The sequence below is a fragment of the Dendropsophus ebraccatus genome, chromosome 5 (genome assembly GCF_027789765.1).
Source record: "Dendropsophus ebraccatus isolate aDenEbr1 chromosome 5, aDenEbr1.pat, whole genome shotgun sequence".
Taxonomy (NCBI): domain Eukaryota; kingdom Metazoa; phylum Chordata; class Amphibia; order Anura; family Hylidae; genus Dendropsophus; species Dendropsophus ebraccatus.
Window position 1 is genome coordinate 34376790 of NC_091458.1, and position 72089 is coordinate 34448878.

A 72089-nucleotide genomic window follows, 5' to 3' on the forward strand; every position below is an offset into this window, starting at 1 on the left:
CTGAAGTACCCTTTCAACTTTGCCTTCCTAGCTCTCTTTACGTGACTGGTCTCCTTTCTGGCAGAGGATCGGGTCACAAATTGTTGTGACTGTAGAGTATGTAGAGTGGAGTATACTGTAGAGTATTCTTAGTAACCATTACCAGCCCGAGTGCTTTATAGACATCCAACTCTACAATATATAGACTGCATGAGCATTGGCCAATTACCCAGAGAGGTTTTGTGTAAGGCCTAATTCGCACATCCGTTGTTCTGTCCGCAATTGCGGACAGAACATGAAACCAATGTTATCCTATGGCCCCATTCACACATCCATATGTGTATACGGGGCCGTGATCCGTGCCACAAAGAAACTGACATTTTGTAATGCGGACCGTTTTCTTGCGGCACGGATCGCTGGGGTAATGATGTGTGAACGTAGTGCTCCGTGAAGCACGGAGCACTACGGATGCACATTCGGTAGTGCGGTCCGCGGCCACGAACTGCACTACAGGTGTGTGAATGTGGCCTGACTCGTGATAACACATTCTGGTGTAGACTGATCAACTGATCTTCTACTTTTTAAGACGTCTATTAAATACCCTCTCGGTATTAGTCCCATACATACAATCATATCCTCCCATACTTTCACTTAGAGGAGATGAATAGTGGTAGACCACCAATGGAGGTTGAGTAAATAAAATAACAATGTAAAACTTGCAGCTGTTTCCCAACCTGTCAGTCAACCCTTGCTGTCAATCACAGTGTTGTATCTAGAAGGGACTGAGGCTGCACTACATGACTGACCGATCTCTTATAATCCAACAGGTTGTATAGCAGCTGGGGGCGAGTTGGTAAACCATGCATTTATAATGTCTGTCTGTTTTACCTAAAAGTTGGAGGCCCTCAACAAAACCCAACAGTTTATCCACAGATGACAGCAGCCAGACCATCCAAGTCCTCATTCTCTATCATGGGCACCTGCAAAACACCACAGCAAGCAATTGTGAGGCCATTGTGTGGGTCCATGCAAATACAGACAGTTTTGGACACACATGTAGTCATGTCTTTAACTGCGGGTCCACGGCTACGGAGAGTACAATGATGTGTGAATTTTACACCCCTTTATTACATCATAAGTATTAAGCAGTAAACTAATGTAGTACATCATGGTGTAGGCATAGGAGCTATGTATTATACAGCTGTCACCCTATTCTAATGGCTGGGATTGGAGTTAACGCTGATCCTGGCCATTTAACATGTCAATCCTGACCCCCTCCCCCAACACAATCAGTTGTGCCTATGGGTTGTCCTGGCAACTGGGGACCCAATGAAGGCCTTCATGTACGCCATCATAGTACAACTATCAGGCCCTACCTACCTGTGGCAGGGCCCAATAGGATACTTGTCATTGCAGTACTGTCAGGGTACTGTGTCATTTCATTGAAAATACTGCAGTACTGCAATGAAACTGCAATGTGTGTGAACACAGCATCTTCAACACAAAATATGAAAGTTTTTTTTTTTAAAGCAAATGTACCTAATGGTACATTCACTTTAAGTGTTGCACATAAGTAGAAAAGCGCTGGTGGAGGAAGCCAGTGCCTCGGTCCTTTACTTGAACCGTGGTTGGTTTTCACGCACGGCGCTGGTCTTTTCCCGAGCACCGACCCGGGCTGAAGCACTGGAGGCAGGTGGCCCCCCCCCCCCCGGTGTGACGAAACCCCCGCCCCTCTATGATGCAGCTCCATTAGAATCAATGGCGCTGGGTCATAGATTAGCAGGGGTTTCCCCCCACTGGGGGTGGGTCGGCCCGTCTCCGGTGCTTAAGCCAGGGTCGGTGCTCGGTAAAAGACCAGCGCTGTGCGTGGAAATCGGGCCACGGTTCAGGTAAAGGATCCCGGCACTGGCTTCCCCACGTCAGCGCCATTCTATTCATGTGCAACACTTAGAGGAAATGTACCAAAAGGTACATTCGCTTTAAGAGGACTTAAGAGTATATCGTCTTTCTGTCTCCACATTTTACCATCAAGAAAATTAGAGACTGAGTCCCAGGCAGCTTGTCAGGCTCCCGCATACAGCCACTTATCTGAATTCAGGCTCTTTATTTTTAGCACCCGCTATGTCACAGACTATGTCTCGCTCACACTTCCCAAGTTTTTTTTTTTTTCCAACTACTGCAAACTACCAATCCAGACAACATGCTCCTATGCTGGAGAATGCCACCATTCAGGTCATTTATTACATTGTTTAGAGTATAAACACATATAAGCAAACAATGGTCCTTTATATCACTGATAAAATGCATGACACGCCAGGGTGTGCAATAAAACCGTCCCATAGCGTTCTGAATGGACATTTCACAGCTAATCATTGATTTGAATATGACGTCCATTAAAGCTGAAATTAAAGAGGTTTATAATGTGACTGTGTATGGTAAATGAGAAGAAGCTTTCTATCTCATCCGACTCCTTTAAGGGATTTCAGAATGATTGGCAGAAAAGCTTCAGTGCTCTGGAAAGTGATTTGGTTGCTGTATTGAGTCGTAATAACACCATAATCTACTGATCTGTGTGGCAAATCACTTTATTTCAGATTTATTGAGAATGGACAAAGGTAGATTTAATATGATTAATGATAAGACAATGAGCAATTGTTCTGCAGGACACAAATGGTATTAGAGCTGTAGACTGGGAGGACGGTGTTTAGATGCAGATAATCAACCAGGCCCACATGATTACCTTTACATATACATTGTAAGCTTAAAGGGGAAGTCCGGCCCTGTCTAAATTCTGACAGGTGGCAGGGGAGAAAATAACAAGCAACCTTTGCTTACCTCTCCGCTGTTTGACTTACCCCAGGACCCCCGCCGGAGATATGTGATGAAATAAGTGACTGTAGCGGCGTCCCACCCCAGTCTGTGACTGGCCGGGTCCTTATGTTGTCTCTGGTGGAGATCCCGGGGTCCTGCACTGGAGAGGCACGAGGAGACGTCAGTTTGTGTCATTTTTATGTTCCCCCTGCTCTTAGAAACATTTGGCCCCTGGCCAGACCTCTCATATAAGGGGGTTTTTCCAGGGTTAGGGTCCTTTTAGACACACAGATATCTGGTTATTGAAGCCAAAGCCAGGAATGTTTATAGTCTATTTCTGGTATCTGTGTGTGTAAAGGGACCCTTAAAAAACATGGCAGCTTTCTTGCAGAAACAGCGTCACTCTTGTCCTCAGGTTGTTTGTGGTATTACAATTCAGCGCCATTCACTTTAATGCAACTAAGCTGTAAACTCACACCCAAACTGAGGACAAGAGTGGAGCCTGCATAACCCCTTTAACCATTCCTAAACCGTATTCTCCATTCATGACCAGATCCATTTTTTCAGTACATGTGGATTTACAGGCTATACAGTTTTTTCTGTTCTTAGGAACACTCCAGCAGCCCATAAAACCATCACCAGCTCCGCCACAAGATTGATTCTGCCTTGTAAAGTCTTTGCAAACAAGTGACAATCTCACTGATCGCCCCTCACTTTCCGCATACCGTCGTCCCATTCAATAGAGCCTTTAATCAAATCATGTTGACATCTGTTTTCTAATACATAGGGCTTTATTTTGCCATTTTTATTTTTGTGATATTGTGGTAAAAAAGTAAAAAAACAAAAACAAGTGTCTGCTTTCATTAAATAAAACTTTTTAATAGCACAAAGTGAATAAAAAAATGAAATGGTGACCTTTGGTGATTTTTTATCCGCATTATACTGTAAGCTAAAATTTATAATTTCGCAGTTATGTGGGATAGATCCAGGCAGGCCACCCCTTGTTCTCTATATAAATAAGACTTTGACAGTCCCAAATCTATCCCCACCAGGGGCGTAACTACCTCTATAGCAGCCATAGCGGCTGCTATGGGGCCCGCCGCATCAGGGGGCCCCATGGCCTGCTCCTGCAATACACTGAGCCCCCTAAGCCGTTATCATTTGCAGCACCGGGTGGCCCTGCTGGTCTCCTGGGTTTTGTAAATGTCCCTTTAACTGCAAGCAGGGGCGTAGCTAATGTCTCCTGGGCCCTGGTGCGAGAGGCCAACTTGGGCCCCCCCCCCCCTCCTTTCACGACCAAGTGATGCTATTGTTGTGTGTGTGTGTGTATATATATATATATATATATATATATATATATATATATATATATACATACACAGTGGTGCCTTGGATTATGAGCATAATTCGTTCCAGGACCGTGCTTGTAATCCAAATCCACTCTTAAACCAAAGCAAATTTTCCTATAAGAAATCATGTAAATGCAGACAGTTGGTTCCACACCCCAAATATATTTATTATTCTGTACTGTACAGTAATGGAGAGGATGGGAAACACAAGGGCTGACAGAGACTGCAGGGAGCATGAAGGAATGAGCAGGGCAGATGTGGGCACATACATGCAGCACTCTCTGTCCGGGGAGAGAGGGGTTACAGCTATGGAGAGATTACCCCCACAGTCCTGTCCCCTGATGTAAGCCCCAGCCTGAAGGGGATCTGCTATGATTTGGAAGGTGTTTAGAGTACAGTGCTGTAGACCCCACTATGCAGGCCATGCCCCTTCTCCACTCGCGCTCCCACCCAATACAGGAAGTTCTTAAACCAAAGCAATGCTCTTAAACCAAGTCACAATTTTGAAAAACTGTGAGCTCTTAAACCAAAACGCTCTTAAACGAAGTTACTCTTAAACCAAGGTACCACTGTATATATATGTATATATATATATACACACACACACACACCAAGACAGATATTACCTATTACCGCCATACTGTTACCGACCAAATCCTGTATACTGAGACCAATATTACCAGTAATACCAGTATATAGGGAGGAAACATTACTGCCACACCACAACCACCACCACCATATTGTTACTGACCAAATCCAGTACACTAAATCACCTCATCCAGTCATATAGAGGTGGCCCCAGCTCTACACAGGCTCTATACACCATATACATTACTGTGCAGTTATATCAGGTGACTCACAGGAGACGTCTTTTCTGATCGGAGTTCTTTCCTTTTCATCTTCTTCTCCATCCGTCCTAGGCCGTTATGAGAACTTCTCCAAGCCACGAATCCACAGAATCTGCCAGACAGACATATTAGGCTCCACACTCTGACACCATCTCCATCTCTCTACACACTGCACATCTGTACTGTCCCCTTTACACCCTCATTTAGTGGGTAGCCCTGACTCTGTGACCTCCTAATAATATATGCCCCCCTCTGTGTATTCCCTCTCCCCCTATGTTGCCCCCCCAAATAGATGCCCCCCTCTACCCCCTCCCTTATAGATGGCCCCCTCTACCCCCTCCCTTATAGATGGCCCCCTCTACCCCCTCCCTTATAGATGGCCCCCTCTCTCCTCACCCTCCCTTATGGATGGTCCCCTCTCCCCCCACCCTCCCTTATGAATGGCCCCCTCTCCCCCCACCCTCCCTTATAGATGGTCCCCTCTCCCCCCCCCCTCCCTTATAGATGGTCCCCTTCCCCCCCTCCTCCCTTATAGATGGTCCCCTTTCCCCCCCTCCCTTATAGATGGTCCCCTTTCCCCCCCTCCCTTATAGATGGTCCCCTTTCCCCCCCTTTATAGATGGTCCCCTTCCTCCCTCCCTTATAGATGGTCCCCTTTCCCCCCCTTTATAGATGGTCCCCTTCCTCCCTCTCTTATAGATGGTCCCCTTTCCCCCCCCCACCCTCATAGATGCCCCCCTCCTTTCCCCCCACCCTCATAGATGGCCCCTCTTTCCCCCCCACCCTCATAGATGGCCCCCCTCTTTCCCCCCACCCTCATAGATGGCCCCCCTCTTTCCCCCCACCCTCATAAATGCCCCCCTCCTTCCCCCCCACCCTCATAGATGGTCCCTCTTTCCCCCCACCCTCATAGATGGCCCCCTCCTTCCCCCCACCCTCATAGATGCCCCCCTTCTTTCCCCCCACCCTCATAGATGCCCCCCTCCTTTCCCCCCACCCTCATAGATGGCCCCCCTCTTTCCCCCCACCCTCATAAATGCCCCCCTCCTTCCCCCCCACCCTCATAGATGCCCCCTCCTTTCCCCCCACCCTCATAGATGCCCCCTCCTTTCCCCCCACCCTCATAGATGCCCCCTCCTTTCCCCCCACCCTCATAGATGCCCCCTCCTTTCCCCCCACCCTCATAGATGTCCCCCTCTTTCCCCCCACCCGTACAGGCTGATAAAAAAAACAAAACTTAACTCACCTGACATCGCGCTCCCACGTTGATCCTCACTCCTCCTGGTCTGTCCCCGACTGCTGCGCGGCTGCCGGGGGTGTCGCGTCTTATCCCCGGCAGCGCGCGCATCCCAGAACTCCCTGCGCGCCGGAAACAGGAAGTCGGGGCCCAAGGCGCGCAGGGAGTTCTGGGATGCGCGCGCTGCCGGGGGTAAGACGCGACACCCCCGGCAGCCGCGCAGAAGCCGGGGGAAAGACGGAGCCAGTCTCTTGTGACCGCAAGCAAAACAATGCTTGCGGTCACAAGAGTGATTGATCGGGGGGCCCCGCGGGCCCCCCTTGTGGCGGGCCGGGTCGCGGCGGCGACCCCCGCGACCACGGTGGCTACGCCACTGACTGCAAGCACTCCTGACCAGAGCTAGCAGTTATGTAGTTATGACTTCACTTGACCGTTTAGTGGTCAGTCGGGGGGGGGGGGGCCCAATCAAAAGTTTGCTATGGGGCCCAGCCATTTCTAGTTACGCCCCTGATCCCCACCCAGTGCAGTTGTCATTCCTTGGATCACTTGTGGTAGCAGCAATACCCAAAAAGATTTGCCATATTGGAGATTCTCTGAAACAGTCATCTAGTCATCACAATTTAATCTATTTCAGTAGCTCAGATCCTTAAGTTTTTCCATCTTTCCTCCTTCTACCTTCAAAAACTATCTGTACAGTACAATCGTGTAGCATGGATTGCCAGCATGCAGGGTATGGTAAAAATTGCATCCTCTAACCTGGCCTAGTAAGGGTGGGTTCACACTAAGGAATCCGCGCAGAGAAGCTCCTGTGGATTCCCTCACTCACTCCCACACGCATCTCTGCCCGGCCCATAGACTCCATTCTGAATTTACATGTCGGATGGACGTCGTAAGGGGTGAGCAGGTGTGAGCGACGGAATCCGCGGGGACTTTTCCGTGAGAATTCCTCAGTGTGAACACACCCTCAAGGTGAAGTGAGTGGTAATGCATATGCAGGGGCGGATTAACTTTATCATAGGCCCCGGACTGTTCGCCAAGCCTGGGCCCCCCCACCCCACTGTAACTATAGGAACACTAGCGTGGTGTTCATAGTACAGGATAAAAAATGTCATGATGCCCTGATTTGTGCAAAATTGCGGAAAAAAACAGTGATTGTTTGCAAATCATGGCAGAACTGTAGCCAGGAACAATACACCACTAAAAGTATAAGTGTGTTTGGGCAGCCATGGGCCCCCCAGGAGCTCAGGGCCCCGGGCTACCTCCCGAAACGGACTATTATAATCCGCTACTGCACATATGGTGTATGCATCACTGCTCAATGTTTTGCAGGAACAGGCAACTGAACTCCTAGGCTTTGTTCCCAGTGTTTTTGGGTCCTTTACACTCCCAAAAAAAGCACAAGGCTAGGTTCACACTATGTAAAAATGATGGCCGTCTTTCATAACAACGGCCGTCATTTTTACTTTTCAATAGTATGCACATGTTTCAATTGTCTGGCGTCAGGTGTCAGGCCATAAATGGGCACAAATATATTTTGAGTGAAAATAGCTGAAGCCAAAAAAATGCCTAAACATATGGCTAAAAAAAAAAAAGTGTGAACATAATCTTCATGTAGAGAGCGATGATGCACACCCTGACACACTGTATGCATCACCGCTCACATTACATTTGCCAAGCCAGATTGGCTGGGGGAGATACCGCTACCCATTTAGCAGGCGATATGCCAGTGTACCTACATCATTTATTCACACTGGCAGATTGCCTTATTGTCAGATTGTGTGCCCATATATACTCTGTGGCCAGAGCAACCTCCCCATGCAATGCCACTAGTGCAGGGACATAGCTATCAGGGGGTGCGACAAAGAAGTTATGCCTCTCTCTGCATACATATATATATATATATATATAGCAGTACTCCATGTATTGGATTGCATAGACAGGAACAGGCAGAAAAGGTGATACATTATACATGTTGCATCTTGATGAACACATATAATGCTAGGAATCATGTCTCTATTTGTTAAAGTTTTGAGCATCTCCTACATAACCATAACCCTTCCTATCCAGTAACAGGAAGAAGACGAGCCATCCAAGTGGCTGTGGGGTATTTAACTGTCTCCTGTGTAATCTTCCATAATAAGCTATTAAAGTGCATTGTGTATGACACAACAGCTATATTACTAATAATCCTAGTAGTATGAAAGACATGCCTGGCGGCTCTGGAACAGCAGCTTGAGCCAAGTAAACAGCACATCCCATCACTGTCATTTCTAACACATGGGAGTTCTAGAGGCTGGACTCTAATCCTATCATTCCTCCTTCCTCCCATTCAATGCAACCCATCAGCCCTTGTCTGATAGCTGTAATAGTGCTGCTTCCCCACAGCATGACACCTCAGCCCTAGTCTGCACCAGGGACAAGGCTTGTGTGTGGGAAGAGTTGGAAACCAGACTGCCCCTTGTAGTAGCTTCTCCTCCCCCTGTCTCCCAGCCTCCTCCTCCTCCTCCCCAGTGCACTCTCTGCTGCTAGCTGCACAATCCTGGGCTGCTCCTCAGCTCCAGCCTGCTGCACATCACACTCTGCTCCTTTGGACTTTTCTAGCCATGGACTCCTTGACTTCTCCAAATCCATAAGGAATATATATTAACCTTTCCTACAAATGGCATGTGCTGCAGAAGAATGCAAGACAGAGGAGCTACCCCTGGAGGAGACCACCAGACAGACTGTCTCTAGGCACCTTGCATCAATGTAACAGGTAGGCTTCCTAAGACACAGCCAGCTGTCTATTCCCCAGATTTGGATACATGATTCACTTTGCAACCTATATGATATGAGTGTATATATATATATATATATATATATATATATATATATATATATAGGACATTGGTTGAAGCCTCAGTCTAAAGGATTACATTAGCATTTTATTTTACATATGCCCAATCTGGATTAATACAGGATAATGTGTGGAATAAAGAGATCCTGAGGAAGTGATCTGTGGGCTGTGACCTCCCATAGGGAGGTGTAGATGTGAGCTGGCAGTGCACCTGTTACCTGGAGGTGGAAGGTAGTAGACCCTGCCTGCATGGCTGATTTACACTGACTAATTGCAGCTATAAAAGGATTGTGGAACTGCAAATCCCAGAATTTCCTAGGACGTATTAAGATGCATGGACACCGATCCACCACTGAAATGTGATTTGCATTGTTACATTGTATCTCAGTAAACATAATATTTAATATTATGGGTAATTCTTAAAATATTTATAAATTGTTACAATGTCTACAAGGAGGAGGAGGATATAACACTCTGTAAAAAATAGAGTCTAGCCTGGGAAAGCTTGTTCTGTAGACTAGTCAAGTGTGTGGCCAGTGGCCCTCCTGCTGCTTCTGGGGACTTCTCTGCTTTATCTTGTTGCTAAGGGGGCTTCATTTCCTGTTTGACTTGTCTCAGTCCTGAAAGTTCACATGGATGAGTCTCCTTAACACTTGATCATTGGTGAATTGTAAACTCTGCATACTTTCACTTACTTTACCCCAGTAACCATAGGGATATAAGGGGGCAGGGGGCTTTCGTCCTTGTTTTCCGCCACCTTGCACCTATCTAGTTTAGCTAACACTTGTATATTTTATATGGATTATAATGTCTCACTGTATGCAGAAGTAACTCACTGCCGGTGCTGGCAGCTAATTCTGGATTAGGTGTATCCCCACAGCCAGTAATGAATAACTGGATTGTAAATACATGAAGCAGTGTGCCCTCCCGCCCCGGCCCCCCTCCCGTGTCATCCTACTTCAGGTTAGTTTGCTCTGGCATGATTTCGGTATTTTTGACTAACCAAGTAAATATCCGTATGAGGTTTACTTTCCTCTTTTTATTAAGGGTTCTATATAAAGTCACTGTAAAATATTGGCCGATGTAGCCGGTTTAGGTATGTTTGTGAACAGAGGGTTTGTTCAAGTCTTGTATTTTAGTGCTTACACCGTTTTTCCAGTTCGCATAGTCCACCCCATCTAAAATTATCCTGACAGTCTTAATATTTCCTGATGGTATTTCCTCCAGTAATGTCAATTGCTGCAAATAACCTTCTATAGCCCCAGCTTGACAGATCTGCAATGTCTATGGTATGATTGACACGTAAGGTTTTCCTGCTTTGTTTCCTCCTCAGAATTGTCCCACAAAGTAAAAACTTTTTCACATGGTCCCACTTGCCCCTTAACAATGAGATGAAAGCCCCATTTTCTGAGTTGACATTCATTAGGAGGGTCTTGCTCAGCTGGCTTTCTGCTCTGCTGCAACTTTTACTCTCATGAGACCAGGCTTTCTCCAATTCATAGTACTCCTTAATAAAGTAGGACGCACTCCCCTGCCCCCCTTCCCCCCATCATCTCCACTTTGGTAGAATTGTGTAATGTGAAGGTTTCCCTAAATGCTGGCTTTGTTTTTGTTTTTAAGGGCGAGCGGAGGGCTGCAGTTGGGAACCTCCATGCAGACAATAGACGACACAAAAGACTTTCAGCAGATGACACTTTGCATCTCCAGACCGGCTTATGGTATAACGCTGTGGACAAGCACCATAGATTGAATTTATCCTGATGCTCACATGGTTGAGAGTATGACGTCACCCTCCAAGGGCTGTGGGAACAGTCCAATAGTAACCTCTCAAGGTATAGACAAGAACTCAAGAACTCTCTCCGATGGCAGCTGTCACAATGGGACATGCCGCAATAAAGAGGACTCCCAGGATGATCAGGGCTCCTTCAAGTCATCCAACTTCTTCACTAGCCCCAAACAACGGCTAAGTCCTAATATTGAAAGGCCCCGTTCCATGATCGGTGTGGGAAACTCCTCGACCTGGAATGCATTGTCCTCGCTGAGGAAGATGGGCTCTTTCAAAAAACTGAAGTCCTCAGTTTTGCAAGGAATTCAAGCAAAAGAGAATTCTAATATCTTAAGTGAACGTAGAGGCGATGTGCACAAGTGCTTGTCTTCCGAGTGTTTGACTTCTTCTCAGACTACTTGTAGGTTGCCAAGCTCGAAATCTTCCCCTGATCATTGTAATTCAGTGGACGGCCTCCAGTCGGATGGTTCTGATATAGAGGAGTCTGATAACTCCTTCTTAAGAAGCACTCATAGGTCCCGCAGCATTAGACGCGCCTATGGAGCTGGCCGAATCAACTTATTGGACAATGACAAAATGCGGGTGGCCCACAGTCCCCTAAGCTTGTCGCCTGTTGGGAAGGAACACAACGTGTGCGAAATCATAGTGAAGGACTTGGAAAGCAACAAAGTCATCTACAGACGAAGCAAAAGCACAGACAACCTCAACTTTCTCAAGAAGAGCTCCTTCAAAAGGAAATCTACCTCCAATCTGACAGATGTCAAATCCAACAGCGAGAAGGAGATCCTACAGAAAAGTACTCTCCATGCCTCTGCAGAGGCTGATACTCTTGGGGGGACTCCTGAAAGAAGGTCAAAGCGATGGAGAAGTCCCATCAGGGCCAAGGACTTCGACAGAGTATTAAAGATCATGAGCAATGTTACAGATGGACATTGGAAAAGAGATGGGAGCAAGTGCGGCTCTCCGACTTCTGAAGACTCCCATCGGAGTAGACCAAATAGTCGCCTCCATGATGACTATTCCAGGAGGGTTTCTAGCAATGCTGACACCGAAAAAAAGAAGTGTCCACAAAATCCATATTCCCCAACTTTTGATCCTAAGCTGCCTCAGAATGCCACCAGAATCCAGATGAACAATCTCGAAACTCACGTGTCGCCTACCAGTTTGACCATGTCCTCTTCTGAATGCCTTTCTCAGATGTGTAGTCCGTCTCCTACTAGCAGTAGCTTGAGCCAATTGGCCAGTGATGTCTTTTATTCAGACTCCGAGGAACCTAAATCCATCCCTCATTCTGCATCAGATTTAGGAATTCCCGGGACCCCCATGAGACCAACCGCTCCCAAGCCTCAGAGTCCCAGTACTTCTATCATTTGTACTAACCGCAACAGCACTTTATCATTGAGCTCTATGGAAAGTGATGAAAGGGCGGAATTATGTGCCATAAAAGTGGACAGAAGTCCCCAGTCCTTTAAGGATACCATTAAGCTTACTTATTACGATGATGGCAATGAGGATAGTGGGGTCAGCAGCCATTCCCAGCTGAGTCTCAATGTGGTTAATGAAGAAAAACACGAGGAGGTAAGAACAGTTCCTTATCATAGTGATGGTTTCTATACAAGTCTCCATAGACATGGCGTTCCTGCTGATGGTGACCAGATCACCAGGGTCATATTTCATCTTAATGATAGTTGTAATCTAGTTGCTATCGGCAAAGATTCCACTATATTTTATATATGAGGCCTACTGGATCCTTTACTTCTTATTCTGTTGGGTTATTGGTACTAGTGTAGAATGAGGCCCTATCATAGGGCCTGACCCCATGTGTAATACATGAGCTGTGATCTTGTACATCGGCTCTCGTATAAAGACCCGATTAAGAAGGCTTCAAGAACGATCACTGGATCATTAATGTAACCCTTTGCTTCCATCATTGGAGACATATCCTCTATTACACAGGAAAATTGGTGACCGATGAATGATGGTTGTCCTGAGAGACACAGGTTGAGTAATACAACTCAGAACAACGTTTTTATACCATGCCCTTTTCTATAAGGCTGTGTTCACACATTGCAGTTTCATTGCAGTATTGTCACAGTATTTCAATGAAACTACAATGTGCGTCAACATAGCCAACTTAAAGCTTTGGCTGTCCAGGCATGATGGGAATTGTAGTTTTTCTATGGCCATGGGTTAGACACCTGTGCCATAGTGCCTTATTGGATGGCCCAATGCTCTGTGTAAAGGCCAGACATTGGTGCAGTACTTTGTGCTGTTGATAACATAACTTCTCAGATAGATAGATAGATAGATAGATAGATAGATAGAAATCAAAAATATTCCACGGCACTAGAGGTGAGGGTGGGTGCCCGCTCTTCACCGCCCGATTCAAGGCGGAACAATATAGAATCCAAAAATATAGCGGCACGTCCAATAGTGAATAAAGTGACATTTATTTGCTCATAAAAATACAGCAACGTTTCAGTCCATACTATACGGACCTTTCTCAAGCCATAGTGGCTTGAGAAAGGTCCATATAGTATGGACTGAAACGTTGCTGTATTTTTATGAGCAAATAAATTTCACTTTATTCACTATTGGACGTGCCGCTATATTTTTGGATTCTAGATAGATAGATAGATAGATATACACACACACATACATACATACAGGGTGGTCCAAAAGTAGGTGGACAGTATGTGTAATAGGGTTATGAAGGGGGAGATTTATCAAACATGGTGTAAAGTGAAACTGGCTTGGTTGCTAGGGGCAACTGAGCCAGTTTCACTTTACACCATGTTTGATAAGTCTCCCTCTTCATAACCCTATTACACATACTGTCCACCTACTTTTAGACCACCCTGTGTATATAAATGTATTTTATTTTTATTGTTTTACAGTAGTTTTTGTTATGTATTAGGCAGTGCCGTCCAGAACGCCCTCCGGAGACCTGTAAGCACAGTGTTAGCACTACATAGATTTATACCATTAGGGTTCATGCACACGGTTGCATTACAGCTCCAAGTTGTACAAAGCCATACTAGCCTGTGTTCACACACGTTGGCGTACTGCAGCGTTATCACTTGGCTCAATGTGTGAATGCAGCCATATAGATTATTTTGGAATGTTTCGGTGTGCTCAGATGGAAGCGCTCATCCTATTGGGGTAAATATTTACCCGCCAACACTTCTCAGCCCCACTTCCCTTGATGATAATGGCTGAGACCCTTCAATGGAACTTTATAGAGCGATCATGAACGTTCGTTTCATTGTGCTGTTATCCTGAGGCTTGACGTGAATGGTTCCTTTGGTCTCTTGTCTATAAAGAAGCGTGCAGCTAGTTTAGATCCCTATCTAATCTGGTGTAATAGGCTTGTCTCTAAACATATAGGGTTGTCTAGGCAAAGTTCAGATTTGCGTTTCCTGTTCATTCTGTTTGAGTTACAGCTTTATTTATAAACAGGGCACAACAAGTCTCCTTAATGCCCAGTCCTGGCAGCTTTTAGGCAGCTGGTGTATTTGTTTGCTTTACTGACGTCATTTCAAATGAATTACATGAGACAAAGCCGATGCAGGGCATTGTTTTGTGTTACATGTAATCATCCTGTAGCTGTGGCTCCCTCTAGTGGACAAAGTGTATAACTACACTAGAAAAAATGTTTACATTTTTGCAGTGTTCCGCAACCTGTCACTCCCAGTACTTACAAAACCACAACTACAGTCATGACCTGACAGCATGATGGGGATTGTAGTTTTGCAACAGCTAGAGATCCATAGTATGTTGGACACTGATTTAGCATTTTACTTAAAAACGAATGCAACTATTGTAAGGGGGGTATTACACGGAACGATTATCGTTCTGAAAAATCGTTAAATCGTTCGGATTTGAACAATAATCATTTGGTGTAATAGCAGACAACAATTAAATGACCAACGAGAAATTGTTGGCCGTTTAGTAGAATTTGGACCTATTTTTATCGTCGATCGTTCGCATGTAATAAGATGTCGTTCGCAATAGCGACGACAGGACGAACGCAATAACGATCATCAGTAACGATCATCTTTCCGTGTAATTGGGTGAACGATTTCAGGTCGTTCGACATAATGGTCGTTTGAGTTCCTTTATCGTCGATCGTTGAAAAATCGCTTTGTGTAATAGTACCCTAAGATTGATATAGAGCAGGGCTACTTTCTTACTGAAATGGCGCCACTCTTGTCCTCAGTTTAGGTGTGGTATTTCAGCTTGGTTCCATTGAAGTGAATAATGCCAAGCTGTGCTATTACCCACAAGGATGTGTAATACAGGGGTGGGCGGGTGGCACTGTTTTTGGAAGAACGCGACTGTGTTTTTTCAATCCTGGATAACTCTTTTAGAGGGCATATTACACAAGGTGATTATCGGGTCAACACTCCCTATGGAAAATATCCAGTGATTAGCTAATGAACAAGCAGTGCCTCTTTTCTAAGCAAATTACTGGGACTTTGTGACCCCCCAAAAATTCTCATTTATGGCTGCACATCTGCGTAAACATTTTAAAGGACTTGTATGTAAGGCTAGGTTCACACTGCGTTTTTGCAATCCGTTTTTTTTTCATCCGTTTATTACAAGAAAAGGATGAAAAAAAACTGATGCATTTGTGTGCATCCGTTTTTCCATCGACTTCCATTGTAAAAAAAAAACGGATCAAAAGGATCCGTTTTTTTTTTTTTACTTTTGTGTCCGTCAAAAAAAACGGACCCGTTTTGATCAGTTTTCTTTACAATGGAAGTTAATGGAAAAACGGATCAAAACGGATGCACACAAATGCATCCGTTTTTCATCTGTTTTTTGAAAAAAAAACGGATTGCAAAAACGCAGTGTGAACCTAGCCTAAAACCAATGAGTACTATAGTCCAAGAGAAATGTACCTGCAGCGCCCCCTAATGGAAAGTACTAATCATTGGGATTTTTTGATGCTGTGAGCTCTGAAACCTTTTAAAGGTGATATCCAGCATTAGACAAACATGGCCACATTCTTCCAGAGACAGCACCGCTCTTGTCTCCAGTTTGGGTCCAGGTTTTGCAACTTTGTTCCATTGAAGTGAATGGAGCCTAATTGCAAACCACACCTGAACTGGAGAAACGAGAGTTGTCGTCTCTGGAAAAAAGTGGCCATGTTTATCTAATGCTAAAAAAAAAAAACCTGCGCTACTGTACTGACTGTAATTCCAGATCATGCCCAGAACATGTAAACAATCTCTTAATGAGTTCTCCTTTTAGATGGACTGTTAAAGGGGTTGTTCACCAAAAAATGTTTTTATTTTAAATCAACTGGTGCCAGAAAGTGCCAAAGATTTGTAATTTACTTCTATTATAAAATCTTGAGTCTTCCAGTACTTATCAGCTGCAGTATGTCCTGCAGGAAGTGGTGTATTCTCTCAAGTCTGACACAGTGTTTTCTGCTGCCACCTCTGTTCATGCCAGGAACTGTTCAGAGCAGTAGAAAATCCCCATAAAAAAACTTCTCCTGCTCTCCAGACTGGAAAGAACACACCACTTCCTGATAAGTACTGGAAGACTTGAGAGTTTTTAAGAGAAATAAATTACAAATCTGGTACTTTCTGGCACCAGTTGATTTTAAAAGTCAAAATTGAGGGGAACAACCCCTTTAAGGATTGTTGTCAGGTTCTTAATAATAACCAATGTATTCTTGCCATATACACAATATTATCAGGCATTTACTTGTTACCTCTCCTGACCTGTCTGTCTTACTAAATGCTTGCATTCCCTTTAAAATAACAATTTTAAGCACTGTGCATCATGCTCTTATTACTCCTTAATATTTATGAATAAATTGACAACTGGGAGTTGCAGTTCTCCTTGTAAAAAGGGGTGTGTCCTTTCACAGTCTGGCGCTGTCCAATCAGTGCTTATGTGGCCACACTGTGTTGGTGCACACCTATTTGTTGAATGGGGGGATGGTAACACCCACTTGTCAAACTATTCATAATAGCAGGGGAACACTAGAGGAATGAGAAACAATGCTCCAGAACTGGGGAATACATAGACAAGAGTGGACAGAGGGAGATTTATCTGAGATAAAGAGCAGTTGCCTATGAGGAATCTGGATGTTCTATCTATTGAGGTCAGTAGTCGCTGTGTGCATGTGAAAGGGGGCGTCCTACTACTGTAACTGTAGGCGTAATGGAGGATATAAGCTCTGTACTAAAGAAATAGAGCATGAAAAGCCATTACGTGTATTGAGAAAATTCTTAGAACTCGGTATACTGCTGCTTTCTGTACAATGGGAAGTACATGCTAATTTCTGCTATTTTTGGCGGCTGCGGCTCTTAGATGGGTATTTGCATCACTTAAAGTGAAGACATATTGCTGGGATACACTGTCACTTCTAGATTGCTGGAGTGCAACTTGTTGCGACACCCACTGTTCCTGAGAATGAAGGTCACATGCTGTGCAGGGTTCAGCAACACAATGTCATTGCAGTGAATAGGTCTGTGGTGTAGATCCCTGCACAGCTTCTGGCCTGGAGCAGCACTTTGCATTGGCAGCCATGTTTCTCGAGATCCTATGGATGCTTCCAGGGGCGTATCTAGAAATGGCTGGACCCCATAGCAAACTTTTGAATGGTGAAAAGAGATGATAGAGGGAAACACCTTTCACAGTCACAATCCATGTGGTAGATGATCATAGCATTGCAAATCAGACGTGAGCAACACACACTGACCCACACTCCACTGACACAGACCCTACTGACACACACACACACACATACACCACTGACAGGCACACACAGACCCTACACACACACACACACACACACACACACACACACACACACACACACATACACCACTGACAGACACACACACACACACACCACTGACAGACACACACAGAACTGACAGACACACACACACACATACACCACTGACAGACACACACACACACACACACACAGACCCTACACACACACACACACAGACCCTACACACACATACACCACTGACAGACACACACACACACACACACCCTACTGACACACATACACAACACTGACCCACACTCCACTGACACAGACCCTACTGACACACACACACAGACACCACTGACAGACACACACACACACACTCCACTGACACAGACCCTACTGACACACACACAGACACCACTGACCCACACGCCACTGATATAGACCCTACTGACACACACACACACACACACTCTCAAACGGCTGACACACATACTGACCAACAATCAGCAATTACAGGCAGCTCAGTCTTTCCTGCAGTCAGGCAGATCTCCACACAGTAAATTAGAGGACCGGCTGCGGGTCATGTGATCAGGTCTTTCTCCTCTCTCTCTCTCTCTTTCTCTGTACTGCCCCTGCCATGCCTGAACACCAGTGTCATAGGAGCTGGGAGAAGAAGAGTCTGAAGTGTAGGGCCCTCTAGTGTAGTGGGGGGCCCGGGTACAGGACACCCTATCTCATGTTAACTAGAGTCAGGATAAAGGTCCTGAAAAGTTAACCAGGGACATTACAGAGCTGAGCAGACTACCAGGCCCTGTAGCCGCAATAGCTTTGTAAGTATGTCACATGTGCGCGACCGGTCACTTGCTAGATTATGCTGCGTGACGTCACTACTGTGGTAGTTGGTCGGTGGAGTAGAGCGCAGCCTGTGGTTGTACTGTCGTGACGCCAGTGCCGATTTAGGACACAGGGATAAGGCACACCTGCTTTTAGTTTAGGATGGCTGGCTATACCCTTTCCCCTGTGGTTGGTGCCGGGTTGTGATGGGTCCCTTGGGCGCTTATTCCGGTGTTCCGGAGTGGAGTTATGACCCACCCAGACTGTCGGTACTGCCACCCAGAAAAAGGGGAGATGACCCAAGGACGGTTTAACTACCGTAGTGCTGACTTAGTTGCGTGCTGAGAAGTAGAGTGAGTTCAGAGTAGAGGAGAGGAGTAGGTTGTGAAAGTCCCAACCCAATTTAGTAATATGCTCTGCCGTAACTTTAGAAGAAGAAGAAGAAACATACTTGAGAGTAGAAGAATACTTGTGCCCGTGTTTCGACCTCTGTCGTGATACCACCTATTGCCCTGCAGCGTCGGGTGACCCATCCTAACAAGGGGACACAAGCCCCAGTCCCTGTTACCTGAGTTGAGTTAGGTGGCCAAGATTACCTGGTTACACCTGTGCTGCGAGATAGTACGTAGGCTTGAAGCAACTTTGCTCTATCCGTATCAGTTCCTCTAGCTTTTAGCACACTGTGCTGCACATTTAGAGACGTTTAACGGTGTGGGTTGGGGTGATCCCTGACTTGTCCTCTCTTGAGCAGTTTAACACTGCATAGTTGGAATAAGTGTTGCTTGAAAGAAAAGAGTCTCTGTGTTTCCCATGTAGAAACAATACAGCTGGTCTGTCCCGGAGGGGGAACCTGGCAGAGCCAGGCTCCTGGCTAAACTCTGCAGGAGACTCTGGTCTGTGTGTCTTGTCTCTACAAGAACCAGAGAAGAACTCCACTAGTGTGGGTGTACACTTCCTCTCCCCATGTGACAACTTCCTACAGAGTATGTAATAACTCCTGTGAGTGGTGAAGAGAGTGCAAAGAGAAAGGAGAATAGAGATAGGTGAAGAAGAATAGCTCTCATTGGTGCACAGATCACAAATAAACAATAACCCCTTGCTCACTACAGCTGAGCAATATACAAGTACAGAGATACATACTAGCGAGGGTGTACAGACTAGCAACACCCGTGGAGGGACACCACAAGTATGCTTACATGATGCAGAGTTGTCACAGATTAAAAGGGTACTTTGGAGGATTCAAAAAAAAGTTTTTAAATCCACTGATGTCAGAAAGTAAATTACTTTTTACTGTTTACTGTTTAAAAACAAAACAAAACTTCAAATATTGCAGTACTTATCAGCTGCTGTGTGTCCTGCAGAAGGTGATGTATTCTTTCCAGTCTGCCACAGTGCTCTCTGCTGTGTCAGGACCTGTCCAGACCAGGAGAGGTTTTTTATAAGGGTTTGCTACTGCTCTGGACAGTTCATGCAGGACATACAGCAGCTAGTAAGACTGGAATTAAATAGGAGAAATTAACAAATTTTTATAACTTTTTGACACCAGTTGATTTTTTTTGTTAAATCCCCTGTAGAGTACCCCTATAACTGCAGTAACTGCTTCGTCTCTGCACTAAAGCAAAAAAACAAAAGCAATGTGTTTAATATCCAGTTGCAGAAAATCTGCAGTGTATCCACATCATGTGAACATACCCTAAGGCTAGGAAAATGCATTGCAGAAATTGTGCTTTGCTGGTTCCACTTCTGAAAAGAATTCTGCTGCAGCATTTCTCAATGTGTGTTCCTCGCCTGTAAAACCTATGACATGGGCTAAGTATCTCTCAGATCAGGCTGATCGCTCAGCTCTAACATATCAAAAAAGCAGTCAGCTGCACATCTCTCTGTGTAATAGCAGATGTGAGGCTGACAGCTGATAAAAGCCAGGGCCACACAACGAGATTGGAGCTAATGCCATGTTATACTCCTTAAAGGGGTTACCCAAGATTAAAAACAATACAGATACTTTTCTGCAAGAAAAAAAAATATCACCACCCCACCCTCAGGTTGTGAGTGGTATTACAACTCTTCTCCAGTCTTCCATTCATTTCAATGAAATAAGCTGCAATACCACACCCAAACTGAGGACAAGAGTGGTGCTGTTTCTGTAAAAATACGGCCATGTTTTTTTCTAAGCCTAGATTAAGGGTTCTTTCACACAAGACAGGATTTTTAGCAGCCTTTCCTGTGTGCTAGCACTCTATAATGTACGACCAGAGTGTCTGCCGCCAGCTTGTGGCCTGGTAGCAGCCGATATAATTGCGTAAGTAGCGCTGGGCATCGGTAGTAATCTATGTAATTCACAAAGTTTCTCAATTGCTCTCCAGTTTAATGCGGAACCCCCCTTTCAGGTATGTGATTTGCATTTGCATACATAGTTCCTGTTGTGCATGTGGAAGTTGCCCATACGTTGCTGTAGCTTTCAGCTCGCTGGTATGACAGACCCAGTGATACACGTCTGTCTGAGCCGGATAGGAAGGAAGTCTTCTTACACATTAAAGACTAATTGCAAAATTTAAGATGTGAGCGTTGTCACTTGTTCTGTGGGAGGAATCTGTTCGCTTTTGTGTCACCTCTTAGTGCCAGCTGCATGCAGGCCGTACTGTGTGGCGTACTACTGGGTGGGGGCCATAGACCAGACCCCTGTAATCTGGGGGATGACGGACCTACATACAACGTCTGGGAGAAGGAAAGTCCCTACGCATTTGGTGAGTTGAGATTACAATATTCTGAGCAGAGATGGGGAGATCTCACCACCAAGTCTGATGCTCCCCATCTTGTTGGGTAGGTTTTAGTCTTTGTGAATGGTGGCACAATTATTGAGGGTGTTATGGTGGTGTAAGGGTGCGTTCACACTGCGGAAAACAGGTGGAAATTTTGAGCAGAATCCCTGCCACGGACTCCGCTCAGAATTCTGCTTGCCTCACTGTCTCAATGTTATGTATAGGGCGCCTCCACTCTCCGCTCAAAGAAATGACACGTGAGAGCAAGGCAGGCGGGGTTCTGAGCAAAGTCCGTGTAGGGATTTCCGCCTATTTTCCGCTATGTGAACGCACCCTAAATAACATCATATTAGATTTCTCATTCCCTTTCATTTTTCCAGGCTTATATAGGACTAACAGTGCCACCCACTGTTATCAGGTTGTGTGTGGTATTACACCTTGGCTCCATTCACTTTAATGAAGCTGAGCTGCAATACTACACACAGTAAAATAGTGGTGTGTTTGAAAGAAGTTGGCAATACTTTTTTATTTATTTTTTTTAAATCCTGGATAATCCCTGGACAATGAAGTTGTGTTTATTACATTCAAGATGACTGTTTGCTGTTCGGGCAGACACAGGGACGTGGTTAGAGGGGTCCAGGGGTTGCAGCCCATAAATATGTTTTATATGGTATATGTTTTATTTGCATGTCTACCATGTTATTGTATCCAGCAAATACATGCATAAAGTAAAACACATTGTATAAAAGAAACCTGCTTAAAAACACCATTGTGATTGGCTGTTTTAAAGGGGTATTTTACCCCCAAAAAAATTCTTTTAAAACAACTGGTGCCAGAGATTTGTAATTCAACTCAACTCTTCCAGTACTTATCAGCTGCTGTATGTCCTGCAGGACATGGTATTCTTTCAAGTCTTGAATGCAGGAGAGGTTTTTTTTTATGGGGATTGGCAACTGCTCTGGACTGAGGTGGCAGCAGAGGGCACTGTGTCATACTGGAAAGAATACACCACTTCCTGTAGGACATACAGCAGCTGATAAGTACTGAAAGACTTGACATTTTTGTAATAGAAGGAAGTTACAAATCTGGCACTTTTTGGCACCAGTTGATTTGTTAGAAAAAAAATGTGTTGCAATTCCTTTAAAGGATCAAAGAAGCACTTCAATCTGTCTGATTTGTTGGTGATGGTTCTGATAAATGAGGTTTGTGGTATAGGCTTTGCATAGAATGAATAGTTTGGCTTAGTTAATTCTGATGCAGACAAGTATACTTGGGGGGAGATTTATCAAAGGGTGTAAAATTTAGACTGGTGCAAACTGCCCACAGCAACCAATCACAGCTCAGCTTTAGGCAGTGCTGAAAGGAAAGAGGAGCTGTGATTGGTTCCTGTGGGCAGTTTGCACCAGTCTAAATTTTACACCCTTTGATAAATCTCCCCCTTGGTGTCTATATCCTACAAGCACAGTATTACTGTATGGTGGGAAAATGCATACCACAATACCAACATATGTAAAACAAACTTCCTCTTGGTTGCTTGTAATATATTTTACTGCATTTAAAGGAAATAGCTAATAGCGAACAGAGCGCTCTTAGGGTGCGTTTACACAGAGAGATTTATCTGGCAGATCATATAGGCAACTTTCTCCAATGCAGATGTGAACAGACCTTAAAGGAAAGTTATATAGATCTGTAATTTACTTCGATTAAAAAATATCAAGCCTTCCCATACTTATTAGGTACTATATGTCCTGCATGAAGTGTTGTTTTATTTTCAGTCTGACACGGTGCTCTCTGCTGCCACCTCTGGCCGAGACAGGAACTCTGTCTCGGTTTTACATGAATATCCATAGAAAACCTCTCCTGCTCTGGACAGTTCCTGTCTCGGCCAGAGATGTCAGCAGAGAGCACTGTGTCAGCTGAGATGTGAGACAGGAGACCACAATAGACACTACGGCAGCTTGTAGTGTTTTATAGAAATAATAATATTACTACTACTGTTCTTTTATTTATATTGTGTGCAGCTCTGTACTGTTACTTACATGCGTCTCTGCTGGGGTTCACAATCTAAATTCCAAATTAACATATTAATATTTTGGAATGCGGTAGGAATCCAACGCAAACATGGGGAGAACATACAAACTCCACGCAGATGTTAAGAAATTTGAACCCAGTACCCCAGAGCTGCAAAGCAACATTGCTAACCCCTGAGCCACCAGCCACATAACTGTGCTTGATTCACAGCTTACACTGCTCAGTACTGCTATATAATGTGACTAGCAACTAAGAAAAAAAAAATTAGCGTGCACCACCATTGCGATCAATCATAAATTGTTCCATGGCAGATGTACAGCAGGGAGGGGGATTCCATGGAGGTCAGCCAGCCCGAAACAGCAGTCCTAGGATTGTGCTACCTGTGTATCCCCCTCTCTGCTACATATCCATTATGGAATAAATTATGATTGGTCGCAATGATGTTGTCGAATGTTTTTCTTAGTTGCTATTCATATTGAACACTTATTTTATTCTTGAGCACCCCACAGTGATCATGTTAAGCTGACCTCACCTATCTATGATTTTCACCTGGCACCGGCAGGACTACTTGTTCACTGGCTGGTGCCAGTCATCTGTATCTTGTGCTTACTGCTATATAATGTCCTCCATGCTGCTGCATCTGATGGTATGCTATATAAAAGAGCAAGGTCCCCTTGTATGGGAGACATTCTAGAGGTTATACATCACCCACAAACTTGGGGACAGCTAAAAAATACAGTAAAACTGGTCAAAAATGCCTTAAACAAGTTATATAATGCTCAGAAATAGCGCTATTCCTTATGTCCTTTTTTTTTTCTCTAACCACCCTACCCTATGGAGGTAGAACATGACTGCTAAAAACATAAAAAAACAATACTAATTGTTCATCTGTAGCCAACCTTTACAATGTTAGAAGAATAACACTATATCTGGGTGAGACCTGTTGCTAATGTGCGAAACTGTATTTCCTCACCATTTCCAGACACTATAATGCATTGGTGACAGTATAGTGACAGGTTATATAGTATGTATTACCACTGTTTAAATTGTCTCGTGCCCGCTAGATAAATCTACAGCAAAAATCTCATTTATGTCCAATTACATTAGTACTGAGTGAGTAGTCTGGCCCGGCTATGACCTTGAAAAAACTAGGATACTCTATGACTTTATTACCGAGCTGTGTGCAGGCATTGTATCTCAGAAATGAGGCCTCAGTCAATCAAATGTTATAGGAGAAGTCGCATGACATAAAAAAAAAAATCGCAAAAATCCAAGTGCGGGAGTGTAAGAAACAAAGTTTACTTAACTATCTTTACTAGGGCCTTCACCTTAACATGGGGCAGCTGCAAGTGTCATGATTTGAATCACCATTTGAAAGGCCATTTGATGAGATTTTGTTCTGTTCAATGTATTGTGTAATACTTCATTTCTCCTGTGGGGGCACTGCAGGGAAATTGAGCACTTGCTACTTGGTTTCTTCATACATCTAATGTGCTGATGTGGGGGTTGTTGTTATTATTATTATTATTATTATTATTATTATTTCAGCCATCGGTAATCAAATACTGAGCGTTCAGGTTTGTTCGAACTCCATCTTCTAGTCTTTTGAATGTCAAAAATGGATACATTACACCAAGCACCACCACTTGGTGACACTCCCAGCTTGGGGGGGTGCAGGTGGCCACAGGATTTACCCTAAGAGAGTTTACCAGCTACAGTCTTCATCTCTGAGGTCCCCTTCGTATCTTTACAGTGCTTTAATGTTGACTGTGCCAGCATAGATGCATTGCCCAGAGGATGCCATACTATCTCTACACACAAATGGTCCCCTTGGAGTGCCAAGTATGTTTTGCAGATGAATACAGCTATGTAAACGCTGAAGACGCCATGATGCTTAGCTTGTTGGTGGCTGTGCCGGGAATCCCCATCAATCTGATATTTAAGGCCTGTCCAAAGGATAGGTAATCAGTATTGTATCTCACATGTTGTTCTTCTAACAGAGCCCCCAACTATGATTTGGCATATTAGGTGGCAGAATGACCTTGAGGTCATTAACTGTCAATCAGCAGCTGGTGGGCGGAGTTTGCTGACGCTCATGAGTATAGAGGATTACTAAGCACGTGCACATAATGGAGAGGGCTACTTATTGTCTCTGTTGCTCAGGAGGAAATCTCTGAATCAGCTGCACAGAACAATGTATGGGTTACATCATTCTGTTCATCTTCTCGGTCACTAGTTTATGCTGCCCTTAGTGCAGCATAAACCTACTGACAGAGTCTTTAATGTGTAGAAATCTACGTGGCAATGTTAGTTTGCCAGTCCAAAGTCCAGTTGGTGCTGCAATTCTGACTCCAGCGCCAAGTGAGGCTATTGGCTATGATATGGTTCTTGGCCCAGCTCCGTCTTGCTTAGAAAGATATAAATAATTTGCACTAATAACTAATGTGTATGGCAAGAAACGTGAGAAGTCACCCCTGAGGAAGCCCTAGTGGTGGTGATACATGTCGGGTTTATTAGTGGACTTGCATATTTTACATGTTGTTTTATGGGCGAATCATATTATATTTGTTCGTGCCATCACTGTTTTGTTTTTTTGTCGTTTTTTTAGAACTTCTACACTCATGTATACATTATTTTTCAAGAACTCAACATAGCTGTATAGATAGGTATAATGATGTTTTGCACTTACCAGTATAAAGCAATTACCCTGACTGTATAGGCTTTGTTCTACAGGCTAGGTGACTTTGCAGAAGCCCCTATACATTATAACCTGCTGAACGCTGCTCTAATGTGTGTTTGGAGTTTACTCGGTAAAAGGTTCTCTAGATTTACCCCAAATCCAGATGACATCACATGTCTAAGAAGCATTTCTCCTTTAGACTGGCATTTTATGAGTTAAAAAATGCTTTGGGTATAGGAGCAGCCCTGTGAAAAGTACAAGGTCCACCTGCAAACCTAGTGAGCAAATAACAAGGAGACTTGGAGAAAATCTGTTTCGTATATGGCGGCGTCTGGAGTGACTACCTGGCACTAAGTGACCGGGGGTCGGGATGCCGACCGTCAGTTGTCTCTTGTTTCAGTGTGTCTGCGGGGCCACATTGCCTGTTACAGACCAGAAGGTATTGTTATTCAGTCTGTATATCTTTACGTGTGTGTGTGTATGTATGTACATGTGTGTGTGTGTGTGTGTATATGTATATGTATATATAATATAAATTATTTTTTTTTTTTATTATTATTAATTAATTCTTTTTATCTGAAGTATTTATGTAGCTTTCAGTGATGTGGCTTAAGACTGCTTATATGGAAGGTGAGGCCGGATAGAACTTGTGCTGACCTAGTCAGATTGCATGATACAACTTATGAGTGTTTTTTTCCTCTAAGAAAAAAAAAACACAAAACATGATTTATTAGGCAATTTATGATCTTACGCAATGTGATTTCGCCATACAGTAGCATCGTGCCTTACCTGTACTTCATCTACAGCTGCCATTAATCATCGGCAAGTCGTGGTACACTGTCCCACTAATCACCATGGGGGACTGCAAGTTGCTAAGGATTCATGCCATCTACTGATGAAGTATAGATGAAAGAGACTCTGTCAGTAGGTTTCGGCTGCCCTATCTAAGAGTAGCATAAACTAGTGACAGAGAAGCTGAACAGAATGAGGTATCAATGATATGACGTACAGCTGATTTGGAGATATCTTCCGAAATAGCAAGAACTCCGCACACTAGTCCTCTCCATTATATGCGTGTGCTCAGAAGTCCTCAATATTTATGAGCACCAGCTCCCTCTACCCACCAGCTGCTGATTGATTAATTTTTTTCCAAGGCTTTTTGGACATTTTATGGGTGTTTTATACCAATAAGGTCTTAATCAGCAGTTTTCAAGTATGTTGACAAAAAGTACACAAAAACGTTTTCAAAAATATATATTTTTACGTAGAATTTCTATAATTACAGCAGTGCCATTAAATGACATGTGACCTGTTTCCACTAAATTTATTGAGAAAAAACTGTGTGGGGGGGGGGGAATTAACTGAACAGTGAATGTTTTATTATGCTTTAAAATACAATCATAGCCTTAGGGCCCTATTACATGGAGCGATAATCTGCTGAATCAGGCCTATTTGGCAGATCATCGCTCCCTGTAATAAAGACAAGATCAACCAATGACAATGATAATCGGCTGATCATGTCTTTAGGTCTTGACCTAAAATCATCGTCCACCAGGCACACATCACTACGTGTAATAGCAATGCACGGCCGACTGCTGATGGCTGTGTAAAAAAAAAACAACTTACCTCTGCACTTCCTGATGTCCTGCTAGCTTCGGCATGCTCCCCACAGTGTCTAAAGTGACAGGCCGCTCAGCCTGGCCACGGCACTGTCCTGGTGATTGGCTGTGCGGCCTGTCACTTCAGACACTGCAGGGAGCAGGCCGAAGTTAGCAGGACATCAGGAAGTGCAGAGAGGTATGTATAAATGTATTATTTTATACTCATTAGGCAAGGGCTGCACAGACTTTACTAACATTGTCTGCGCAGCCCTAGCTTTACATTATCTGGATCAGAATGGGGTTGCACATCACAGTCTCTGCATTTTCGTAACTATAGGTACCCAAACCTCCAGGTGAATAGTGGAATTAACTGATTCTGTAGAAGCCATGATGACAGGTACCCCTGTCATCACCCCTCCCCCCCTCCATACACCATGTTATCTCATGAAAGTGGTGACCACATATAATCGTGGCCTTTATGGATATAAAAGTGCCCCTATGCCTGTTGATAGTCTTTTTATGAGAGGGAGCTCAGTCTTGGTTGGTTCCATCTCCAGTGATGTTAAGAAGAGAGAACTTTGCAAGACTCCCATCTACATAAGGACTGCAAACTAGAGGAAACAAAGAAATGGCCTATGGCTAAATCCATGTCTTCCTGGACTTCCTAGGGCTGCATCCAACTTCTTCAGCCATGGGTAATCCAATGCCTATTGATCAGGCTCACATGGTGCTCATGTCTATTTTCTAGATAGATGTATTTATTTAGGTCTATTAGTAGTATATAGTTATTATATAGTTATTTTTACTTGCTTAACATTTTTTGTCCATGATGCTAAAAATGATGACTTCTGAGGGTTCTCCACTGGTCAGACCCTCGTTCCTTTTGTCCTCTAGAAATATTTTTGGTTTGTTAGTGGTGAACACTTTTATTTTACAGCAGTCATAAGTGAGTATGGTCTATCAGCACAGGTCATTGTCATTTTAAACCTTTTTTTTTGTAACTTTTGTTAATGGAACTAACATTCACCAGGTTACCTCACTTGCATTGTTCACATTTTAAAAAAGGTTACGACTGAAGACTCCTGGACCAAATCTCCATCTCAAGATGAGGAAAAGGCAGAATCTCAGAAGGTATCATCTCAGAAATGGGTCACTGGAAAAAGCAGATGTCGGCCAAGACCCCTTTCGGACTATGGTCAGATGGCCATTCGCAGTTTCTCCATCCCAGAAGACTCTGTTCCTATGGACTGCCAAAACGCAGATGGTGGGAACTGTACATTTCCCTCACATTCTGTTAGGGAGGAAGGAAAAGTTTGCAAACCTAGCATGGAATTCCAAGGGAACTATAAAAGAAGACCCATTTCTGTAATAGGTGGCGTCAACCTTTATGGGACAAGCGAGGATGAAGAGAATGTAGATATGCTTCAAAAAGTAAGCCGTGAAGCATGACCTCTGCAGAATGACAGGTCTTCTGAATCCTCTCTTGAATGGTGTCCTAACATTCATCGTATTAAAATTTCTTTCCTTCACAATAAAACATGCATGCTCTTGGACTAACTCCAGTCTCTTGATTTTCCTCACTAATTGTATTCGCTTTCTCCACCAATCTTCAGACATCAATAAAACATACGGTATGACGTGTTGATTTGGGGCTATCAAAAATCTGCATGTGGTTGAATATTAATCATTTATTACACGTCTGAGTACTAATCCTTTAATAATATTGTTACTGTGTCCTCATAATACCTGTTCAAAGTTCATAACGTATTCTTGAAAGAAAGATGGCTTGCCAATATGTCAATAGTTTAATAGGTGGATTTATAGGAGTTGTCTTCCCTTATTTATAAGTACATCTGAGAGCGCAAAGGAAATGTGTGTTCTCGGGTAAGCTCTACAACTACCCCCTCCCTACTGTTTGGTGACCACTGCTTTCTGTCTTTAGGAGCTATAGAGGGCTCCATCCTATGTAGAGAAACGTCTACAAGTACGCCATCCTTACAGTAACAGTGGTAACTCTTCTAGATGCCATGGCCCAACAAAGCCATCCCCATTTGGGGAAACCTTACAGCTAGATCATTCCAGCTGAAATAGTGTCTACTTTTGGTCTTGCTGTTTTTGGGGTGAAAGATGGTCCAATGGGACTATCCCCACTTGGGGAAACTCCTAAAACTACACCAACCTTACTGTAACAGTGGTATTTCTTCTAGTTACCATAACCCAACAAAACCATCTCCATTTTGGAAAATGCTAAAGCTACACCATCCCAACCAAAATATTGACTGCTCTTGCTTTTACTGTCTACCGGGGTCAAAGATGGTCCGGTGGGACCATCCCCACTTGGGAAACGTCTACAACTATACACTATCCTTATTGAAATAGTGGTAGCTCCTCTCCCCAACAAAACCATTCCCATTTGGTAAAACACTACAACTACATCACCACTAAAATACTGACTGCACTTGCCGATAAGTACTTCCATAGATAGTCCAGTGGGACCATCTGCTCCTGGGAAACCCCTACTATTATATGTTGGCTCTATTTTTCTTTGCTATATAATGTTTAATAGGTTGGAGTTAGAAAAGAGGATCATGGTGCCATCTTATGCCTTTGTCCAGCTTTGCTATTTTCCCCTATTAGTTATACGAAATAGCTTACAGCATAGCCACCTATAGGTGTTACTGATGAGACTTCTAGAGGAGAGCTACTTTGTACACCTTTTACTAAAGAACGGTGTCCTAAAGACCCCCTGTCCTATGAAAGTAAGGATTATTGGATTCTACCATGCACAAATGTTTGTTCCCTCTGGACATAGGAAGCTGCTAGATGTGTCTGGTATCCCATCATTTCCCACTTCCCGTGGTGGTAAATATGCAAACTTGGCTGATCTAGTTGAAGAGATATCCAGATAGACACCTTGTATGTACAGCCATGTTTAGGTACCTGTCTGTGCTATACAGTAAGGATCTCTTACAGCAGTTCTTATATTCTTCCTGTATAAGCATTGCTTGTCATCTCTCACGATAGAACGGATTGAACATAAAATGTTGAATGTCATTCTCCTTCTCCCATTCTCGCTTTGCCAGTTTTGAAAGGTCAGAAATATTCATGTATAGCCAGTTATGCTTAATGAAGATGAGAAAAATTAATGCTCCATGCTGGATTGTATAAATGACATTTCTTATATATAATCCTGTTATCCTATCCTTCCAGTAATAAAAAGTGGCACAATATATTCCCAGCCAAAGCAATGAGAATCCTCCTGGACCGTCTGTATATGGCAGTCTGTATTCTGAGTTCTTAAAGGGGTTATCCAGCGCTACAAAAACATGGCCACTTTCCCCCTACTGTTGTCTCCAGTTTGGGTGGGGTTTTGAAACTCTGTTCCATTGAAGTAAATGGAGCTTAATTGCAAACCACACCTGAACTGGAGACAAGAGAGGGGGAAAAGTGGCCATGTTTTTGTAGCGCTGGATAACCCCATAAATGTAGTCTTTTAACATAGGAATGTTCTCGGCACACCAATGGTACACCGAAGGCTGCTTAGAAGCAGAAGATGGTGTATGTTTGTTTGGGGTTGTTTTTATACTAAAATTTCTCTTCTATTTCTTTTAACTGCATGGAAATCTATATTTAAGAAAATTATAATAACCAGTACTGTGTGAGCTTTCTAAAAATGTGATTTTTTTTCTTTTTTTTTTTTTCTTTCTGTGTATACACATTTTTATTTCTTCTTTTTGTATGAGGTTTGTTTAGTACAGAGGTAAGTCTGATCTAATGGAAGTGCCATGTCCCTTTTCACTTAGTACATTGGGATTCTTCTTCTTTTACATCTTATACCATGGCACTTCACTGTGTCATAAGCGTCCCAAACTTTGGTAGACTAGCAAAAGTGCAAAGGTCATTTTCTCCTACAAAATCGGTATACTTGGGCAGGCTCAAGGTTTGCTCATCTCTATTGGCCAGTCTTTGATAACGTCTTAACACATGACCACGGCGGTCATCCAATGGCCACAGTTTTGACATGAACCTTACTAACACCACCACAGCAGTCATTTGTTGGGACAGCAGATAACATTAAGTATAGATTCTAATGGTGGATATTGTTTAATGTGTCTACTAACCAGACTAACATTTTGCTCTTTGTGTCCCATTTGTAGCCAATCCCTCGTCCTCCTGTTCCATCACACAAAGTGCCTCCATACAAGGCTGTCTCTGCTCGCCTACGGCCCTGTGCCTTCTCACAAAGCACACCGATCGGCCTTGACCGCGTTGGACGCAAGCGGAATATACGGATCTCTAACAGTAAGCTATCTATTCCTTTATTCCTATACTTTTCGTTGCTCTGAAGCCGAGTAGCATAAAAACTGAAGTTCTATAGTAACTTTGTGTTACCACGATTTGGTGGTTTCTCAGAAAGTTGCAGCCTCTGTTGTCCCTCCACTTTCTAACCTCTACATCCTGAAATAGAGCTGGCCTGTGCTTGTACACCTAGACTCCTTTATGTCATGTATGTTCGCAAAAGGGGGTGTAAATAGAAGACGGTTCATGTCAGTGAATGGCAAGGAACCTCTCTCGGGCTGATGGACGCTACCACATTCCTAATTGGAGATGGACATTGATGTCATAGAACAATATGTGGTCTCCTTGTTAAGTATCCCCAGTAATGTTGAGAGTGGGGAAAGCATCATGGTGCTCTTTTCTAGAGTTATGCTAATGGATTCTAATCTATCGATTATCATAGGCCATGGCAATTGTTATGACTTCATGTGCGATATAATAGTAGAAAGTTCAGAGCCGAAGTGCAGCTACTCAGACTGAAACTAATGGCCAGTTCCCTTTAAGCCACTCACACCCATAGTAAGAGAATGGTAAACCTGAACTTCCTGCACAGTTTTATGTAAGAGTTGGAAGGCTATCAGTCAATGCTTCGTTCCAGGTACACATCGAGTTCACTGTAGACCCGGTGATATTTGCAGATTAGATATTACAGTAAATGGCGTGACTGCTTCCTGATCTATAATAAATGCTGAGTAATTTTGTCCTTTGTGGTTATACACTTCATTGTAGATTTTCTTTCACTTTCAAGACTTTTTTTTTTAACTTCTAATTTAAAGGACAGCTCTTAAAAGCGCCTTCAGAACTCCCCAGCAATCTGCACCCAAAACCGGGGAAAGCTGCGATCCACCAGTCCACCATTCATTTCCCACACAGTGGTTGTCCTTGGCCATGTAATATATCATGGGGCTGAGTCTGCAGGATACAGTATGTTCTGCATCAGGGACTCCATCTTATAAATCAGGGGGCTTTACCTGGGCATACACCTGCGAGACCCCTCTATGGTCTAATCCGGTTGACTATGCTTCTCTTGCAGTGCGTTGTGATCTAGGGGGTAGTGATTTTGGAAATGCCTTCTTTCGAAGAATAGTAGGCGAGTAAGGCTTGAATTTACATACAGTCAATTTTAATGTACACAGTGATTAGATTTTAACACCGCGGTCAACCGTGCAGTGTTCATGTATATGACTAAATGTAATGTGGGTTTGGCCAGGTACACGCTGAAATTAGCCTTATGGCCTGGGCTACATTGAAACTAACAAAGCAGTATATTACCAGCCCATTCCCCTCATTGCAGGTTCCAGTGTCCCCGTCTCCATGTCCTCCTTCTTTCCTAGTTCCCTATGCCTGCTTAGCAGCAAAGTGGGCATTTCCTATTTGCACAGAACATCACCGGTAAGGGACAACGATGGAAAACAGACACTTGGAAAACCGGTGGTGTCAGAAGAGTGGGCCAAATGACTACAATACATTGCAGCCTGGACCACATGTTAAGCCTTGCCGCCTTGTTTGCAGACTAGTTGGACCCTTTTTAGCAAAGATCAAACTGACAGGTTTAGCCATTCTTGATACATGTAAATACTGTTTGTTTCCCCCTCCGTGACCTTTTTGCCTATTCCTTCCTGCTTGTTTGCTAACAATAGAGATCAGGAGAGAAAAGGGTTGGGTTCCCTCCCTCCATGGGCTCTATAACCGCTCCATGGACTGACTTGCTGTACCTATACCATTATTGAATATAAAGCTTTACTTGTTTGTCATTCTTTGACCTACCTTTGGACAGTACCTATTGAGTAATCAATCAATGAATTATGCAAATTTAAAAAGAGGTTAGGTTCACACTGTGTATTCTCTCTTTCCCCATTAAGTGACACGTATACAAGTTAAGCCCCTATTATGCGGGGCAATTACCGGGAGCAAGCGAGCGCCGACCTGTGATGTTAGAGCTCGCTTGCTCCTTGCTTCCCACTCGCCCCTATAATGAGCTGGTAAAAGGGGGGGGGGGCTCTCAGGACAATCTTTACACGGCTGCCGCCACTGCTATTGCACAGAGTGACGGCAGCAGATCATCACTATCCAAGCCGTTTGTTTTTCAACATATTGAAAGACAACGATCAGCTACACAAAGTGATTATCGGCCGTAATGGCCAATAGTCGGCAAAGAACAGCTGATAATTGTTTTGTGTAATAGGGCCTTTAGAGACACGGTATAGTTGACAGCCATACTTTATGGACCCTACTTATCTAAAGGCTTTGGATAAACTTTTTAGACCTGGGGGATATGTTACAGGACTCCGATCTGCATTGTGTAATACGTTGCTAGTAAGTGAGGTTCTACAAGTTCCCGTATACCAAGAGAATTTTTAGTTTAAACAGGTAGTGGTCAGCTCACCCAGCTAGCAGTCCCGACACAGGTGCACGGCAAACCCGGAACCAGGATCGCAAATATTATTATAAAAAATGTCCAGCACCCATTCCTCGGGTTAGATGCAGTTTCCTTATTAGAAAAATCTTCACAAAACAGGATTGCAAAAAACAGTTTATGCGTTTAACGCCTTGAGAATTTTTAGGGTTCACTGCAGAATTTCACGTATATTGTTAATTTGCATCAGATTTTATAATTCACATACTGAAAAAAAAAAAATCGACTACATCTGAACAGACCCTTAGGGGGAAATTTATTAAGTCTGGCGTTTTCTGCTCTGGACTTAAAAATGTCCGCGCAGCTCTGGCACTACGGAGATTTATGTAGAGGCGGACTGTCCCCCCCCCCCCCCCCCCCATGTACCTGGCAGAAAGTGCCCATTTGCTAATGTTTCATTTGCAAATCGGCCATGTGCTAATAAAATCATTCACAAATCGGCACTTTCCGCCGAAAAAACACATTCCGCCACTTGATACATGTCCCCCTTAGTGTCTAGATGGAGTTATATCTGAAATCTTATAACTTGAAGTTGAGCGTGTGCAACCCAATTGTTTCCCTTAGAGGGTAGAAACTCTGCAAGTAGGAAGTTGTGATATCTATATGTGCATCTTGTTCCTATACAGACCACAGCCACACGAGAACCCACTCCCTGTAGGTGTGACTCCATAGACAACATTGATCACTACCTTGTGTGTTGTTATGATGTCATCTGGAGAGTAAATGCATGAAATCAACCAAACCCCTTAAACCCAAATTTCTCTATTCTACAAGAATGAACTTTCTCCTATGTCTGGCAGCAGCTGCAGATGATGCTGGGAGTTGATATGTGTCTCCTGATGTTCGGAGGTTCAGTTGGCAGCAGATCCGGCTGTAGACTGCATTCGTATTGATGTTTTAGTCTTTTCGCTTCCTCCCTAAGGGTACCCCACCGTGTCGTCATTTAAGCAGCCAAATTTGCAGCAACACATAATGTTGATCTGTCAGTTCCCTCCTAGTGTCTGGCCTGAACCGCAGGCGTGGAGGATGGAGGCAATGAATAAGCTCTTTCCACAGCCGGCTTATAGTCGCTGACGACTACCGTTCCCTTCTTTTTTTGTAGCTGCTGTGTATTTTTTACTGTACAAGCCAAGCCCCGTTTTTTTCGTGCATTTTTTTTTTTTCTCCGTTTCCAATGAAAGCATGGTGGCCAGAGGGGAAATGGCACGATTCTGGAGTCTGGAAAGTCTTCACATGGGTAGGTGTGCAGATGTCGGGGTCTTTTGGGAAGTAGTTGATGAGCTGGGAATGATTTGGGATGGGATGTGCTGCAGACAGCCGGCGGCAGCAGCCAGAAATCTGGATTAGGATTTGTCCTCTGCATTACTGCATGGATCAGCTCTCCTTATACACAGGGAAGAATCTATTGCTGCTCTAATTCCAGATTTTATTTCTACGTTATTACTAGAAGTTGAGCGGTTCGTGTAGAGGCTGACATCTGTATATGTTTAACCCTTTCACTGATATAATATTAGCTAAGTAGTTGCCAGTATATGAAAAGGTGTGAGGTGAGCTGCAGCTTTATGCCTTGTAAATTCCTGAACCAGTCCGTAACCCAGAGAGTATCAATATCTATCAATCACCAATATGTATTTAATACTATTGGTTACAAAGATTAATCACTTAGTCCAAAAAGCAGCCAGTGCTTACATGTAACTAGTGGCTCCTATACTTAAAATCTACTTCGAAGGATATATGTGCTTTGGGTGGGAGAATATGAAAATATATATATATATATATATATATATATATATATATATATACATTTTATTTTTTTTTTACATCTAATTTTAACTTTAAAGGTAATCTGTCAGGTTGAGAAGGTTGAGAAGGCAGTGCAATCTGCAGACACCATGTTATAGAGCAGGAGGAGCTGAGCAGATTGATATATAGTTTTGTATAAGTTGTTCCAGGATTACCTGTCATTTATTCATGTAAATCTGTGACCATTTTTGGCTGAGAAGTCAAGTGGGCGGTCCTGCTAAGTGATTGACAGCTATCTGTATATCCATGCACATAAAAGAGCTGTCACTAAGTAAGTAGGGCCACCCACTTGATGACTTATCCCAGAATGAGCAGAAATTTACATGAATAAATGACAAGTTATCCTGGGACTTTTCCTACAAACCTATATATTAATCTGCTCGGCTCCTCCTGCTCTATAACATGATGTCTGCAGACCTGGACTGCATTAACCCTACCCCACCCCCCCCCCCCTCCTATGAAGAATTACCATTAAGATGATGGAACCAATGTTTCATTACAGAAATGTCTACAATAAAGCTGCAGTGTGTGAACTCTCCTGTAGAGCAGTTTTCCAGTATAAAAAAAAAAAAGTCAGCCCCCCTCCTAGAAATAGCACCGCCATTGGCCTTGTCTGGTATTACCAATTATTTAAAGGGGGTATTCTCAACTCTAGAAGCTATCCCATATCAACAGAATAGGGTATAACAACCAGCTCACCGTTCATTCTCTAAGGGACTTTCAAATATTGCTGAGCTGAGCCCTTCAGGTAATTACTGCAGTACCAGGTACAACCTGTGAGAAAGGGTGGCAATGTTTGTGTTTTTTTTTTTTTTTTTTTAGAGGGGGTGGGCTGATTTGTTTGTTTAGTTATTTATTTATATGTTTATTTTTATTTTCCTTTTTATTTTTATTCTACCCAGCAGATGGGGTATAATAGGTGAGTTATTGGAATGTTTTATAATTTTATTTAGAAATGGATAAAAAAAATAACCTTTTCAGTAACGGATCAGGGCCCTGTACTGAGAAGACAAGGATGCACGGGCTTCCTGACAGATGTGCTCTACAGAGTATTAGGAAGCAATCCATAATCCGGGGTCCGGTGTGCCGCGCACTTCTTAGTGAGGATCTGCCAGGCTGTATATCTCGTATCTCGGCAGCAGATAATTCCCGGGGTGATCTTATTCTGCAGGTAGAACTGAAGTGGAACAAATGGTTTTCACAGCATCTGCTATGTGAGGGCCTATGTGAGAGCTCTGTCAGCCGCTGTAAGCTTTTCACACCTTTCATAGCTGGCACTGCAGCTGCGGGCGGCTCAGGCTGCTTGGCATGCAGAGAAGGGGTTGCAGACCTAAGGTTATTGGGGGTCACTGGACACCTTTGGGGTATATAAGAACCTGTGATTAGCCCCAATGTTCTGTTCTATAGAGCTAAGGAACCTAATGCAGCCTGGGAGCTAATCCTGTAATACTGGGTGCGAGGCATTTGTCACCTCACGCCTTGATGATGTCATTAACACCTCAGGACTGAATAGGCGGTAATATCATGAATATGTGTTCCCCTTTCTCAGTCCACTGTCAGAGGGTGATGAATATATGTGACAGTTTCATGAAGAAAAACTATTTGAGATAAACGCTCCATCTTCAGCTGGATACAAGAGGTTGGGCATCATGGTTTTATTTGTATCCACCACTTTTTGGCCAAGTTAAGGTGAGTTAGGAAAAACAACCATCTCTATGCCAATATAGTCCCTAAGTTACTGTGTGCACTCATTTCTAATTGGACACCTTCTTCGGAGTCCTAAGGCTACGATTGATCTTTGATGGCTTATGTTCATTGCTGGATACTGGTCTTGGGGTTCGTTGGGCCATTTTAGTAAATTGGCGGGCCTAGTGCTAGTGTTTCCTCCCCTTTCAGGAACATATTCTCACTCTGAAGAAGTAGATAAGGGGCATATATATCCCCATGGCGGTTCCCGAGAGTACTTGCTGCAGGTGATCCCTGTTGCCTCTTCACAATGCCACAATGTCACAGTTGGGCCCAGTGCATTTCATGAGCTGCTTATCTCCACTTTCCGGAACATTTTCTCACCCTTCAATATGTGCAAATAGGTGGCATATATATGCCCTCCCAGGGTGCCAACCACATATGTGCCCCACTCCCCATATATGACCCCACCCCTACCATCAGGGTGCCCACCGCCGTTGACCCCCTCCTGTTGTCTTATGGTAAAGCTCCCCAGTGACCATGCTGGGTGGCAATTTCCATAATCGATGGAGTCAGAACTGCGGACAAACACTGGTGTAGTTATCTTTGTCCAGATTTCTTCCTATAACCATACCACACCTGTCCACAGATTGAACTAAGCTGTGATACCTAACATTACCCGTGTACAAGTGTGGCGCTGTTTCCTGAAGATAGTTGCCGCATTTTCTAACCTTAGACAAAGACTTTAAAGGGGTAGTGCGGCGCTAAACATTTATTCACAAAATAACACACATTACAAAGTTATACAAATTTGTAATGTGTGTTATGTAAGAGAATGGCCCCCTTCCCCATGCCCCCCCCCCCCACGCTAGACCCGGAAGTGTTGGTGCATTATACTGACTGACCCCCGGCCGCCATCCTGTGACAATGTTATGCTCAGCCTATTGCGGCTGAGCAGCTGGTGACGCGGCAGAGGGGGGCCGGCATGAGGGACGGCTAGAGCGGTCGACACGAATGCGGTAAGTATAATGCACCACACTTTCGGGTCTATGGGGGGGGGGACATGGGGAAGGGGGGCATTCACATACATAACATACATTACAAAGTTGTATAACTTTGTAATGTGTGTTATTTTGTGAATAAAAGTTTAGCGCCGCACTACCTCTTTAAATGTTCACAGTAAAGATCTATAGCCTCACCCCACAATAGATGTGTATGCTTACCCAGCTCAATGTGTATTCATGCCATGGTTACAAAGCTTCTAACAGGGCATGCTGGGACTTGTAATACCCACAGCATATGTATAGACTCCAGCAGTGTTGCCGTATTGGAGGCTACATTTCTCACTTTATGTGATGATGAGATGTGGTGCTGCAGTATACTGCGGTATCCTCAGCCTCTGGCTGTCTGTAATAGACTGTAGCTGCTCTATGGGTCAGGCAAGCAGGTGATAATAATGCCATTTACCATGTTATTTCCCCACGTGCTACACAAAGTCTGGACTCTGCATCCTGCAGTTTTATGGCTCATTCATTATACTGATAGGACTGAACTGGAGCCTTTTCACCTAGTATCTTGTACCATGGGGACCATGACTATTTCTGCATACATTAGGCATCCACTATCAAAACTGACCCCAAGAAAGCTCAGCAGCCTAAATATTACTGAATGCTGTGGGCTTCTGGGGGTCTTCCTTGCTGCACCCCTCAAAATTCATTCAGGTGCATGCCAACCAGTCTATACACTGGGAACAGTTAGGGCCCTATTCCACTGCACAATTATGGTTCTAAAAATCGTTAAATTGTTTATAATTGAACGATAATAGTTTTGTGTAATAGCATACAACGATTAAACGACCAACGAGAAAATAAGAAAATTTGGACTTATTTTTATTGTTGACCGTTTGCAAATTGGTCGCTGTAATAAGACGTCGTTCGGTGGTTTGCAGTAGCGAAAATAGGATGACCGCAAGGACGATCATAAGTAACGATCATCGTTCTGTGTATTTGGGTGAATGATTTCAGCTCGTTTGACATAGCGGTCGTTTTGAGATCGTTAATCGTCGAAAAATCGCTTAGTGGAATAGGACCCTTACATTTTTCCATTGGTCCCGGGTTCTAATATCCAGCGGCATAACTAGAAATTTTGGTGCCCCATAGCAATATTAGAGGAACTCCCACCACTCATAGGCAGGAAACTGAAACAGCAGCGTAACTTGAAATAGTTAAATGTATGGGTAATAGCACTACATAAAAGAACCTAGTTTTACCAACATGTTGCTCCCCACGAAAGGGACAGTGTTCTTGCCCCTGATTAGGACCCATAGCAGCTTCATTCCCCCTTCCATATTATTGATCCCATTTATCGCTATGTGATGGGATTGTATTACAGATGTACAAAAACAATTAACACCTTTTGAAATTTTCACCGAATGGGACTGGCTGCTGATTTAAAGTTTAATTTGGGTACAATAGTTAAAATGGAGTTCTGGAAGTATCCATTAAAAAGTTATTGACTCTCCACAACCTTTTGTTATAGGGGTTTTGCTATAATAAGCACATCACATGATCTCCTGCCTCTAGGATCCTCAGTGATCAGGGGAACCTGCAGCAGGAAGTGTTGAATTATCCAACAGCACCCCCGCAGGAAAGAAGAAGCATTACACACATTGATTTCAACAGGCAGTCTGTGTAAAAGTATATACTGCATAGACATAGCGTGTCTTCCAGGGGGAGAATTTATTAAAAGGGTGTTTTTTAATTTAATTAAAAAAAAGTGACTGTAAAGCTTTAACCCGGGAATAAGAACACTTTATACATAAAATCTCTTTATAATCTCCATTTATTATGTAGATCAATGAGTCACACTCTGGGTCTATTCTATTGTTCTGTATTGTGCCCTATGTTTTCATTGTTTGCTCTTGTGCTTTGCTTCTATGTGCATAGATAACAGATTCCTCTGGCATAATGGGCACATATTAGTCTACCGCAGGCTTTGATCATCATATTCTTGTGTCATCACAGACAGAATGGAAGAACAGGATACTAATGAAAGGCTCATGTCAAGTAGATGCTGAAGATGGCGACATTATGCGGCAGTCACAACATCTTATAAATCCCCATATGACATGGCCCCTCATATGTGTACAGCTCCTGACTGATATCACATCATAGAGATAGAATTGTAGGTGTATAGCGGTCTCCTTCACATCATACTTATTGCATTTTGGGTAGTGAAGCCTCCTTGGGACATGAGAGTTAATCTCCAAAAACAACACAGAATGTTAAAAAAGTAACAAAAATGCAAAGTGTGAACCCAGTTGGAGAATGTTCACATTTTCATGATTTAGGACAGCAACATCCAGCCCTGCTTTAACATTGGCTCCCCATAGATCCCTATTGTAAACCTAGTTATTTACATGAGGATGATGTCATCAGCTCCTGTTCTCATGAATATCTAATGTGTATGGGGGGCTGCTTGACCCCAGGGTGTATAGTGAGCCAGCTTCTGTAGATTTAATATTTATATGAGCCGCCTGCGTCCTCCCCCATACACATTATCCTGCATGTTTTATCCGAGTTGAATGGTCATCAGTGTGATTCTGAATACTGAAACGTTGACTGGTGAATGTATGATTGTAGTAGTATCATATTGTCTTCCTGAAGAAAAAAAAATCTGATTGGACCAGATATAAACTCAACATAAGATACTGTATAGTGACAGTATATGCATCCTGCCATTGAAAAGCAGACACTCCTAGTAATATGCAAGAGGGCTTATCCAGAATTGGAAAAAAAAACAGCTACTTTCTTTCCGAAACCGCACCACCCCTCAGGTCCTCAGGTTCTATGTGGTATTACAATTCAGCTCTGTTCACTGTAAAGGAGAAGTCCAGGGGAGGATGTGGCTGAACATAACAAAATGCACCTACCTCCCCTGCTCCAGCGATGGGGTTTGCTGTCACCCGCTCCGATTCCCGTTGCCCTGGCCGTGACGTGTCAGCCCCGCCTAACCAATTAGCAGACGAGGCTGATTTAATAATACTGTCTCATCCTCGGTTCTATAATATAACATTTATCAAATCAGATTTATCATCGTGAATCGTTCTATCTAGTCTAGGTTTACACCACCTATCAGTTGTGATCAGTCTACACCATCTTACACTAAAGGCCCTATTATACATGCCGATTATTGCTCAAACAGGCGGTTTATTACTCAATTCTGACAAGCTTTAAAATGTTTAGCCGCCCATCTCCCCATGTAGTAGGGGACACCAGGTCCCAGGTGAGACTGCCACCTATGTACCCCTTTTGATACTCCCCATAACATTCTTTTGGCCTGTAGCAATCTTGTATACAGTATAGACAATCTTAAAGGAGAAGTCTAAAAAATGTATTAAAGTATTGTATTACCCTTAACAAGTTATACAAATTACCAATATACATTTATTATGGGAAATGCACATAAAGAGCTTTTTTCCCCTACACTTACTACTGCATCAAGGTTTCACTTCCTGGATAACATGGTAATGTCACTTCCTGGATAACATGGTGATGTCACGACCTGACTCCCAGAGCTGTGCGGGCTGTGGCTGCTGGAGAGGATGATGGCAGAGGGAGGCTCAGTGTCCCTCCAGTGTCCTGTGTCCCTTAGTGTCCCCTTGCCATCATCCTCTCCAGCAGCCACAGCCTGCATAGCTCTGGAATTCAGGTTGTGACATCACCATTTTATCCAGGAAGTGACATCACCATGTTATCCAGGAAGTGAAGCCTTGATGCAGTAGTAAGTGCAGGGAAAAAAGCACTTTATAAGCATTTCCCGTAATAAGTGTATATTGGGGATTTGTATAACTTTTGGGGGCGATACAATACTTAAGTAAAAATTCTTCTCCTTTAATCCTATAAATCCAAAAGTTGTTCAATACAGATATGTCCACAATACACCGAACACACAGCCTCATAGAAGACAAGAATTGGGGGATTTACAAGGCTAATGATCTACTATAATTAATTCATAACAAGATTACAGTCCGCATTAGGGACAATCAACAGCCCCATTGTGTTGTGATGATTTCATCTCCAGTAAGAGGCATACAATGGAGCTGGGGCTAATCTGCTGAGGTCTCATATCTGGATGTGTCCTGCACTTTAGTTACTCAACGACTTCTATACATGATCATTGGTTTGATAGTGCTTGACTTAGATGGTCACTTTTACCTTCTTGCCTTGCTGTACATTGGTGACTATACATCAGCCTCACAGACAGATCACAGTGAACTTGTAGCAGGATACAAGGGTATATTGGAAGGGATCTCAATGGTGACCACCTACTTACAACCTGGATCTTCTGTAGTTTCTACAGATGGAGGAGCAGAGTCTACGACACTGGTTGACGACAATGGCAGTGAGGAGGAGTACAGCTTTGATGATCGCTACCAAGCCAATCCAAGATATCTGCAGCCAGGAGGAGAGCAGTTAGCCATCAATGAGGTAAAGATTTTGTATTCTTACATGGTTGATAATGTCCATCAAGTGCCACCTATAACCATATTGTGTTGATCTAGAGGAAGGCAAACAAAATAGGCCCATAATAGTAGACCAACTCTGTCACGACTCCAGCCATTGTATGCTGAATATATCTCTGGATTGGTGTCCTACTCCCAAAATTCAAGTACCCATACATTGTAATGTTGTGCTATAAGAATATAAAAAAAAAAAAGTTAAAAGTTCGTAACCCGAACAGTCTGGCGAGTATATAAGTTACCTTTGTGCCATCAAACACACAGAATGTATGATGCCAATGGTGTCTCTTTGTATCTACTCATTATCTCCTCTTTGTACATAGAGATTGTATGTAGTTGTTACTTGGGCGAGCTGTACAGAGCTATAATATGGCACCCATAGACTTCTATGGGCCCATGCTGTGCTTCTGCATATCTACAATTTATATTAAATTAATGGAAAAAATGGTGCCATGCGCCATTAGATTCTGTAGCCTGTACTCTGACACTATGTGGAGCTAAGGTGTCTATGGCTCCTGGCCATGTTGTGTGTTTGCTCCAGGTAAAGAAACATACATACATACATACATACATACCAATAGTGGATTAATTGTCAACCATTGTTGGGGTGTCCACTGTGTATCGTTCTAAATGGGTTTGCTGCTATGTATTTCATGATTATATCAAATGTAATATTATCTGCAGTCATTGACTTGGTTCAATTGTACCTAGTACTTGTATTGAAACAATTGCATTTCTGACACTGAAGGCGGAAACTAAAATGGTGCCCCACTTTAGTGCATTCCACTAAATTACTGTTCTGCCTTCGCCTTCTGTGTCCAGACATTATTTGCATCAGATCATAGGGGTCAAAGGAACCAGTAGTGTGTAGTAGAACATGCTAGAATTTTTTTATAGCCACATGGAACATGTCTTCCCCCAGGGACTTTGCAGTCTGCTGTCTGAGGCGAGATACTCATCTTGCCTCATTGCAGATTCAGCCCTGGTTGGAAGATGAATACAGGTTATCTCTCCTATGTAGTCCAGTGGCTATTAAGCTGTTGTTATCTGAAGGTTGTCCAGGCATGATGGGAGCTGTAGTTTTGCAACAGCTGGAGAGCCACAGATCAGTGAACATTGGTCTAGTCTTTATGGTCAAGTCCTTTTCTTAATCACCCAAAAAGACTCCTCATTGCATTGCATGTTTATACGAAATGTTTTGTCTACCTGCTGCACATCCCTTTTTAATCCATACAATAAGCTCTTATTCTTGATGTTTGTTGTTGCAGTTGATAAGTGATGGTAGCACAGTTTATGCAGAAGCATTATGGGATCATGTCACCATGGATGATCAAGAGTTGGCCTTCAAAGCTGGAGATGTCATACGAGTCCTTGAAGCTTCAAATAAGGACTGGTGGTGGGGTCGCATTGGAGATGCAGAGGCCTGGTTTCCAGCAAGTTTTGTCAGGGTAAGGTAACAGCTTGGCCGGCTGAATAGATTATAATGTCTGTGCCGCCGCCGCCAACCTCAAATTCATGACAGATTTTTTTTTTTTTCCATCTATATTTCCAGTTACGAGTAAATCAAGAAGATGTTTCCGAAAACTCTGGTAGCCTTCATGATGAAGACCATGACCCTGATATTGCTAAATTTCGCCTTAAGAGCCCTGAAAACAAGGATCAGATGCGAACAAATGTAATTCAAGAAATAATGAACACAGAACGGGTCTACATCAAACATTTGAAGGACATCTGCGAGGTATACTACACGCTCCCCCCCCCCCCGCCCCCCCACAAAATACATCATGGATTAACCTATATACAGTTTATGGATTTGTCTTGTATGCGGCTTCAGATACAAGCCTAAAGAAAAGTACGGTAATACTTCTGCTGAGAGGAATTTTAGAATTATTCCCGGTGGTTCTAGAGTGAGGTTTTCGATTCACGAAATGAATTGAGCTCAGATCCCCATACCTGTATAATATTCGCTCCTGTTGCGATTGTTAGATTTTTTTGTGGGGAAATTCTAATTCTGCGGTTCTGGATTTCAGGGCTATATCAAGCAGTGTCGAAAGCACACAAGCATGTTCACTGAAGCACAACTCAAAACCATCTTTGGAAACATTGAAGAGGTCTACAAGTTCCAGAAAACTTTCTACAAATATTTGGAGAGGCAATACAACAAAGAAGAACCTCATCTGAGCGAAATTGGGGGCTGCTTCCTTGAAAATGTGAGTTTTTCTTAAGGTTTTTTCCCCCCCCATGTACATGAACTTGATTTTCGTAAGCATTTCAAAGTACCAAGGAGGCCAACAGGTTACCAGTTTGAACTCAGCGGTATTCTGGTTTTTTGAAGTAAGGGTTATTCATTGTATGATGATAAATTTCTGTTTTCAAGATGTCAACTTCCAGTCTTTCAAAAGTAAATTGGTTACTTTCAATGGATAGTAACAATCTGTTCAGGTCATGTGTCGGACACACTGGTACACTACTTCTTGCACAACATAACTCTATTTTTCGTTACTGTAAAAAAAAACAAAAAAAACATGTAACTGTGTCCATCACATGACCAGGGCATATTTATATCCACTAGCAGTAAATGATGAAGGTTCCTATTTCCTGCAAGCAGAGATCCTAAAAACTGAAAGAAATTGATACAGAAAATGTACTGGAAAGTGGATAGCTTCACGTTCCACTGATTCCATACACAGAAGCAGGGACTCCTGTCATAGAAAGGTGTCACTGTCCCTGCACAGTAAGCAATGATGCCTCTGTACATCACCACTTACACTCTATATTATCTCAGCGCTTTGCTTCCGGCCTAGTGACTGTTAGCAGAACAGTGAGGCGTACACTGTATGCGTCTCTTCTCTTTACCTGTAAGAACAGGGACACCTGTCTTTTTTTATAAAATTCTAGGTTCATGTTCAAATTCAAATCAGCCATTAAATTTTAAAACTAAAAACTGCTTAAGTAACACACTTTTTAATTAATCGCATCAGTTGGTAAATAATTATAAAAAAATCAACTCATCGCAGTATTTACACGAAAGGTAATGGCCTATGCTGTGACGCCTTTTTTTTTTGTCCATGCACATTTGTAGCATGATGGATTTTCAATTTACTCCGAGTACTGTAACAACCACCCCAACGCCTGCCTGGAGCTCTCCAACCTGATGAAGCACAGCAGATATCGACACTTCTTCGAGGCCTGCCGGCTGCTGCAGCAGATGATCGATATCGCTATTGATGGCTTCCTGCTGACTCCGGTCCAGAAGATCTGCAAGTATCCTCTGCAACTGGCTGAGCTGCTCAAGTACACAACCCAGGACCACAGGTGGGGGCTCGGCTGCTAAATGACTCTTATTATAGGAATGGGAAGCATTATGCATGGGAATGGCTTATGGTTTCTGAAAAATGCTTACTGTATCTTTACACTTTAAGGCTATGTTCACACTACGTATATTTGAGGCTGTATGTTTGAGACTGTATAGCAACCAAAACCAGGAGTGGATTGAAAACACAGAAAGGCTATGTTCACATAATGTTGTAATTGAGTGGATGGCCGTCATTTAATGGCAAATATGTGCTGTTATTTTAAAACAACGGCTGTTATATTGAAATAATGGCAGTTATTTACCGTTTTATATGGCGGCCATCCACTCAATTTCACCATTGTGTGGACAGAGCCTTTCTGTGTTTTCAATCCACTCCTGATTTTTGTTGCTATGAGGACCTGACATGAGGACCAAATACAGCCTCAAATATACATAGTGTGAACCCAGCCTCCGTATAATCCCATCATTGGCTTTACTCTCCTCTATATATTAGAAGGGTTCCATTATGGGTTCTAGGCTATATAGACATATGCCGCCATTTTACATGTTTTAAAGGCACGACTCATGGTGAGTCTATAGGAAATGTAGAAGCACCAACAGATAGGTAGAACTGATGGGAAGTGGAGAGTGTCCAACCATAGGACTTCTCATTAAAATTCTAAGGAAAGAAAGATATATGTATCCAGTACACAGTCTTTGTTGTGTATCTCCTCCGGAACAATCCTCGAGTTATTTCTCAGCCTTAAGTACAAGCTGTCAGTGTTCGCTCTTGAATTGACACATTCATCTCTCTCGGCTTTTAGAGTTGTTTTGATGTCTCTCGTAGCTGCGGTTCCCTTGCCTCCAATGATATCCTTAATTTCTCTCCCTCTTATCGCTTCATACTTCTCGGTGTATCGTGTGACCGTGGACCTCACTCTATCTGGCCGAGCGCATGGTCCTCACAGGAACACAATGGGAGTAGTGTTGGCCAGTGTTGGAGCTCAGCAGGGGAAAGTGGAGAAGGTCTTCAGTGTGATGGCTGCTAAATAGAGTATTCTATTCTTCCAGTCCCGGGAGAGAGAGTGCAGCCTTCCTGACCCTACACTTTAAGAATTTTCTTTATAGGAAAATATGAATATGAATTAGAGATTCAGATCCACGGTATAAATACCAGCAAGAACAGTGGGATCCAATCACAGCTATGTGGCATGTACATATCATTCATAGCTTACAGTACTAAGCTCCATTCTCCTGCTAAAATCTGAATTTCATGCTATTATTTATTATTCAAAGGGAATTTAGCTGCCCCCGCCCCTCAAAAATTGTCATTCTCTAGTTTTGAAAAAAACTATTTTCTTTAGCCATTTTTCTCTTTGTGGGCCATATGGATATAATACTCTCTACCGACCAGAGTGGGAGGTCACCGCAAAGAGTTGTCTGTCAGGAACATGGCTGAACCTTGTATTGCTCCATAAAACGCCAATGCTGATACAGCCAGTAATTGCTTCTATAGGGGATAAAAAGTGTGAAAAGCGACTGATTTCAGAATTAGGTGGTGGTAGGCCATGTTCACACAGGGTTTCCATGACAAATCCAATGACAGTCTGCCTTCATTGCAAGTGAAAGAGTTTCTGCAATACTGATCATATGCACTGTAAATCTTTTGCATCAATGTCAATCCACCACTGAAGTGTCAAGGAGGCGTGGCCAGTGGTCCTCAGTGACTCTCTGTTTTGAATCCCAGTACTCAGCGTCTCGGGGTGAAATCTCCACATCTAGTGATTGCGGAGGATATGCAACAACTGAGCATGAGCTTGGAAGTGGAAGCCAAGCCTTAGGGTGCTTTTACACAGACAGATTTATCTGACAGATTTTTGAAGCCAAAGCCAGGAAGAGACTATAAACAGAGAACAGGTCATAGAGGAAAGACTGAGATTTCTCCTCTTTTCAAATCCATTCCTGGCTTTGGCTTCAAAAATCTGTCAGATAAATCTCTTTGTGTACACGCCCCATTACCTATCAAAGATGCTGAAGGGTTATTCAAAGCAGACAATTCTGACCCTCTTTTCCTCCCGCTGTTCCTCCTAGAAACGTGTAAATAAATTGACAACTGGGTATTACCAATCACTTGTCAAATGGGTGTGTCCCTCTTATTGTCAGCACTAATTAGACAATATAAGGACACACCCCCATGGGTATCGCCCACTTGTCAGTGTATCTTTCTCATCTAATGTGACCTGGTCCCTGCTGCATATTTGTGTGTTGGTAGCAATCACTATGTCATACAGTTCATATCAACGAAAAAAAAGCATCCACAGATTCCATGAGGGGAGATTTATTAAACATGGTGTAAAGTGAAACTGGCTCAGTTGCCCCTAGCAACCAATCAGATTCCACCTTTAATTTTCCAAAGAGTCTGTGAGGAATGAAAGGTGGAATCTGATTGGTTGCTAGGGGCAACTGAGCCAGTTTCACTTTACACCATGTTTGATAAATCTCCCCCCATATTTCTATTACTAGGCCAGTAAGTGGCTGCGCTAGTCAGTGACTTCCATCAGTTTCAGGAATCGCCCCTGTGTTATGCACCCGCACGTTTCACATCTGCTTGTTTGTTTTGCAGGGATTACAACAAAATAAAAGAAGCCTATGAAGCCATGAAAAATGTTGCCTGCTTAATTAATGAGCGGAAAAGGCGTCTGGAGAGCATCGACAAGATCGCCTGCTGGCAGGTCTCCATAGTGGGGTGGGAGGTGAGTTCTCGGACTCGTGCTGGAGACACTGAGAATGAATCCACGTACCAGGAAATGAGAATTCCTACAGTCAGGTTACTGGTGATTGTGTAACCCCGGCAGATAATCTCTGACTGGAACCGCTCTGGAGAATCCACTTTATAGCATGAAAAAAATATTACCCGTAAAAAATAATAAACTCCTTTAGTTTTCTATTCCCGGCAAGATGTTAAAAAGTTAAAATTAGAATTAGAGATCCTATAGGGGGTTTCATCCTGATTTCATGCACTTCTGAATACTTCTTTAAATGAACAGTTTAGCTGTTCAGGAGTCTGGGAAAGCTGGGTGACAACCTCTGTGGGACCTGTAATGAAGGGCATCTGCAGTTGACAAGTAAAGGCCCTATTACACCAAGCGATTATCGGCCATTACGGCCAATAATTTCTTGGTGTTATGGCTCCTGTTAAAAATAGAATGATAACAATAGTCTGCTGGCAATCGCTCTGTGCAATAGGAGCAACAACAGCTTCCCGAACAATCTAAAGATCATCCGGGAGCCCATCCCGCAGTTCGATGCCCCCTCCCCGCGCTCTCCGTTGGAGTATGTAATAGCGCTGTCAGTGAGCGGGGAACAAACAGTAAGCGAGCGCTGATCTGACAGGTCAGCATTCGCTTGCTCTTGCAGATTGGCCCGTATAATAGGGTCTTAAGAAGGATCAGACATGTCTGATTTTAGCTGCCCAATCATTTGGTCTTGGTGAGATCTGAGGATTTGCCGTCTGAGGATTAAAGCAGCTGCTAACCCTTCCTCATGATCAATTGGATGAACCTAATATTTACCTGTATGTAGCAATCATGAGAGATAAATGTTGGCTTAACATTAATTATAACCTAGAGCTGTAATCACAATTCTGCTGGTGCTCTCCACCAGACTCCAGACGTACTTACTACTGTGAGATCCATTAGCCTGAGGAAGGTCCGGGAAGGGCCGAAAGCTTGCTTTATATATATGGTCTCTACTGCATAGTATTTTGTATTGGTCGGAGTATACACTATTTGTCTATCACTGTAAAATAGACTATCACTTCTGCATAATATCGAGTGCCGTGGATTCTACTACCTCTATATAATTCTGCTGGTGCTGACACAGTGCTCTCTGCTGCCACCTCTGTTCATGTCAGGAAATGCCCGGAGCAGGAGAGGTTTTCTATCGGGATTTTCTACTGCTCTGGTCAGTTCCTGTCATGGACTGCAGTGGCAGTAGAGAGCACTGGTTCAGATTGGAAAGAATACACCACTTCCTGCAGGACATACAGCAGCTGATAAGTATTTGGAGGCTTGAGATTTTTAAATAGAAGTAATTTACAGATATCTATAACTTTCTACACCTGTTGATTTAAAAAAAAAAAATTGTGTACCCCTTTAAGTGCAATTTTAACTATCTGTAAGGACGAGGCTGTGTAGATAGAATTTTATGGTAAAAGTATGCAGAGCAAGGATGTGACTATTCACCAACTACTCATCCCCGTGTGTTACCACCATGGTTGTTTTACAATTGGTTTTGAATCTTTGATTTTTGGTTTTGTCCCTTTTTTTTTAGGGACAAGATATTTTGGCCAGGAGTTCTGAGTTGATCCATTCAGGAGAACTAACAAAGCTCTTCAAACAAGGCAAGAGCCAGCAAAGGACTTTCTTCCTCTTTGACCACCAGCTTGTCTTCTGCAAGAAGGACTTGTTGCGTAGAGACATTTTGTATTATAAAGGCAGGATAGACATGGACGAGATGGAACTGACAGACGTGGAGGATGGAAAGGACAGGGACTTCAACCTTAACATCAAGAACGCCTTTAAGATGGTGAATAGGCAGACGGATGAAGTGCATTTATTTTGTGCCAAGAAGCCGGAGGACAAGCAGCGATGGCTCCAAGCGTTCTTAGACGAAAGAAAGCGAGTCCAGGAAGACAAAGCTATGGGTAAGTGTGGAGTGAGGTAGCAGTAGTATGGTATCCAAAAAGAGACTGGGCCCCTGAACTACAACCCTTTCCGATCCCTACAAGAGTCAGGGACAAATGACCTCCCCTTGACCAATACTGATAGAGAATTGGCTATACTTTTCTGGAAGAGGAGGGAGGTGGAACCTGATGGTTACACCTCCTTCCCATTGACTTTGTGGAGTCACAAACCTCCAAATCAACCACATAGAGGGACCTGAGTGCAATCAGAAAACTAGAGAGAGACCCAACTAATCAAGTGAATTAGCCCAACTTCCTATCTGGTATACATCTTGTAACAGGACACTCTAGCCAGGAACTCAGCCAACTCCAGTCTCTTCCACTATGTTGGAGGGGCTGTAGTCAAGGGTAAAGCGGGAAGGGTAATTTTATATTTATATATGTTCATTTATTAACTTTATTCATTTAAAAAAAAATAACTTCTGTCCAGTTGTATGACTAGGTGCCTCCATTGATCTTACCCTGAATGTTATGATGGTTGGTGGATACTGTATACTCTGAGTAGGTTGTTACTAGTCTTGTTATCTGATGCTGTGTGAGTGATTCCCAGACCGTTGGAGTAAACACTGCCGGTGTGACGAAGACGTATTTAAGCTCTTGATCATCCGTTGCCTTAAATAACAATGGAAAACATTACCTGGAAGAGCTGGGCTTTCCTATGTGTGATAAGGCTGAGTCACGTTTGGCTTAAGCAGGGTTAAGCATTGCGGAGCGGAGGGGTTCCCATCCTGGAATGTTCCGACAGCCGGAATTTTTCCAAATGAAGCAACCACAGTATGAGGCTTCTATCTCCTCCCCTCGTGAGATGTATATATACTGATAGCTGGTCACACAAGGCATTATTTTGCCTGGATTCCTTACATTGAGAAAATGCCAGCAAGTCTGAGACCGCACTTGGCGACTCCTTATTTTCTCATCACGGCTGGTAACTATATAATCTTCTGGAGTGTAATGTCATGCTGTAGTTTGTATATTAGATCCTTTAATTGCAGTAGATTTAAAGGAAAGCTCCTAACAAAACTGTAACCATGTTATGCCAAGTGCTGGGCCTAAGGGGGTGGAGTGGGACACATGGATTCTTAAAGACTTTTGCACCAGCCCTTTACTATACTATGTACTATGCATAACCGAGCATTAGGGAATCGATATATATATATATATATATATTTTGTATAACCAAGCAGCATTGTGATCAACACTTTTACCTTAATTCCTGTGTAACTATTATATGCTTTTGTGTTCTTAATAGGAATGGAAATCTCAGAAGACCAAAAGAAACAAGCCATGAACAATGCAAAGAAGTCAAGGCAGGGAAAGATGAAAGGTGAGCATATTGTCTATCTATCTATCTATCTATCTATCTATCTATCCATCTATCTATTTTTACAGACACCTGGGGCATAGCTAGGATTTATAGTGCCCCATAGCAAGAACTGTACGGGGCCCCATGAATCCTTTACAGCCTCCACGATGCTTGTGCTATGCCCTGGCCCCTAGGGGCCACTCCGCAGTATAGATGGTGCTAACAGGCAGGAACCAGGGCAGCTGTAGGATAATGTGGTCACGGTGTAGGCACGAGGGTGATACAGCTGGAAACCGGGCTCCTGACCCTGCGGGAATACTGGGCATGCGATTCTTCGTTGTCCTTAGTCAGGGCACCAATTATCACACCAATGCCAAGGTTCAGAAACAACGGTAGTTGTATATTTATTGTAACGGTGGTAACCAATAGCAACAGTCTCTCCGGATGCAACCGGGAATAAGGCAGACTTGAATAAAGCAGAGTAATGGGTGATGCTGCAATAGGCTGTGAGAGTAGCGTGCTGAATGATGGGAGTAGTAGTGAAACTGAAGTTGAGATGCTGGGTGGAATGAGACTTGAATAAAATACTTGCTGTTGATGATTTGAGAAGATGATGATGAGATGAACTGAGGAATGACTGAAGAATCGACACCCAGATGAGAATCTTGAGATTTGAGACAGGAACACAGCCAGTGGACTGGAGCAGCAGAGCACACGCAGGCCTCTCTCCTTGGCAGGGAGAGAGGACAGGCACACAACCTATTCCCTATGGGGCAGGGAATAGACTCTGAACTTGTCTCCTGAAGGTGGAGGACAAGACTGAGGTAGCACAGGAAGTCACATGGTAACCCCAGCCAAAAGCTCGATGACCATTGGAGTTACCATGGAAGCAGGGCACAGTCACGTGACATCCAGCCATTGCATCATCACACCATTAGGCATATACAGAGGAATATACATGAGAAGTACCATACTTGAACACTAGGAGGTGAAATAATACCATTAGACACTGATACCTGAATATACATGCAATAAATGAATGAAATAGCAGACCTGAATACTGAGAAGGGTAACACAATACACGCAGTTTGCAGTGGACCATAGCTTTCCAGAACAGAACTGGTTATAATAAAAGTATGAGCATGAGAAGGGCTGTTCTGGGACACTGCACTTGTACTCACAGGACCCCGTGGCTGGCGCAGTCCCGCAACATTCCGTTCTCTCATTCTGCGGGTACACAAGTGATGTTGCTGAGATGCTGGAGAGCTGGAAGAATGGAACAATGTGGGACTGCGCTGGCCACAGGGGCCTGTGAGTATAAGCATCGCGTGGGTGGGGGGCTCTTGTGGCTGGAGGTGCAATGCTGCCTCTGGCCACAAGAGAGACTAGCAGGGAGCCCTGTCAGTCTGTTCCGTGAGCTGTAAAAACCATAGAGGAAGACCATGCCTCACCGGGGGCCCCTTCTGTGGCACGGACCCTGTAGTTGTCATGTGGTCTGCCTCTATGGTAGCTACACCACTGACAGACACTGTGGTGTCCCATGGTAATGCATCTCTTTCCTGTGCAGTTATATAGTCTATTGTTCCCTGTTTTCAGCCAATTCAGACAGGTTGTACTACTCATTAGTATTCCACAGCGCTCTCTACTTCTGGGGTTATTACCATATCCATGAATCTGATATTAACATACATATAGGTGCTTATAAAAATTACTTCTATAAGCTTGTCCCCTTTAAGATTTAGTGCCCCTTTAACCCCTTGAAGATCTCTCATGTCTGTATTTAGGTGACCCCCTTATCCATGTAACTAATACACGACATGTAGCAAATGCACCAGACCTAGATAAAATGTGATACTACCACTAGACAATGTAAATCAATATACGCTTGTAGATTTCTCTCAATTATGTGTGCCCTGCCAGAGCCGGATTCCCAGCATAGCTGGAGCCCGGGGCAGGATCTAACCCCGGCACTGTGACATTCAGAAGTCATCTTCATAATTGGCTTCCCCAGCATTGGCGCTGTCACTGTGTATGTGGGGTAACTCGCAGTTCATTGACTATTTCTCTGTATTCTGTTACCAAGCAGCGGTTCAGGAGACAGACACCCCGCACCCTGTCATTACCAATATTCATTAGATACGTAAGGTGGATATCACTGCTTTAGTTACATAGTGCTGTGTATAACATACATATATATATATATTTGGTTTTTGGCTGAGGTTACTGTAGTTTCACTCACCGCTGGCTACGACCTATAAAAACCTGCTGATATTAAACTGCTATATGGATCGATACCTACCCTGTAGTTGTAAGCCTTCCAGGACCTCTCTCCCCCCTGGACCAGTTTGTCACTCCTTCAAGTGCCCTGGAAGGGGTTGTCCAGGAAGAATCTTTTTCTTTTAAATCAACTGGTTTCATAAAAGTATATATAGATTTGTAATTTACTTCTATTTAAAAATCTCAAGTCTTCCAGTACTTATCAGCTGCTGTAGGTCCCGCAGGAAATGGTGTTTTCTTTTCAGTCTGACTCAGTACTCTCTGCTAACATCTCTGTCCGAGCAGGAGAGGTTTTCTATAGGGATTTGCTACGGCTCTGGACAGTTCCTGTCTCGGCCAGAGATGTCAGCAGAGAGCACTGTGTCAGACTAAAAAGAAAAAAACATTTCCTGCAGGACATGCATCAGCTGATAAGTCCTGGAAGACTTGAGATTTTTAAATAGAAGTAAATTACAAATCTATATAACTTTCTGAAACCAGTTGATTTAAAAGATTTTTTTCCCCGCTGGACAACCCCCTTTAATAGCACTTTAGAATAAATAAAATTATGTGTTGCCCCACACAAAGCTTTCCGCTATCCTCAAGTTTTGTGTGGTATTACAATTCAGCTCTATTCACTTCAATGGAAATAAGTGCAAAAACCTATCCCAAAAGGAGGACAAGAAAACGGCCTTGTTTTTCTATGCCTGCATAACCTTAACAGGCCAACTTGTTGAACCTAATGGTACGATATATATATATATATATATATATATATATATATATATATATATATATATATATATATATATATATATATATATATAATGTTTAATACAACTCCATATCTGTCTTCTGTCACAGGTGTCACTTACAATGGAATCCCTGCAGTCCCTCCACATCAAAACTTGCACCCGCTCCACCAGCGCCACATCACGGTGCCCACCAGCATTCCGCAACAGCAGGTGTTTTCCCTTGCGGAGCCCAAGAGAAAGACCTCTCCATTCTGGAACACAATCACTAAGCTCACACCCTTCAAGAAATAAGGACCTCCGACATGAAGGAGAACTACTGTATTTACGTGAAGGACACTTACAGTATTTCAAGAAGAATTTTTTTGGTCACCTGTATTTCTAAGTAACTAGTGTTTTTTCCTTGAGGGTGGGAAGAAAAAAAACAACACAATAATGTGAAACTGGTGATCTGGTACTGTGGGGGTATATTGCCATACAAAGTACTTGCTGTTGATGAATATTTTATTTATTCTTGGACTTTGATTTTATGGAACTTTTTTTTTTTTAAATATGTAAATATATAATTTTTTTTATTAGTCTGGTTACAATGAGATGTTGAGTCTGCCAAAAACATTGGTAATCACGGCTGTTTTAGATAGTAGTGCTGACCGGCGGCCATTTTTCTTTTCTTTAAGGAAGTGATGTTAATGAAGGATCCAAGAAACTTGTGAGCTAGGAATATAGCACCCTCATAGGATGGTAGAGCTCAAGCTACGTGGACTTTTTGAGTGACCGCTGCAGTCCACAAGAGTAAATTGGAGAGAGAGGTTCCCTGTAGCTCAAGTTTTATTATAACGGACTAGGTTGGTGAATTTATTTCCCATTTAGAGTTATAACCAGTGTTGAGCAAAGTTGCTGAACTGATTGAGTTAGGTTTTGACTCCCGGCATCTGGAGAAGTTGGATGCCGCCCTTGGGCGGCATCCAACTTCTCCGGATGCCGGGAGTCAAATGCCAAACACTCGGGTTTGGAGAACAATGCCGAACCCAAACAGTTCAGCAACTCCGCTCAACACTAGTTAAAAATTTTCAAAAATCCCGGTTTAAGATGGTAACATTGCATTACATGTTCTTATATTATTTAAGATGTAGTGTCCCGACTAGAATATGCTTGTCTTATAAACCCTTCTACTCCTGTCTGATCCTTCCTTATTCTAGAAGTCTACAATATACAAAGTTTGGCCTTTCCGTTTTGTTGTGGCCTCTGTTTTTTACAAAACTTTAAACAGGAAGTGCAGCCATATTGGTTGTCCGTTTTCATTGTCACTTTATCGATCAAAATCGTTTTACACAAAACGGAAGGAATAACAAAAAAAATCTGAAAACGTTGGCTGCTTTAGATTGACATAAAGGGGCGGTCTTGTGATTAACTATTAATTGTCTCTGTTAGATCAAGTAAGAGAACAATTTTTCAGTTCAAATCCTTTTTTTATAAGAGTTCCTGTCTGTGTATATTACTGCCACACACTTGTTACAGCGCTCGCTGACGTTCTTAGTTTCCTCTCAGAACGTCCACCTAATGTGTCAGTGGTCACACATGCTCAGTCTATAAGGTAGTCAAAAAAGTGCTTTAAGTACTGGGCACTTCAGGTGGATGATCTGATTGAATGAACGGCAGGGGACGCCATACCACGTCCGGCAATATCTAGACACAGGAGCCTTTTATTAAAGGAGTCAAATGAATTATTACATAAAGGAATTTTCTCATTTTGTAAAATGCTAATTTGAGGCTTTGGCTTTGGTTATATTCCAGTCTACCAGTCAGATCAAAGAGGGATCCTGTACAGCGGGGAATATTTACACCAGTAAAGATCTATGCAGTAATTCATACAAGGGGTTAGATAGCTTGTAGCAGGTAGGGTTGTATCAGTCCAGTGCACTAACTTATTAACATTCGTATTCTGGGGGGAGGGGGAGTCTGAGTATTGTCTATAGATGTATCTGCAGTTAATACAGATAAAAACATAGACCTCCATTATTACTAAATCCTGCTTGTTACTGATCCCATTGACTTTGTCAATGATGGTCCATTTCTTTTTTAGAAAACTGGAAACCTAATGGAAGTGTAAACAGAGTCTTATGTATATATTCACTCCAGCCATTCAGCCATTCTTTCAAAGACTTGACTGTATGATGAGGAATCTAGATTGTTCAAAGGGATTAAAGGGAAACAAGTCGTATCTAGCCTGCTGATATGTCCCTAGAGCGCACAGGACACTGAGGATGAAGGTATGTTTCTTACCTTCATCCTCTGCGCTGTTTGTGATATTAGCAGTTTATTCCCCATGCTATTGAAGCATACTGGTGCAATGCGGGTGGGACTACCAACCCCCAGTGCACTGATCAGCCCCAGCTGGCCCACTCTGCTATTATTCATTAGGAGGAGAGGGCCTCTACTGGTGGTAGTAGTCCCCTTACCTAGTGCACCGATCCACCCCGGCCAGTGCCCCAGCCAGCCCATTCTGCTATTATTCATTAGGAAGAGTGGGCCGGCTTACCCAGTGCACCAAAACAACTTACTAGCATAGGGATTAAACTCTTACTATCACGAAAACAACACCAAGTTTCTTACCTTCATCCTCAGCACCTGTGCGCTACAGGGACATACCAGGAGGTAAGATGCTTATAAGTTGCTGATGGTTTCCCGTCAACGTGCCCATACACCACGAGTGAAGTCAGCCAAACCAGCTAACTTTGGTGGATCTGGTCATCTAGAGTGAATGGCAGCCTCCCGAATCTCTACCGATCGATGAAGTCAGTGGAAAAAAAAGCATTGTTATTACCACCTGACTCTATTGTTCTGGTAGAGAGAAGCTGTTTCTGAGCATATTCTTCAACAATAATCTAACGTGTGTGTGGTCAGCTAAGGAGGGATTGGGCAGGATGGATTCCAACGCACCTGATTATTTATTCTTCTACAAGATAGTCTGATGCCAGAAGAGTCTGTTAGTGCTAAAGTTGTATGTGTAGCCGGGCCAACCTTGCATGTTAATGGCGAAGCTGGGAGAAATAGCTGTATATAACCCTATGGTTTGGCTCTGTCGAAATCGCCTCACTGTAGTAGAGGAGCTACTTAAAGGAATTTCCATATTTTTTAACCAATGATCTTCCTTGAAGAAAAAATGGCTGCCTTGGTGAAATCATTGTACATCTCCGAATGTTTCCCTTAAAGCACGTGTATCTCCGGTCACTAGACTTGTTATTTATTTTGTATAGCTAACCAAACAGTTTTATTATTCTGTTGTGTCTATTTTTCATAATGAAAAAGCTGCCCCCCACCCCCAAACCAAGAAGGAGCGGAGGAGATTTTTGATTTGCAGAAGACCCACCTGATTGGGTCCCAGGATTTTGTTCACCCGTGTTAGCACTGGAATGTGTTATTTTCAGTTCAGTGTTAATATGATACTATCAACCCGTTTTTAACTTGTTTGTAATGAACTGTAGTTTTTTGTGACTTTCATGATGGACTTTATTTTACTGTTACATTTCGCTGGACTTTTGATGAAGTTCTGGTTGGAATATTTCTTAAACATGTTTAAAAAAAGGCTTGTTATTTTAGCAAGCAACCTGCAACTGCTGATGTAGTGTGATTTTATTTCATTTATTTTTTTAATTATTTTTTTGCTGCTTATTTTCTACCAACATTCACATACTGTATACTTTCTATGGTTCCTCTATACATTTAATCGGGGTATGTTCAGATGGGTAAAATTCCACAAGTAGAATCTTTAGGAACAAATCCAAGCCAGATACCCGACATACAAGTTGAAAATCATGGAAAAAATCCTGACAGCATACCTCTTGAACATGATTCCATAGCTTCCAACTTTTCCGGGAGCAGAGAGACATTCATCAAATGTGCCATGCCCCACTGCCACACCCAAACACTTTTACACAGCTGTTCACACAGTCATAGGGTAGCGCCATGCGCTGCTGATTTTTTGCAGTAGCAGATGTGGTAAAAGCCAGAAATGGATTAATACCATACCGTCACACTGTCACTGACCAAATCCAGTAAACCAAGAACAATAATACCAGTAATGCAACTTCACAACATAGTGACTAATACCACCATACCGTTATCAAAATCCAGTATACCAAAACCAATATTAAGAATACCATTATATAAAAAACATATCACCACACTCTGACCACAACCATTGTCACCAAATAATGAATAATACCAACATAGCACTACTAACTAACATCCACTATACACTGACCCATACAGAGGTAGATACTAATGGTACACAGGCACTGCATAACATACAAAGTGATTACAGTGCAGTTACACCCAGTGATTCACAAGTGACGTCTTACATAAGTGACTCTTAGGGGACGTCTTCTCTGATTTGAGTTCCTCACTTCTACTTTCCTTCTTCATCTGGTCCGGCCAGCACACGTCTGGTGTCTCCTCTCCCTGATCTGAACGCATGAGTGACATCACTCACGTGCAAGAGCACTGGGTGAGGGAGCCTGCGGCTACAGGAGTACTTGGCAGAGCAGGGAGCCTATATCTCCTTACTCTGTCAGTGTAAGCACTGCATTTAACTGTGAACACTCTTTAGGAGCACTCACAGTTAACTGGCCACTCGCACACTAGGGGTGTGGGACACATAAACGACCAACAAAACACAGTTATCACTGAACTCAAGGAGAACCGTTAAAAAAAAAAATTCCAATGAAGTACTCAATCAAGAGTCTGATGCCCCCAAAAATTTTAATATTCAAAACAGGAGTCTGTGGAGCCTCGGTTGCGAGTCTCAAAACACGGGATAGCCAGATCTCTCTAGCCTGTTGCCACGGGGTGCCTCCATGATAGGGAGAGCACCACACCACCCTGATAAATAGCCCCTTAAGTCCCACTCAGTTGCGAGTATTGGAACATAAATAGAGAAACACCAGGGTGGCCCCTTTTTGTCAATGTCTAACTCAAGGTGCGAGTATTGCGATCATGACAAGGGCTTGCCAAGGCAGGCTACCATCCACAGACAGCCGCCCCGGGGCCCTTGCCCCTCGCCAGTGTGGAGCAGGACCCTGGCTAGTAGGGGCAATAGCAAATCGTCCAACAAAACACAGTTATCACTGAACTCAAGGAGAACAGTGAAAAAAAAAAAATTCCAATGAAGTACTCAATCAAGAGTCTCCACTGATGCCCCCAAAAATTTAAATATTCAAAACAGGAGTCCGTGGAGTCTCGGTTGCGAGTCTCAAAACACGGGATAGCTAGATATCTCTAGCCTGTTGCCACGGGGTGCCTCCATGATAGGGAGAGCACCACACCACCCTGATAAATAGCCCCTTAAGTCCCACTCGGTTGCGAAGGGGCCACCCTGGTGTTTCCCTATTTATGTTCCAATACTCGCAACCGAGTGGGACTTAAGGGGCTATTTATCAGGGGGGTGTGGTGCTCTCCCTATCATGGAGGCACCCCGCGGCAACAGGCTAGAGATATCTGGCTATCCCGTGTGGGACACATAAGGCTCATTCCACCATTCCGACTTTGGTGTTATATCACCCAAAGGTTGGGAATGTCCTGGTGGATCCAGGACGGTTGGGAGGTAAATCAGTTCTAAATTACTTCTATTTAAAAGTCCAGTACTTATCAGCTGCTGTATGTCCTGCAGGAAGTGGTATATTGTTTTCAGTCAGACACAGTGCTCTCTGCTGCCACCCCTGTCCGTGTCAGGAACTGTCCAGAACAGTAGCAAATCCCCATAGAAAACCTCTCCTGCTCTGGACAGTTCCTCACATGGACAGAGGTGGCAGCAGAGAGCACTGTGTCTGACTGAAAACAATATACCATGTCCTCAGTTACACTAAAATGAATGGAGCTGAATTGTAATACCACACACAACCTGAGGACAGGGGTGGTGCTGTTTTTGGAAGACTGCCACCATGTTTTCCAAATTCTAGATAACCCTGTAATTCTTAAAAAGTCTTCCTTATAGTTTTAAACTCCCCCCTAGTTCATCACCATCGCCCTTTGTCACATTTATAATACATGATATATAAACCAATGGCCAAGTGAATCCCTTCCATGTATTTCAGATGAAACCTGCAGGGGTCGTATAAAGCCGGTCAGGGGCACGGTGACCCACAGCTCCATCTTCTCATGTTCTGACGCCGCCCCGCTGCCATGTTGTACAGGATCTACAATTCCAGCCGCTCTTTAAATATTTATCACTACACAATTCTGGCAGATTGTCAGCTAAAATCCCCCCTTAAAGCGGACCTGTCAGCAGAGCAGAGTCTCCATCCTTCCTCCCAGACGCTACATGCAGAGCAGATTTCAGCCATTTAGTATAATGCACAGCAATCTGGCAGCAAAAACTTTACGCCAAGTATGCAAATGTCCTCGCGAGTCTGGCGGGCTGCGCTCATGCACATTATATGCTTTGTTTTCCAGACTGACTGGTTGAATGCTCTTATCAACATCCTGAGTAAAGCTCCAGAGAGAGAGCACGGCCACAGCCATACGTGATGTCGTGCATGCTCGGGAAATGTGGGGCAAGCAGTCTGCCTTCATATGGAGTGTATTGTGTCAATTACAATAGAGAGGTGGACAATCTGGACTCATTGGCTTTAGGCGTGTTATCTTCTCTCCATGTCTCTCTAGCTATAATTAAAGGGGTTTCTGGGACGTCTTTATTGATGGCGCCACTTATAACAGGTGGTGGGCAATGAATGCAATTGCTAACATTAAAAGGATATGACAATCAAAACACGTCGTCTCCCTCTTGTACTTATGACTCCACATGGGTTTTTATAGATTGCATTTACACCTTCACTGAAATGCTGGACTCCAGCACTGCTCTAGAATTAAAGGGGTACTCTGGGTTGGGGGGCTTTTTCAGGTATGACCGGGGAGGAGGTAGGAGAGGGCAATGACGTCCCCTTACTTCATCGGTTCCAGCGCCGTGTCCTGGATCGCGCTGCTCCTGTCTGCGCTGCCCAGCTTCTTCCTGGTCTCTGCAGGGGCTTGACTTAACTTGCCCTGCCACTGACTGGCTGAGCAAACTTGAAACGTCACGTCTCAAGCCCACATAACAGACCAGGAAGCGGCCGCGCAGCACGGACCGGTGCTATACGATCCGGTACCTGGCCCTGGAACCGGGCTGGGGGGCTTTTTCAGCTATGACCGGGGAGGAGGTGGATGAGGGCAATGACGACCCCTTACCTCCCCGGTCATAGCTGAAAAAGCCCCCCAGCCCGGAGTACCCATTTAAAGAAGAATTTTGACTTTTTTTTATTTAAAAATCTGGCAGGGGCAAGGAGGAACATCATAAGAAAATACTTGGATGCGTACAAATAGAAAACAGAAGTCGGCGCTACCGGTGGAGATGGCTGGGCTACAGAAACTCGGGCGACGTAGGAAGAGCAATAGCACACTGAACTGTAAATCGGGGAGCACAGGCAAGAGGGAAGACTGTATACGGCAAAAGCAAGCAAGAAACAAGTCCAAAGCAAGAAACAAGTCCAAAGCAAGAAACAAGTCCAAAGCAAGAAACAAGTCCAAAGCACTCACCGATGTGGAAGTCTTCAGTGATTTAATTCAAACAAATCATCACAAGGAGGGGTAAGGATAGTACAGGTGCGGGAGCGTCTCTGCAGTCTTATATACAATTAATGTGCACATAAAAAGATAAAAAGAACAAGTAATATGAATACATAACATTTAGATGCATCTTACAAGAAAACACTCCAATCGTTTTTTTCATTAAAGTGTCACTGTTGTTTCTTTTTTTTTTTTTTTTTTTTTTCAGAAATCAATAGTCCAGGCAATTTTAAGAAATTTGTAATTGGGTTTATTAGGCAAATATGCCATTATCTGCATTCAAAAAGACTTTTCCCATGCCCCCTCCCCCCTCTCATTCACTGCTCATTATCAGGAAATTTCAACTAGTTTACATTAGTTGGGCCCTGTCTAATCTATTGAGAGGGGAGGAGGGACATTAGTCGCCAGCAGAGAACAAAGGATTAGACAGTGGGAGCTGTGTGAAAACCGGTATTCAGAGGTCAGAGAGGTCAGTGCTGACTTTAGAGGAGATAGCCCAGTGATGTAGCTGTAAATTAACTCTTTGTTATCCTGTTTTGGTGCCTCGTCTCCCTCCACCCCTCCCCTCTCCATAGACAACCATGAAGACAGGGGGAAGAGCTTCAAACTGCTTTTTTATGATAAAAATGCATTTTTCGGCTAATAAACCCAAATTACAAAATCTCTTAAAATCGCCTGTATTAATGATTGCTGCCAAAAAAATAAAACAACAGTGACACTTTAAGGCCACTAGGGCCAGTAGCAAAGAAAATACCTATCTCTCCCCCTGCTGGTGAGGTCCGGGGCTGCCGCCGGAAGGCATTTTCCCCCAAGTTCCTATAACGTCATGTCTGGCCCAGTTTGTGGATGCCCCATCAGCCAATCAGTGACTGCAGTGGTGTCGGGAAGCGGAAAATATAAGTTCTGTATTACGTTCCCCCCACCCCCTGCCGAAGTGAATATTTGTTGCCTCCTTTAAAGGAGTATTCCTATCTCATCTAATGTAGGTCAATTTGTAGGATAGGTCAAATTTAAATTGCCTCCTTTTCCTCATATTTTTTTACTCCTCTTTTTTTACAGCTTGTTTTCTAGGTTACCGACAATTGCTCTGCTCTCCAATCTTTGGCTTGGAGAGACTTAGGGTCCATTTACACAGAAAGATTATCTGGCAGATTATCTGCCAAAGATTTGAAGCCAAAGCCAGGAATGGATTTAAAAAAAGGAGAAATCTCAGGCTTTCCTTTATGACCTGATCTCTACTTATAGTCTGTTCCTGGCTTTGGCTTTAAATCTTTGGCAGATAATCTGTCATATAATCTTTCTGTGTAAATGGACCCTTACTGATGCAGTATAATGACCTGTGATATGAAACCGCAGAGTTTGGCTATTCCTTGCCCAGTTTAAAGTCTCCTGCAAAGCTTTCTCTGTTTCAGTTAATGACTGTGTTCCATTCCATATATGAGAATGATGATCACTATCACCCAATTGATATAACTAGTCAATCATACACCTCACTATAATCCTAAAGAGACTTTGTGCCTGGAAGTGTACCTAGAAGAATCAATGCTGTTTTAAAGGTAAAGGGCGGTCACACCAAATACTGACTAAATTTAGATTTATTTAAATTCATTAAAAAAACACAGTTGATACTTCTATTTAATAGAAGAGTCTAATAGAAGAGTCTTCTTCCGGCAGTCTATCCCAATAAGTCACCCTCCATAGGCCCTGTTTTAATCGAGTGTCACCCGAGAGTGAATTTTCCACTTCAGACTATATTATCAGACACTATATCTTACAATATACAACAGTGAACGTTGGTTTTATGTTGTGATTTATGAAATTGTTCCTTTGTAGTCAGATTTATAGCGCGGCCATCCCGCGGTAGAGGTGGCCACATCATCATGGTTCCCTGTGTGTCTGTGATTTGCTGCAGTGCTCTGTGATCCATGAAGGGAAATGCAGACATTTACTCACCCAATGACAATGAATCTCTTTGTGGGTAGGACTGAGGAGAACGGCGTAGCCTGGACCAATGAATAAAGCTTATGAGCTGCTGGTCAAACATGGCATGACATAAACATATCAGTCCTTATCCAGAACTTATCCTGACCATAATTTCATTATATAGAAGAGAAGAGACTGTAAAATAGTGCACTGATCCTGTATACTACCCTCCACTGAACTGTATATAGTCTTAGTTATGAGTCTTATACTGCATTGGACTAGGGAGCATCATACACCAAATATCTTTTTATTTTATATATATACTAGAACAAGTAAGAAAACTTTGGATATACTTTGATAACAATACACTTTATGCCTTACTGATAAGTCTCAGTGGTCTTCCTAGTGTCATCACTTCTTCCTGTGTGCATTCAGTAGCCCACCGGGAATCTGCCCGCATGACAGATTATCGGTCCGGGCCTGCAGTGGAGATGGTGAACTTTTATCCACAGCATCTGACCGCTATGGCCAGTCACCCACCAATGCCATAGTGCCACGTATAACAATAATAATGTTCATTCACCAGCTTCTATCACCAAAGACATAAAAAGTATACAGCATGTTTAAGGGGGGGGGGGGGGGCTGAAAGGTGGTAAATGCCTTTGGGAAATTACCCCTATTGCCTATTTCTGCAAAAACTTTTATTAACTTATAAATGAGAGAGTCAATCATAAGACTTTGCATGATCGATCGACAGAATTGTTTTTAATCTCCTGACCGCTGCCACATCAAGTGTCCAGGGAGTGGGGTCTTTCATAGTGGGTGCCCTGAATTTTCCCACTTGAACCAAGTGTCTGGACACTCTGGACATTGACTGAGGGAATTGACCCTGTGTTCATCTGAGACAATATGCTCTGCCCTGTAAACATTTTCATATACTAAAAAATGCAAGTTGCTTAGCTCCTAAGGATCCCAAGGATCTAAAAGTATCTAAGTTATGCCTGTATAGGTGCTTTTAACCCTAACCTTACTACATCGGACATGCAGTGTGAAAATATAAGCATTAACAACACTATAGAACCAAACATTGTCCTCAGATCACAAGCTTTATAAGCAAGAGAACATTTCCAAAGACACAAGCTCAAGCTGATCACTGATCCTTGGAGGTCTTGAAGGTTCAGCCCTTTTATTTTTAGTGAATTTTATTTATCACTTATTATATATTATAATAATATGATATCATTAGTGCATTACCAAGCAAGCTTCAGCCTTTGGCAACTGTTTTCCAAATTAGATTTTTGCAGTACTTACTTCCTGCCACTAGGTGTCACCATTAAGTTACTGCAACTAAATGATAAATGAATAAGGTAATTTAGAAGAGGAGATCTGGGAGAGTTTAGGGAAACTGGTGGTGACACAATGTCATTTTTCATTAGTATTTCAATCTGTTATTTATTAGATGGCGAGGAAGAGAAAAAAACTGAGGCGCTATGAACATTTTTATTTTTCCCATTTCATAATATGAGCATTTTGCATTTAAAATCAGAAGTGAAGTAGCCTTAGTTAAATATATTTTATTATTGTGTCTGTACAGCTTCCGTGCAAGCCTTTGTGTGTCCATAGTGATAGGTAACAGGAGATAGCCACGGAATTTATTTACGGCCAGAGCTGCACTGCGACTTTTTGTAGCTCTTCCCGAATCGCACAGCATCTGGGAGTCACTTTCTCCATTCATTTCTGAGACTGACTAACAACTTCCATGTAGCTGTGGTTAAAAGACTATAAAAATAAGGGCTCTTGGAATAAGAAAATACAGTGGTACCTTGGTTTAAAAGTAGCAAGAAAAGCTCACAGTTTTTCTAAATTGTGACTTGGTTTAAGAGCATTGCTTTGGTTTAAGAGCTCCCTGTGCTGGGTACATTCAGGGCCTAAGCCCGAACAAATTCATCCTAGCCCTGAAAGGTTTTTGGCCCGGCCGCCTACTCCCACCACCAGCGCTGAGATAACAGTAGCTGCGGCCCAACAGTAATTCCGCCTGCCCCACGTACCTCCCAGGCGCTTCTCCAGTGACGTCACTTGTTCATTGCATACTGGCGCCATGGCCGCACACCAGTGACTACATCCAGTGGCTGTAGCGGCACCACTCTCCTACCCCGCTGCGCTCCTTTACCTCTTGGTGATTATTGTAACCGCGGGGAGGGGGAAATGGGTCAGAGGTGTGTGTGTGGGGGGGGGGGGGGGGAGTGTGTGTGTGGATGGGTAAGGTGGGGAAGTGTGTGTGGGGGGGGGAGTGTGTGTGTGGATGGGTAAGGTGGGGAAGTGTGTGTAGAGATAGGGGTCAGGTGGGGTAGTGTGTGTGGGGGAGGGATTGGGGGGAGTGAGTTTGGATGGGTAAGGTGGGGTAGTGTGTGTGGGGATGGGGGTCAGGTGGGGTAGTGTGTGTGGTGGGGGAGAGAGTTGCGAGTAGAGGGGTCGTCTGGATAGGAGGCTTAGGGTATGTTCTTATTACAGAATTCAGCAAGGAATTTCAAGTGGAGACAGCTTATGCTTGAAGTTCCGCCTGTTCCACTGATTCATTGAGTTTTCTAAAGTGCAATCCACGATTGCACAGCACTTGAGAAAACTCAATGAATCAATGGAACAGGTGAAACTTCAAGTGGAAGTTCCCCCAATAGTGACAGTAGACTACTGGTTGGTACTTAGTGACTTTTTTTTTTTGTTTACTTTACACAAGCAGGGACTTCTCTTCACACAGCATTCCTTTCTGCTGACCCGGACCCGGGGGGTGAATTGCAGGGGGCCCCGGATCTTTTAGGACCCTAGCAACGCCCCTGGCAACGGATAATACACACAGTGATGTCACAGTACAGGGATAATACACACAGTGATGTCACAGTACAGGGATAATACACACAGTGATGTCATAGTACAGGGATAATACACACAGTGATGTCACAGCACAGGGATAATACACACAGTGATGTCACAGTACAGGGATAATACACACAGTGATGTCACAGTACAGGGATAATACACACAGTGATGTCACAGTACAGGGATAATACACACAGTGATGTCATAGTACAGGGATAATACACACAGTGATGTCACAGCACAGGGATAATACACACAGTGATGTCACAGCACAGGGATAATACACACAGTGATGTCACAGTACAGGGATAATACACACAGTGATGTCACTTTTTTTCAGTTGCAGTGCAGAAATAATTTTTTTTCTGGTTTTGCAGCATATTTTTATGGAAAAATTAAGTCTGGCATTGCAAAGTATAATTGGTGTCGCAAAAAAATAAGGGCACCTGTGGGTCTGTAGTTAAAAAAAAATGCAAGCTCCATGGCCATTTAAGCACAAGGAAGACAAAATGAAAGCACAAAAATTAAAATTGGCTCAGTTAATCAAACATTTCTCATTTGTGAAAAAATTTGACGCATTTCATATTTTTTGCCTTCAAATATGGAATCAGCACCTTTCATTTGTGTAAAATCAGCAAAAATATTTAGATCAGCAGAATTTTTTTTTTTTTTCAAATGTAGACCAGTTTATGTATGCACTCACTCTAATATCTGACCTATTAGCTAATGTATTACAAGTAGCAACATGACTTCTTTCCCTATACTGCACAAAAAACTTTTACTTCTGTTTATCTGTCTCATCGACCCATGGGGCCAATCAAGGAATGGTGTGAATGGGAACCTGCTGCTCTGGCCGTAATAACTTCCTATTAAAGATAACCATTTTAGTGAGCTGCTTCTGCGGCCCTAGCAGAGATCTGGCCATGATCCCCCCTATATACTGTAGAAGGAGGGGATGGTGTGGTCATTGTGCAGAGCCTACAACCAGTAAGGACATGAGATCTTCTTCTTGTAATCTGGGACATGGTCTATGACATAAACGTAAGTTGTCGTTTTCTGGTATGGATGAACAGAGGAGGATTCACCGATGCATAGAAAATCAGTACAGATGATGCTGAGCCTGAGACCTAGTTACTATGTCTGTCCTAGCATGGCTAACATGTTAATGGAATAAAGTGACCTCAATATGAAGAACGGCCTTGTTATACCAGAGCCAAGCAAGATTTTAACCCCTCAAATACTTAAATCCGGATAGGATATCTGTAATTCAAAAACATCTGTAGTACAGGCGATTTTAAGAAACTATGTAATTGGGTTTATTAGCTGAAAAATGATCTTTTATCATAAAAAAGCAGTTTGAAGCTCTCCCCCCTGTCTTCTTTGTTCCCCTTTAGAAAGTAGAGGCACCAAAACAGGACAACAAAGAGTTATTAATTTACGTTCACATCACGGGCTCTCTCCTCTACCAGTCACCACTGACCTCTCTGACCTTTAAATAGCACTCTGAATAACTCCCCCACTGTGTTATCCTTTGTTCTCTGCTCTCTGCTGCCAACTAATCTCGCTCCTTCCACCTCCCCTCTCCATAGCTCAGACAGGATCGGACTGATGAAAAAACAGTCGATATTTCCTGATTCTGAGCAGTGGATGACAGAAAGGAGAGGAGGGGGGACCTGGGGAAAGGCTTTTTACATGCAGATAATGGCATATTTGCCTAATAAACCCAATTACAAAGTTTCTCAAAATCGCCTGGACTATTGATCTCTGCAAAAAAAAATTAACAACAGTGACTCTTTAACTTCTTAGGGACATATGATGTACCCGTACGTCATATGTCACCAAGAGGTGTTCAGAAGGGGGCCGTGCCATGGCCCCGACTGCTATCTGCAGCACGGGACCGCGGCTGTTAGTGGGAGCGGTCCAATTGCAATTAACACTGTTGGATGCAGCTGTCAAACATCCATCTCCCCTCCCCCCCGGCAATGCAATTGCGGAGGGGGGATCCCTTCATCTTACCGGGCCGGGCCTCAGCGATATAATGACGCTGATCCCGACTCGGTATTCTATTGTATTGGCCTGCAGCAGGCCAAAGCAATAGAGCACCAATCTCATGGATCGGTGCTGTGTTATGCAGTTACACTGATCTCTATGAGAGATCAGTGTAACTGTATTAGAAGTTCCCTAGGGGGACTTCAAATTAAAGTGAAAGTAAAAGAAAAAAAAGAGTTTTCATTAATAAAACGCCCCCTCCCCTAATAAAAGTTTGCATCACCCCCCTTTTTCCATTTTATTAATATCGTCACGTCGTCACGTGCGTAATCGCGCAAACTATTAATTTATCACATTCCTGATCTTGCACGGTAAACGGCGTAATTGCAGAGACCCACCAAAGTGCAAAAATTGTGCATTTTTGGTCACATCAAATCCAGAAACATTGTAAAAAGTTGCATATACGCAATCAAGGTACCGATAGAAAGAACACATCATTGCGCGAAAATGACACCTCAATCAGCCCCATGGACCAAAGGATAAAAGCGTTATAAGCCTGGGAATAGAGCAATTTTAGGGAATGTTTTTTTGCTGTAGAAGGTTTTATTTTTTTAAAAGCCATCAAATAATATAAAAGTTATACATGTTACATATCGTTTTAATCATACCAATGTGAGGAACATGTATAACATGTCAGTTTTTCCATAGGACAAACAGCGTAAAAACGAAAACCGCCCAAAGAAAAAGAATTGCGTTTATTTTTCAATTTCACCGCGCACATCATTTTTTTCTGGTTTCGCAGTGTATTTTATGCAAAAATTAAGTCTGCAAAAAATAAGGGCTCATGTGGATTTCTAGGTGAAAAAATGCAAGTGCTATGGCCTTTTAAACACAAGGAGGAAAAAACGAAAATGCAAAAACGAAAATTGTCTCCGTCCTTAAGAGGTTAAACATTTGGAAATTCCCTATGTTCTATCCCCCAATATACAGAACATCTGTTATCTGTATCGTAACAATTATATGTAACAGATATCTGGGTCAGCAAAGTAGCCGGTCTTGTGCACTGTTCTTAGTATGTGATGGTTAGTACCAACCAGAAGTGCTCCAAGTGACATGGCCCGGGTTGCTGGAAGTGTTGGGCCTGCTGGTGGGTTTTAGTGTTTTTTGAGGCTACTTGTCACGGTGGCCAGGAGTGGTAACCGAACAACCGACCACCAAACCTTGGTTAGGACTAAGGTGACGTGCGAGGTCTAAGTGCACTGGTAGAGATGACAAAGTCCCACTTTAAACAACTTTAGACTTTACTTGAAAAAGGTATCTTAGTGCAAAAACAGTTACAAATAGTGCTTAGGTACTTAGTGCAAAAAATAATCAGCATTAATTCTCCAACAGATAGATAGGTGAGTTGATAGAAGAAACGGTAAGGTAACAGGAGTCACAGACCGAATAGGGGTGCCCTTGCCTAATTTAGTAAGTACTCTGCCAGGATTTGTTGAAGTGTCTCTAGATTTTTTGAAGAAATCATCATACTCTCATATGGATATATACTATATACTGTATATATACTATACATATGGAGTCCCATTTATCTCACCTGACTGCCTTCTGCCCCACAGTGTTGGGTTTCCGTCCTATTGGGGTAGAACAAGTCCCAGGTCTCTGCTCTGGGTGGAGCTGGCTTGTAGTGTCCTTCCTACAGAGCTGAGCATCTTGTCAGTAGAGAGCAGCTTACTGGCACTGTGCTCTACTGCAGGTCCAGTCTTGAGTTATACGTCCCTTTCTCTAAGGTGGTTGACCGTCCTGTTTTAGAAAGCAAATCCACAGCATAGGCAAGGGTGAAGACTCCCTTGTCTCCAGTTTCCCTAGGGTATCTAGCAACCCATATTGGTTGGGTAACGAGTGGCAGGAACAACTATATACACATTCTGCCTGGCTAAAGGGAAGCTGTTACCATAAAAAAGGAAAAGTGTGTATAGCTAGACCTAAGATTTAGCTGCAGCTGTTCTGTGTGAGTGTGACATCTAGTGGTTGGAGTAAGGAACAGCAGCCACCTGTCCTAACCTGTGACACTAGAGAGATATACTTTTACCA

General features: G+C 43.2%; 1 protein-coding gene across 4 annotated transcripts; it reads left to right on the top strand.

Annotated features, from left to right (window-relative positions):
- Nucleotides 1–8756: 8756 nt before the first annotated feature.
- On the top strand, nt 8757–56288 carry SPATA13 (spermatogenesis associated 13). Of its 4 annotated transcripts, XM_069969833.1 has the most exons (13): nt 8757–8979; nt 10681–12424; nt 28565–28930; nt 31657–31801; nt 43095–43231; nt 44532–44711; nt 44816–45001; nt 45294–45473; nt 46346–46578; nt 49182–49311; nt 50891–51263; nt 52552–52626; nt 55726–56288. In XM_069969833.1, the coding sequence occupies exons 2-13, from the start codon at nt 10829–10831 to the stop codon at nt 55905–55907; spliced, it is 3783 nt and encodes a 1260-aa protein (XP_069825934.1). In that variant the 5' UTR covers nt 8757–8979; nt 10681–10828; the 3' UTR covers nt 55908–56288. The 4 variants fall into 4 exon arrangements, with proteins under 4 accessions (XP_069825934.1, XP_069825935.1, XP_069825937.1 ...); XM_069969834.1 differs by lacking the exon at nt 28565–28930; XM_069969835.1 differs by lacking the exons at nt 8757–8979; nt 10681–12424 and adding an exon at nt 26153–26337.
- The last annotated feature ends 15801 nt before the right edge of the window (nt 56289–72089 follow it).

Coding starts and splice junctions, on each gene's coding strand:
- SPATA13 (XM_069969833.1), top strand. CDS start 10,829: ATGGTTGAGAGTATGACGTCACCCTCCAAGGGCTGTGGGAACAGTCCA. Junction 12,425..28,564: donor ATGAAGAAAAACACGAGGAG/GTAAGAACAGTT, acceptor ATTTTAAAAAAG/GTTACGACTGAAGACTCCTG. Junction 49,312..50,890: donor TCTCCATAGTGGGGTGGGAG/GTGAGTTCTCGG, acceptor CTTTTTTTTTAG/GGACAAGATATTTTGGCCAG.